Genomic DNA, 72,089 nt, shown 5'->3' with positions numbered 1-72,089 from the left:
GTGCTTTGCTGAGACATGCATTGACTAAATAGGGACGCGCAGGCTTGATTCTCCCAAGCCCACCCCAGCACACCCAAAGAACATCTGGTAAGCTAATTCCATAACAAGATGCAGTTACATTAATTTTTGAAACAAATTCATAGTTCCTTCAAAACTGACATTTTATGTGACTTTTTAAACAGGCTGCTGTTATTTAAAATAAAACTAGTATCTGTGACAAAAAATGTTACTCACCTGAACTGTGTCTATAAAGTGTACAAGCATCTTTAAAATGTGAGCACTCCAACTGAAATCAAAAGAACTGGTTATAAACTTAAAATTCTGCATGTGCTTAAATTCTCTGCTAGGTTGGGCTTGTGTGCTAGATGGCTTAGTTGGCCAGCAGCAGTCCTTTTCTCTAATTTGGGGGGCAGAGGAAGGTCTGAGACTATCTTGCAAGCATCTTGTCCTCCATAGCACAAATCTGTCACTGTGACAGTGTTTCAGTGGTCCATTGAACTCCTGTTTTCTTCCTCGTTGTATTAAATAAATGAAAGCTTTAGTTATTAGGCCATAGAAGGAAATAACTCACTGAATATCTAAGTGACTGTCTAGTAACAGCAAATCTTAGTCTTTCTGCTAAGAGTTACGATCTGTTTGAATTATAGATGATAAATATATCTTATGTGACGCATAAGGAGGTTTTCCCTGCAGGGAACGTGACTTGCCTTCACTGAGGCTCTGGAGCTACAGTGGTGAGTGTCGAAGGAGAGACATCAGTTTCTAATGCATCTTCTCTCTGAAAACCAGCAAAAGTCTCGTAATACCAAACGTCTCATGTTTAGCAGCACTCCTGCAATTGCGTTCTGTATATAAGCATGACTGACTATTAAAATATAAACCTTTGGTGGAGAAACACTTTTGTGTGTGACCTTGGCCTTCCTGAACCAGAGCTTGAGGTGAGTATGTTCGTGTGAGGAGGACCGTCAACACCAATAGCCTGCTAAGTTGACTGTGCAATTGGAAAACCCCTCGGTAGCAGGGTAAGGAGACAATGCTTCCTTAGGCATTTGTATCCATTCCAAGTATGAAGGATTTTAAGAAGTCATTCCTAAAAACAACCAACCCCCCAAGACAAAACAAATCTCCAGTGGGGCAGGAGTCAGTCTAGTACAGCACTGCGGTGTGCTCCCATTGCCTCTGTGCAGTGCATAGGCAATAAATGCAGAACCTGTCGAATCTACTGCATGCATACTGCACTACTGATCCGCACGTGCACAGTCAACTTGCTGTACGTCAAATACAGTAGACAGATCAAACGCGTGCAGAATGACAGTACATTGTGCGAGTATCAAATTACTCTCCACATCCAGAATGTCCGCTTTCCGGTATTCCAGGATGCTTTGTAGCCAGTGTTATTAGACGTCAGTCAGTAGACTACCACCCAAAAAAGAAAAGCCATATATTATTACCAAAAGCAAAAGACCACTGTCAAAGATGACAAATTCAGCAGGGCTCAACGAAGGTGGTGTCCTGTGCATAATGAAACAAGGAGACTTAAGATACCTCTTCTTTAAAAAAAATTTTGGGATTAGAGCACTGCTAGTCCATATGAGATGGCTTAAGTGCTCAACTTTAGAGGTTGTGTTGGGTAAGGGTTACTTGACTTACAGACTATTCATCCAGTTATTTAAATGGAATTCTTTGTATTTGCTTCTGTGGTTTGGGTAGATTATCTGTTATTTTTCCATACTAAATACATTTTTTTAGAAGATTACAATTTGTTATTTTGTTAAAGACGTAGTTAAACACAGACCTTTATTAAATTCAGAGAAGTAGAAATAAAAACTTAAGAACAATGCATTGGATTCTCAGATGATGGCATTATTTAAACTTTTTTCTTTGTTGAGCACAAGGCAATCTGGAGTACTGCAGCAAAATAGCTGAGTAAAACAGAACTTATTTATAAAACTAAAATACTGCCCTCCCTACTCTTTCCAACAGCAGGCAATCTTTTGGTAGTTGTTTTTACAGTATCCCCCAACACTCCAGTTACCGGCCCAAGGTCCAGGGCAACCATCTATTGAACAAAAGATGCAAGACTGGGGCTTTTTTAATGCAAGACAAGGGTGATCTTACGCTTTTTTGTGACAAGGTAACTTTTATCAGGTTTGGTTTATTGTTCTTTCACATTGGGGAGCTTAGTTTGCTGGAATTCAGAATAAAATATTAGCATTAGATCATAACTAGCTCTTTTATTGAAAAACTGTTGTTAATATTCTGCAGGCTTATCTAGGCATCAAATTTTCTATCAATGCCATAAAACTCTCTGTTGTTATTCTTTTCTGCCTTGGGTTCTCTGATTCTTTGCAAACTGAGAAACTTGTTCAGAACATAAACCTTTTGAAAAGAAGGGTGGCACTACAGGATGAGGATTTTCTTCAGCCTTGTAAGACATGTTTTTAAGAAACTGTTAGTAGCACTCCATGAAAGCATGTGCAAGGATTAATTGTTTACAGTTGCACCAGCTTGCAGTTGTACCAGCTGTACTGTTGCCTTTCAGCTGATTTAAACAGCTGATCAGAAATTCTTCTTTTTGACTGATTTTCAAGAGGGAAAAATCCCTCTTAAAAAGCATTAACAAGTTGCTGAAGTGAGCACTGTTCAGCTGATAGAGGAAAACCCTTATCTACCTTTCCTTCCGATCATCATCATCATCATCATCATAGGTGAAGGCATATGAAAACAAGTCACTGGACTTTGCAGTTGAGAAAGGGAGTTATCTGTGGGTGATAGAATCATAGAATAGTTTGGGTTGGAAGGGACCTCTAAAGGTCATCTAGTCCAACCCCCCTGCCGTGGGCAGGGACATCTTCAACAAGATCAGGTTGCTCAGAGCCCCATCCAACCTGACCTTGAATGTTTCCAGGGATGGGGCATCCACCACCTCTCTGGGAAACCTGTGCCAGTGTTTCACCACCCTCAGTGTAAAAAATCTCTTCCTTCTATCTAGTCTAAATCTACCCCCCTTTGGTTTAAAGCCATTCCCCCTTGTCCTGTTGCAACAGGCCCTGATAAAAAGTTTGCTGCCATCTTTTTTATAAGCCCCCTTGAAGTACTGATAGGCTGCAATAAGATCTCCCCGAAGCCTTCTCTTCTCCAGGCTGAACAACCCCAACTCTCTCAGCCTTTCCTCCTATTAGAGGTGTTCCATCCCTCTGATCATTTTTGTGGCCCTCTTCTGGACGTGCTCCAACAGGTCCGTGTCTTTCTTATGCTGAGGGCTCCAGAGCTGGGCACAGTACTCCAGGTGGGGTCTCACCAGGGCAGAGTAGAGGGGCAGAATCCCCTCCCTCGACCTGCTGGCCACGCTTCTTTTGATGCAGCCCAGGATACGATTGGCCTTCTGGGCTGCGAGCGCACCTTGCTGGCTCATGTCCAGCTTTTCATCCACCAGTATCCCCAAGTCCTTCTCAGCAGGGCATAGGATGATTTGGGTAAAAATTAAGAGCCTAATCACTGAAACCTTGCCTTTGGCAGCAGGTATTTGAGTTTACAGACCTTCATTCATTTGCTGCACCTAGAATGATAAGTCTATTTGGAATCTCATACAGTTCCCTAGGTTTTGTAGTAATACAACTGAGAGCAGAGCTGAACAAATTTTTTTAGGCAGGTAGGTTATGCAGTTTCTTGTCAGGAGATTAAAATGGACCTGGTGATAGCGATTGTTGAAAGAAATGGGAGAAGTACTAGAAAATGAAACATTTTTTTTTACATTCATTTTGTTAAGCAATACTGTATTTTTAAATTAAATTTATTTTTAAAAAATTCAAAATAAACCAAATGATGAAAATTATGTCAGTGATAGAAGTGGATTTAAAAATTGTTTTAACTCAAAACACCTTTTTTCTTACCCTGTTTTTGTTTTTAATTTTCTGTTTAGCAACTCACATCTGACATTAATTCAGAGAATTTGATACTACTTCTGGTGCCACTAATGTTTATTTGATATTTTTCATTACTCGGGATCTAGTATTAAGAAATTACTTGTATACATTTGCAAGCATACTTTGGTTACACAAGTATGTTGTGTTCTGTGTGTATGAAAATTTGTTACCAGAAAATGAAGACATATCCACATTTAAAGATAGCTTGGCTCTACCCTTACAGTTTAGTATATTCAAATCATAGAATAGATAAAATGACAAAAAATGATAAAAAGATAAAGGCTAGAGGCAGAAATGTCATCCAGTTCTAGCCTCCTGAGGAATTCAAGATATGTATTTTACTTTACTCTTGCTTTGTCCAAACTAATGCTAGACATTCCAGGTGAGAGAGGGAAAAGACATATGTTGCATGACTGTATGTTCCTCTCACATAATCTCTACCTTTCTTTTTACATAGCAGTAAGATGTAAGACATCTGGAAGACAAACAATGAGTGCAGTAGCATATGGTCCCTTCTTGATCTCACATCAGAAATACCTTATTTTATTACATTTTATTAGGTTTTAGTCTCTGGAGTTTAATTGGAAAGTGATTAATAAGATTAAACTGTTTTGAGAAAGGGATTAATCATGGCACGTATTCTCCCAGTCCCAATAGAAGATCATAGCCTACAGCATCTCTGAATTTATAGCTAAACAAATGCTACTGGTCCTGGAATACACAGATGAAAATTGTTGGCCTGTTGCCCAATTATGTGTGTAAGACCTATAATTGAAACGCTAGGTTCATTGCCTCTGTCAAAAAAGGTATAGTGATGCAAGGTTAGAAAAATATTTTCCATGTCTAATGTCTTAAAATACTTTGCTATAATTTCTGTAGAGAACCTTTGCAAAAAGCGCATAGTTAAAGCTGGGAAAATGCCCAGCCAGAAGCACACAGAAGACCGAGTAGTGAAACTAGCTTTACAAATACTAATGTTTAGGGACGCAAACTGAGAAATACTAACATAAATCTTGGGTTGCTGTGGGTGTTCAATCTGCTGTTCTTTCCACCCAGCATGCTACTTGCAGACTGTAACTCTACAAGAAAATGATGAAATAGATTGGTGACGCTGTGCAGTGCGGGCACCCAGAACAGATCAGATTTCCCCTCTTCAGTAAAGGTGTTCCTGTAACAAGTAGGTAGCTCACATTTAGCATTTGTGTGGCTGTTTTGATGAATAAAAAAGTTTGCAGTAATCATATTATTCATCTTTAACACAGTCTTGTGAGATAGGGAGTAGGGTGCTGTACTCTCTGCACGATTACGATAATGTGAACACTGGCCAGGGAGTGACACCCACAGGTCCTCAGAGGACATCAGTGTTAGAGACAGGACTCGATTTAATGGCTTCTCATTTCTTGTCATATCCCTTTCACTACAGTTGTGCTGTCCTGGAGGAATTTGCTTTCTGAATAGCTGGGAAATCTTTGCTGCGTCCATGTGGGATGTTTGAGAAGTTGGCAGATACTGCTTGGTTATATAAACCACTAGTATTGACTGGCTTGAGACTTCTTATAGGTATTTCCTGATCTGTGATTCTTCATTATCATACCTTTAATCCTCATTTCTCCATTTCAGCCCAGCGTATTTCTTAAAACTAACCATTAAGATCTATTAAGGAATGAAGTCAGTTACATTTTCTATCCGGGTTGTGCAGTACTGAACTGGTGCACCATTCATGTTCTCAGAGAATGCACCTCAATGTGCATCCTGAACACAAAGGTTTCATTGATCTTAACTCTGAGCAAACCAAAAGCATTTCTAAAGTCTAGAATGATTGCTTGACTACGTAGAAAGGAGAGTTTCTTGAAATCACTAGAATTGAGGGAAAGACAGCAACCCAGCACCAAGCAAAGTCTGTAGTTCCAGATCGCACATGTGGCTACCAGCAGACAGTGCTTGCATGCTCTGGGTTAGGGGTCCCAAGCTAGGATAACAGAAAGAGTTTCAGTGTTCACTGTCGCTGAGCTCTTTATGTGTTAATTATAAGCCATGACCATTATTGTAGTGGCAGAAGCAGCAAGTACCAGAGGGCACCTCTCAGTGTCACTCCTTGGTAATGATGCTGTTACTGCTTCCAAAAAAGCCTGAAGTGCGGCACAACATAACAGTAGTCACTGTCTTCATTGCAAGCATGAAGCATAATTTTCTTATTTACCTCTAGCTTATCACATCAAGGCCCTTACTAGTCTTCTTTGTGGACAAGCTAGGAAGATGTGGAGTGTTTGTGCCAGAAAATATTCTGTCCTTGTCTAGGAAGAACAGTTCCACAATGACATAAAGGGTTTACTAATAAAAAAACCTCAATTAAAATATCCAAAAAGTAAGTATTACATTGATACTTTTTACTGCTTTTATAGGTAGCACTGAAGCATCCTTAAGGTCAAGAGTCAAGAGGTTAGTTCTGAAAGCGTCTGAGTACTTTCGCTCCATACTTCAAACGTATTTCTGTACCTCAGCACTACTGTGGGTATGTGAGTAAGGTCACTGAAATGATTACAAGATTTGAATGGCAGAGTTTGGTTGGATCACATAAAATATGTCTAGCATCAATCATCAAAACCAATCATAAAGTCTTGGCATCCATTCAGGAGAAAAAAAGAGTAGTTTTTTTTTCAAAATGCATAATGTAAAGACACATTAGGCAACCAACACATTTGTAGAGAATGGAGAGTAACGCCACAGAGAAAGTTAAAGAAATTTGAATAAAGAGACTGAGGAACAGAAAGACACAGAAAGGTAGGAACGGAGGGAGAGAAACTAGCAAAATCTTTTGTGCTGGACAGACCACTGTACTGAGTCATGCTGAACTGTCAGACAGCATTTCAGTTAGTCGTACTGGCAACTTTAAAGAGCAGACATTGTAGAATCCATAGCCCAAGCTTTTAAGTGGTGATGCTAGAGAAAGCTGAATATTGTAGAGGAGCCCATGGAGATGCATCAGTATAAATTCATAGGACTGAGACTTAGAATGCAGAGGATGGAATCTGAGGATTTTGTTCGTAAGACTGTAACGCACTACCCACTGCAAAATGAGGTACCGCTCTATTACTGTATCCTCAGACAGATTTTTAAAGATTACATCTTAGGATCACTGCATATCATTCTTTTAGTCTGTGGGGTTTGTTAAAAAAAAATGCTTTTGATATGTTGTTAATTTCTTAAACTGTTCTTCTGAGAAGAACGTTAACATGTCCAGTGGATGAGGAATTGGTTAGATGGTCCCATCCAGAGAGTAGTGGTCAACGGCTCAATGTCCAGATGGAGATCGGTGACGAGTAGCGTCCCGCAGGGGTCCGTATTAGGACTGGTACTGTTTAATATCTTCATCAATGACATAGACAGTGGGATCGAGTGCACCCTCAGCAAGTTTGCAGATGACACCAAGCTGAGTGTGCGGTCGACACGCCAGAGGGACGGGATGCCATCCAGAGGGACCTGAACAAGCTCAAGAAGTGGGCCCGTGTGAACCTCATGAGGTTTAACAAGGCCAAGTGCAAGGTCCTGCACCTGGGTCGGGGCAACCCCCGGTATCAATACAGGCTGGGGGATGAAGGGATTGAGAGCAGCCCTGCCGAGAAGGACTTGGGGGTACTGGTGGATGAAAAGCTGGACATGAGCCGACAATGTGCACTCGCAGCCCAGAAGGCCAATCGTATCCTGGGCCGCATCAAAAGAAGCGTGGTCAGCAGGTCGAGGGAGGGGATTCTGCCCCTCTACTCTGCTCTGGTGAGACCCCACCTGGAGTACTGCACCCAGCTCTGGAGCCCTCAGCACAAGAAAGAGCAACCTGATCTAGTTGAAGATGTCCCTGCTCATTTTAGGGGGGGTTGGACTAGATGACCTTTAAAGGTCCCTTCCAACCCAAAGTATTCTATGATTCTATGACTTCCAGCCAATGTTATTTCTCAGTTACTGAAGGCTTTTTGTTATGTATTTTTCCCTCTCTTCTGGTAATACCTGCTCTTCAATATGTGTTGCTGAAATTTGTGTATTTGACAAGCATGGGGTTCCTTATACTGACTCCTTTTCAATTACATACTCCTTACACTTGCTATACGCATATAAATGTTTATACTTCCACACATCAAGTTATCTTTTTATGACCTACAGATGATGCTTTCAAAGTTGTTTTGTGGTCTCAGAGTGAAGTGAAGAGAAGTACAGGTGTTGATAGAAATGGGATGCTATGCTCTGACCTTTCAAAGTGCACAAATGGTATGGATTTATAAGGAGTGACTTTCTCAGGGCTTTGGGAGACAGGCATCTCAAGGGATTTCTGGAAGATGATTAAGAGCTGAAAACTCCGCTGCCTGCAGAGGGCATATTTCAAGGGCTGGAAACACATCCAATGATTTTCTTATAAAATTCTCTTTTAGGAGGATGTGTCTCACTCGAAAATATGTATGAAGTATTTCTGATTTGCTGCATTGTTAGCTATGTGACATATATCATTGAGATGTCTTTTGTAAGTCTTATGAACTCCTCCAGCCTCATCTTAGCATTTCTGTGGTCTGTTTAGGACTGTTCCCAGGTAGATGTTACTGCCAGAGTATCACGCAAGATGAAGGTCATACATAAAACTCTACTTTGATATAGAAGAGTTGCCAATCTGCTGGAATTTCCAAACAGACACGTCCAGACCTTATAAAAGCAAACGGTATAGGTCAGATTTTCATACCTGGATTATTTCAAGTCAGACTGTGCCAGTGTGTATAAAAGTAGACAGCCCAGCTCAGATTTGGATTTCAGTGTGAGTGCCATACAAGCAAATCCCTATGGGAATAAGAGAAGTGTCATCTTCCTGCAGAGTTTATCAGTTTAGTTTTTCAGATCTGGAAGACGTGTCTTAAACAGGCAGTGTATTTTTGTTGCATCAGATCTGTATGTAATATTTAATAAATTTACTTTTTTTTTTTTTTTTGCTATTCATACTCTTTTAAGTCTATGCTCATTTTAATAGATTGCCACAAGGAAAACTTGTTCACCTTTTAGTTCCTTCTGCTAAATCTGAAGTCTGGCTTATTGTTTCCATGTTTACTGTATCTCATGGACTAAATATTAAGTTCTGCAAATGGTAATGCAGATTCTGAACCACAACAGGAGAATGATGGTATTTTGCAAGCAAGGTCTTAGAGTCCGAACTGCAGACTGCTGAATTATATGCCTTCTGAAATGGAAAGATGCATTAAAAGTCTGCCTAATATTTGTCTAGATGTGCTACATTCTGCTTTTCATCAAAAAAAAGTAAATGTAGCTAAAGAACTCATCATGTATAAAACCAACAAAATTGACCCAATATGCTTCTCATTTTCCTTTGGCAGATCTTCCAACATAGATCTGGCCGTCAGTGGGGGTTTCCATTCATGCCTACAATGTTTTCCATAGCATGGCATCTCAGTGAAGTGGAAGGCATATGACAGTTCAGCTTTTTGGCTATGGCATGCCACCATGGCATCCCTCAATCAAAAGCACTGAGTGACATGCCTTTCTTGCACTGCCTGGCATGCAATGTGCAATATGTCAAAAAACTGCTGCCTCTTCCATATTGTGTATTATCAGATTCCTTTCTGTTGTATTGTTTTCTTCCACAAGCTATTAAATATAGTGGAAGATATTTTATATTTAGATTGGCCACAGGCATTGAGTAAATGTTTCTGCTCATTCAACAATGTGCTCATTGTGGGCATGTTCTGTGCTCCGGTAAAGCCCTCTGCATGAAATCACCCATGGGAAATAGCCCTGAGCACGGTGGAACCTGGACAACTTAGCTTCAAGCAGGGGAATTCTTGAATTACAACCTGCTGGCATATTTACTTCTATGTGTTCCCTTACAGTCAGCCATTCCTAGCCGTCACGCTGGCCCCTGAAGACTGCTGGAAATTGGCATGCTGAGGTGGAGCAGCACTTTGGTTGTTCTGGTCATGTCAAGCTATTAGGCAAGCCACTCATGGCTGGCAGAGCCCAAAGCTGCTGTAAGTCACTTTTCTGTGCATCATTCTTATGTACATGCTTTGTGTGCTCCGCGTAAAGCCATGGCTCTGAGCCATTTTCCAGACTCGCTTATTCCTGCTTTCCATTCTCAAAGAAAGTGTCTATGGTTTCAGGTAAGGTATTTTCGTAAGCAAGATGAGCATGATTATGCCTTTTGTTTGTTTAGCAGAAGCAAATACTGCATCTGAACTGCAAGTCCAATAGACAGTGTCCCATAGCTAAAGCGTGTTAATTAGTACTGGTCCCTCTGTTTCGATCTTTCATTTAGGTGACAAATGCACAAACCCCTCTTTTGGATGAAGAGTACCTTATTGCTTAGGTATCCAACAGGACCACTATGTTTTATTTAGTCTGATAACCTTTTGAAGTAAAGTGTTGTCACCAGGTGCCCAGCTGTGATCCCGTGATTGGGTACCAGTTTCAGACAAGAGCGTGTCTGCAATTACTGTGTAGGCTAAAACTTCTCACTTTCGGTCTCATTTCATCCCACTGCATTTGTTTTCAGTTACAGGCACGTGTGATGCATGCACTTGTCTACTTTACATGGGTGGTTTTATTACTGTAACAGAGAAGCTGTTTAGCATGAAGATTGCTGGTTTATATCCACTGGGATTGGATTATACTACTTTTTGATATTACATTTTTACAGATACATCAGTGATAGGAAGCTGTCTGGCAGGCATCTTTCAAAGCTGAAACATCAGCTGCGTTCTTTACTGACATTACCTTCCATGCTACGTCACTTGCTTTTTACTAAGTCCTTATATTATATGTGCTATATTGTTGGATCACTCTAAAAGGACAGCCTGAGAGAAGCCAGGTTTAGTATTTATTCAGCCTGCACTTCACCTAGCAATCTCCAGTTGACACTCAGATCACTTCTACCTTTAAGGACAAAATCAGAACACTATGAACAGATGCACAGCTTTCCTTCTGCAACTAAAATAACAGATAATGACTTTACTAATACTTTTTAGCCCCAGCCATTAATGATGCTGCTGAAATCTGCCATTTGCTTTGGTCAGTTTGTTTCAATTCCCTGGTTTTCCTCTTACCTTTCCTTCCCTGATTTCTCAAATCTTATCTTTCTGATGAAACAGATGCCAACTTGCTATGTCTTACAGTGTTACCGAGTATTACTGCATGCAGATACATTCCTGAGCAAGTGTGACCTGATTAAAGCATAGAGTAAGGAGGGCTGTATTGGATTCCCTGCTGTTTTGCAGTCTTCTTGCCTGTTCAGAGGTAAACAGTTTCAGCCAGGATTTTTTAAAGTGTATGAGAGATGTAGGACAACTTTTATGAAAGCCATCCTTAAAAATGTTGTACCTCAATTCAGTAATATAATTTCTTTTCAGAAGCTATTGCAAAGATGCTTTCATTAGTGGCATACCGTGGTACCGTGGGTGAAGGTACTGCAGCTGGGCTCACAGAAATCCTGACTTTTTCATGAATGGTATAAGCTGATCTTGTTATGCTCTCGCCTTTGCTGTTTCAGATGGCAGTTGGCTTTCTAAACACGTCAGAGGTTTAGAAAATAGAAACAAATCACTGCAATGCAGCTGTGAATGCACTAGGTAACACCGCCCTTCTTAAAAGTTTAAAACTGTGGCCTTTTCATAGTTATAATGGCTTTTCCATGACAGAATTATTTACTTCCTAGAGAAAACTATGTTATGCAAGTTAGATGATACTGAATTTCTGAGCCAGTATCAGAAGAAAAGGATTAATGCAAAGGTAGGTCCTAAGGGACTAAAAAATAATTTTATTGTGATTATCTCTTAATGCAGATAAAGCTACTACATTTTCTTTTTGCTCTACCTTTGATGATGAAAGCAACAGGAAAAGAATACCACCACCACAACGTCAGTGAGACACTGTGATATGACTCAGCGCCTGGGGCTGACTGCAAGTACCTACATTGTTGATCCTAGCATTTGTCGCTCATGCGTAAGTCAGTGCCTAGAAGCCGCAACGTGCAGAAGCTGACAGAGCTGCTCCTCTGCGTGCAACAGGACCAGCTCACTGGAAAGTTAAAATATGAAGACTTTTGCTGTAGGCATGGGGCTCCTTAATAGAGAAGATTGTGTAAATTCTCACGTAGAGCAATGACTTGAAATACTAGGGAAAGAACTGACTTGCACCTTTTTCTGTGTAATACGAATCATGTCCCTTACCTCCATAAATGGCTCCAATAAGCATTCCTTGTATATATGAAGTTGATTAAAAGTCTCTCTGAGCCTTCAATAAACAAGCCCACTAAAGCCGCCTGCTTATACAGACAGAAAATTAGCTGCTCCAATTAGAATTTCATGAGCTCACAAATGTTTCTCTCTAGGAAGATGAGGTAGAAACCATTTCAAAAGGATTAATGCCTAAGCTTTCTGAATTAATATTGCAACAGGTGTCAATTTTACATGCCTGTCCTTGCAACAAATGTGACATTATCCATTTGATTGATGACAGAGTAAAAGATTGTATTTTCTTTTGTTCTCTTTTGAAAGTGAAAAGATGTAATTTTCCATACCGTTGTACCTAAATCACCTCCCAGTATTTTCTTAATTGAATTCCGCCTAAGGAAGATATGAGGAACTACATTTTTTGAAGGACACTTTGATGAGCACATCTTTGTATCTTTAAAGATGGTAAGAGGAATGCCTCTTATGATATCGTATAAGTTGCTAAGGTTTAGTGAGTTTCAATCTGACATATCTTCTCTATGTAAAGATACTATATACATCTCTATATAAATCTTCTCAGAGGCAGATTCCTAAGTGAGAGATCTTGTCCTACCTTTCTTTCAAAGGGGGGATGTCTACTTCTGATTAACCTCAGAGCAAGAAGAATTTACTAAACAAGTTTAAAGAAATCATTGTAGTTACCCTAAACAAAGTCTGTATTTATTTATTTATTAGCCTAGCTATATAGGTAAGCTAGAAGGGGAACCTTTATCTTCCAGCTGGTTTTGGGACATAAATACGACCAAATTACTCTTAGGCTCTGTATATTGCAGCTTCTCAACCTTCTCCCTGTACCTCACCAATACAAAGGGTTTACAACCTCCCAAAGCTGCAGATTTATTTCCATGCTACTTTCCAGTGCTGATGGGTACAAGGAGCATTTGAGCAAGTTCGCTGCAACGATGTTGGAAATCTCCATGGTTCGCGATGCTTCTTGGCTGACTCCCAAATATTTAGCTTGGGATATTATTTAGCTCTAGGTATGTAGTTTGAGGTAGTATTTAGCTCAAGGTAGACACAGTTGCAGCAGTGATAACATGGACTGACAAAGCCAAGGGAGACTGCAGCAAAGCTGGCATTTGAAAGAAAACCTTTGAGTATTCAACATAGATGTAGAGACAAAGCCAACTAACACAACCATACCAATCACTAACTCTCCATCATCTGAAAAACAGCTGTTTTCCTGACTGAAATATCAACTGCTAAGTTGCCTAACATGAGAAACGTATTTGGTGTAAAGCTCACTGCATGAAGGAGAATCTACTAGACAATGTCAAACCCAAATTTGACTGAATAGCCAGGAACAGCCTCATTTGGGGCTGGCAGAGGCTAGCTTTGTGTAACAGCGTGGTTTTGCAGACTATGAGAGATCCTTTCAGGCAGACACAGTGTCTTTCGGCGCTGTTAAATGGGAGTAGTTGTGAGAGCAGTGAAGCTGGAGCTCTGAAGACTGCCCGGCCTGGGAGCTCACCCAAAATCATCCGGGCAGACTTCACGCCTGTGACACTGCTTGCAGACGGGAAAACCGTTCAGGCTGAGCCGGGCTGGGGTATTGCGTTCCCTTCTGGCTGGCTCCCCGTGTTTGTACCGCAGGTTAGCTCTCCACGCAGCCGCTCCTCCACCCGAGCCTGGCTCCCCGTCCCTCCGTGCGGGCTACAGGACGCTCCCGCCATTTCTGCCGCAGGTTCAGCACCAGCACCCGCCCGCTCTCGTCGGGCCCTCGGGGCGGCGCAGCCCCCCCTTTCCCACCCCAGGGACAGGGCGGGCTGAGGCGTGCCCTGCGGGAGGGAGATGAAGGGAGCCGCCGGGTCCCGCCGGCATCCCTCTGCCTCGTCCGGGGGGGCAGAAAATGGCTCTACCCGCCCCCGCGGCTCCCCACCACCCGGCGGCGGTCCTTCACCCCTGCCCGCCTCACAGCCTCCCGCCGCCGCCCTCCCCCTGCCCACCCCTCAGGGGAGGATGCGAAGCCGCGGCGGTCTATAAAAAGCCCCCCGGGGCGGGAGGGAAGGCGGGAGGGAGGGAGGAGGCCACCGCGCCGCCAGAGTCGCCGCGGAGGGTGAGGGACGGGGCGCGGGCAGCGGCACCATGGCCCAGTCCGTGTGGGGCTACGACCGCGACAACGGTGAGTGGGGGCGCGGGGCCGCCAGGGCCGGCCGGGGATGAGCCGGAGCGACGTTTCCTTGCCTTTACCCCCCCAGGACCCGACCGCTGGCATGAAAACTACCCCATGGCCAAGGGAGACAAGCAGTCACCCATTGAGATCAACAGCAAAGACGTGCGGCACGACACTTCTCTTGCCCCTTGGCACGCCAGTTACGATCCTGGGGCAGCGAAAACCATCCTGAACAACGGGCGCACCTGCCGAGTCGTCTTCGATGACACTTTTGATCGATCAGGTCGGTTTTTGGTTCGGCTTTTGGGGGTTGTTAGGAATTGAGGTCTGCAAACTGCTGGGACTCAAAACACATCCTGTGGTACCTGGCCTACGGAGGCTGGCAGAGAAAAGTAATTCGCGTATGTAAAAAAGGTGCTCCCAGAGTTTATTCTGGTGGAGCCAGCCATGTTTAGGTCCACCACAGGTGGGACAGGGAGGCTGCAGCTGCAGGGGCACCCCTGAAATACAGACTCAGCTGGAAGGTGGACTTCTCTTCCCCAGGTCACCTCCTTCAACGTGGACACTGCATCCTCAGGCTTTGTGTAAGGAGAGAGAGTGTCACCCAGGGGGTTTTAGTGCGTGCTCTGAGGCACTTCATAAACACAAAACTTGTGTGTTTCCACCGACTGTGATCTTGATTTCTTATTATTTTTCTGAAAAAGCTATGAAAACAGCATTTATGGAAATAGCATTTCATAGGTTCTGGAAAGCTATGAAATGCCTTTGTTATTTAACTGAGAAAGAGCAGTCTCTAATCTCTAAGTTAAATTGTTAAAAACTTGATTCCAGAGCTGTATCAATGCGTAGCTCTGAATGCAGCCAGGCAACAACAGTCAAAATGAATAATAAATTCACAGTACCATATAATGCTAACATATCTCAAGAGCATGCAATATTGATCAGTCCTTTATCAAGAAGGAAAGCAATCTAATTAATGGAAAACAGAGTTACTTTCCATTGTATTTTTCTGCATCTGCTTTGATGGCACTTGTATTGGGATTTTGTTCTTAGTAAGCTATATAATTAATGAAATATATCTGCAGTACATTGAAAGATCACTATCTCTTGTTTATCTTGATGAGCTCATTGTTTCCTTGGACTCAAACTTTATTTACCATTACAGCTACCTGTTATTGTTCCACATCTCGCAGATGGAATCTATGCTATTTAGGACAGGGACCATCTCTTTGTTATGTATTTGTATGGTGCTTTAGTATTTATTACTGCAATTTCTACACAGTGGCCTCAGACAAACCGTAAATTGCACTTTTGTTATAACATGGAATGCTCTTCCACAAGCACTGCATAAAATCAATGCCATGACTCAAAGCATGGGAAGTAAATTGATTATGAACCTTTTCACATGGTGGTTCTGCTCTGTCTTTGCAGCTTCCTAAAGGCTGAAATGTTTAGACAGAGGCTTCTCAAGGACGTGCATGCCCAGGGAACTGTATTGGAGAAAGACCCTGATTTGGCCAAGCAGAGTGCAGCCCTTCCTCTGAATCCGTTCCCTCCCCACCTCTCCCCTCCCCATCATCTCTCTTGTTCTTCTGGACACCCAAAGTGTACATTCACTCCCTGCTTCTGTTACTAACTTTCTGCAGGCTGCTGGACAGTAGTTTAGGGCTCAAGCCTTTCATAGGGAATCAAATACAGTGTTTGACAGCTCTGAAAAACCACTGTTCTCTTCAATGAGAAAGCATTTCATAAACATTACCTTCATTTGTTGGCTTCTGTGGTGGCAGCAGCTGAGGATAAGTAGTAGCCGCAGATCCGATTTTAACTGGAAAAAGAAATCTAGCTTGAAGATAGCCTTTTTTGATCTAATCACATAGAAAAATTTGAATGTTAAAAAGATTTATTTTTATGCTAGAGAGATCTGCATACCATTATGAAGTGCTGTTTCCAAGTGCTTCACAGTATTTGAGCTCTGGAAAGGGCCACTTGTAGGAAATGATTGCTAAATGAGTTTCCAGCTCTGATACTGATTTAGCTTGTAAATGTAGGTAGATCACATAAATTCAGCTCCTGAAGGTTCCTGCCTCCCATTGATTCCTGTGTGAAATGGCAAGCAAATACTGGTGAGGATTTGGACCTTAGAGTCTATGCCTTATTTTTCCTACATTCAAAAGTGAAACAATAATAATAATAATAATAATAATAATAATAATAATAATAATAATAATAATAATGATAATAATGATAATAATAATAAATTATTATTACTGCTACTATTATTATTATGTTACATATCATATTTTCCATTAAAGGCTTCTACAGAAGGCTTACTCAATAGTGTATTGAGTTAGTTATGATAATTTATTTATATATGAACAAACTCAAAAACTAAGAGGAACTGCATGCCTAAAACTCAACACAGTGCTTTGTTTCTGCCCCCCCAATGGCTGTGACATCTACCAACTAAAAAGAGAAACTGCAAAATTAAACCTCTTGCTCTGTGTAGGTATTCCAACACATATGATATCAAGAATTCATTTGAGACCATTGGGCACAAGAGGATTTAAATATTATTTCAATGTTAACTTTGAACTTCAAAGCTATTGGTAGAAGTTCAAACTTGAATGCTATTTAAACAAGGTCTTCTGGCACTGCAGTTGTGAACTGCATTATCAGCTTTCTGTGTAAGGAAACACGTCTCATTCCTGCCTTAGGTAATGAATGAAAAATATGTTTGAGAGCTTATCCTCTAAGCAGTCCCTGCTCAAAAGAATCCCCAAACTGAAAGAGCAGGTGTGATGTTTTGAAAGTCAGAGTTGATGTAAACTGTCAGACTGATGCGTGGTCAGCATTATTTGGCTAAGAACAGCAGAAATAATAGCTTCTTAATTTCTTTCATTGGTGGCAATGTTAAATGTGGACTATAGCTTTTGCTTGCTCAAGGACGCTTTTCTAACTCATTTGACCTAAACTTTCTCCTCTTCCCTCACTTTCAAAAAATAGATCCTTTTTTTTTTTCTAGAAGCAGCAAACTCTGCTGTAACCATTGTTTAGTTGTCTGAACTGTAAAAGGTATGGCAGTTCCAGACTAGAGGTATGCTTCAAAGCACCTTTGGGTTAATTTCACAGTTCTATCCCCAGCCATTTCACAACAGACCATTTCTTGGCAAGAATCAGCTGTGAATACCTTCCTTCTCTCTCCACATCAGGAACTATAGTGTGTCCACTTGCCAAGAGAAAAGGGGCTTGTTGGGGTTCTGGGGCTTGATTCTGTGCTTGACTCACAGCAGCTTCCACAGTTTTCACATCAAACAGGACTCTTCCTGAGGGATAACAGAATCCAGCCGCAATCTTGTAAACTGGTGAGTGTTGTGACCCCCACAGCAATCAGCTGGATTTACAAGAGGTGCTCCACACTTTCGAAGTATGGGTTCTTGTTCAGTAAACGTGTATGTCAGCATTTTGTAGGCTGGTGTTGATGTAGATTATCAATTCCAGTGCTGAGAGGTGGGCCGCTCACGGGAGCCTACAGGCTGCGTCAGCTTCACTTGCATTGGGGTTCCTCTGATGACCATGGCTCTGAGCATGTTATAGATGGGGTGAAATATGCAGCAGAGGTAGGACTTATTTTTAATAGTAGTATTCAGTACTAACTGGAATTTGAATGATTGTGCATCTGAACAGATCAACCATTTTCCCTTTTGCAAGTATTTAGCTATGGATTTTTCTCTAAAATCTGCCTATGAAATTTGTGAATATTCATCAGCGTGCAGTGGGATAAGTTGCATCTTCCAACAAATGTATCTTTGCAAGTATATACTAACATGGAATTTGCTTCTTCAAGCAAGAGTTTTTGCTGGTATTTTAGAAAGTTTTAAAAATATTTGCGACAAAGCGATCTGTTATTTCCAAATAGGAAGATCTGTTTTCTGCTGATGTTTTTTGGCTTTTGGCCATTTCTGGTATAGCTTGAATTACTAAGTTAGTTTCAGAAAGCATTACTAATTACTAGAAAAACTCGCTAAAAGCACATTTGATAAACTGACATTCAAAATTAGATCCACCTTAAAACTGATTCAGAGCAGTAAAGAGTATCTTCTAGTTTCTGAACATCTGTGCTTCAAAATCTCTGTGTTTATTTTCGGGAACTGTGGAAAACAGATGTTTGGGTTGTTTTTTTTTAATGTAAACTACTGCACTATTGTTGTCCAAATTTTCTAAAATTAATCGCTGCTCTAGGCCCTGAAGACGTCTTCAGGTAATAAATGTAAGTGAAATCACTATTGATGCTAGTGAATTACTAGCAAATGTTACTTCCTTCCTCCATCTTATTTGAGAATAGGCTCAAAATATATGCCTATGCCCACAGAAAGTCTGCAGTAGTGTTTTCCTGCCTTCCACTTATACCCTCAAGGTGCAGAGCTTACAGGGGCTTTGCCCACCTATCATAGGAGAAAATTCGGGCAGATATTTTGCAGGGCCAGCATGCACAAACATTGCCGAGATGACTGTGGGTGATGGTTTGAGGTTGTTTTTCCCCATTCCTTAGCCACAGCCAAACTGTGTTAGTGTTCTACTTTCTGTGGCCAACTAAACAGACAAATTCTGCTTCCTCAAGCTATTTCTTGGTTAGTTCAAGCACAGACTTTTTACTTTGCTTTTGTTTGCAGTACTCAAGTATTTATTGACAGGAGAAGAAAATCTGGAATGTATGAAATTTTGCTAGAATGCAACCAAAGATATATGGCTGCTCCACCTTTATCCTTAGAAATTATATCCTTATCCTCAAGAGAAAAGAAACAGAGAGCAATACATTAAGTTATATTCAGGGCAAATTATTTTGTTGTTATTTTAAATAATTGTTACTGTGTTTAAAAAAAAAAAAAAGGTCAAAAATTTGCATTCAAAATATGCACCAGACTCCTATTTTTTTTGTATGGCACTATGTTCCAGACACTACTTATTTTGAGATTCCACACTGCTGGTTGCAGCATTTGTAGCTATATGCAGGAGCCAGAGATTTTCTGGAAGGAGATGTAAAAACTTGAAATATATCCTGAAAATACTGCATTGTTGAAAGTAGAAATGAGAAAGAAATGTCAAGTTACTATCTCCACTCCTTTCCAGTACAATGTGCCAAGAGTAGTAAGAGATACAAGTGATAAAATATGTACTGCATACAACCCAGTGTAAATCCTTGAGCTGTTACCTGCATAACATGAAGATCCAAAACTCTACTTGAGATGAAGTGCATGTCAGTAGGTGTTTTATGCACTGCATGTGTGCATGTCACATGCTTGGGTTCAACTGTTTATAGTTGAATTGTCTGATTAATTTTTGAAGGTATTGTGTGGTAAACTCCATTTTCTTTCTTTTATGCTTCAATTAAATGCAAAGTGATGCTTACAGAAAGTGTGAGCGCATGGAAGCATGGGAACAGGAATAGGAAATACTTACATATAGTTTTCTTCTTCATGCCCATTCCTTTACTTACTGTGTACTGGAAACTTTTCTTAATTTAATGTAAAAGGTTGTAAGATTGCACTGATGGCAATTTCTTGCATTTATAACTGAGGTTTCATTGATTTTTAGTTACATATGGTGCACTGGAATCCAAAACATGGTAATTTTGCTGGAGCTTTGAAACAACCTGATGGTGTGGCTGTTGTGGGCATTCTTCTGAAAGTAAGTGGCAAATATTCAGTCTTTATAATTTTCTGTATTTTTCATCTTTCTGTAGTGCCAGGGGAAAAGTTCCCATTGTTTTTCCCTGCACTGTATCATTTCACAGGAAAACATTCAAAGCGATGCACAGACTGAAGTCACGTATGTCCTTGGGCCCTCCAGATTCCATGCACTAACCTGTTCAGAGCCGACTTCTGACACCATTCATGACACCAGTGGCACATATCATGGGTAGTATTGAACAAGAGACACACAACTTCAAGCCTGGGACACTTGCTAACTTTGTCCCTGATAGCTGACCAGCTCTGTGCTGTGATGTGTACTGAGTGAGGAGGACAGTCGGCATAGGAAGAGTGTTTCCTCCTGCCCTTTGTCTGCTAGCAGGTATCGTATCTACCTGTCAGCAAGGTTATGCTGACTGATGCCCATCCTTGGTCTCTTGCTGATCCCCACATGAGCTGGGGATCAAAAGGAGATCAACGAACCTGCGCCAAAAAGACCAAGTACTTGAAAGAATTGACGGTAAAAGAAGTTCACTGAACATTTTAACCTTGAAATACAGCAGCTTCATAACAAAATAATACTGTACTGGTATTTTCCAATTGATTTTTTAAGAAACTTAAAGAAAGCAATCCTACTATCAAATCTGCAAGTGGTCTAGGACACTGAGAAACACTAACAGGCAGACAATCTAATAGTGATAAATTATGCAAACTTCAGCTATGTGGCTGTCATTTTACCTGCAGGTGGGCATTTCAGCTTGAACACAGTGTCAGAGAATAGTTCTCCTTCTATTGTTTTATCACTAGTAAGCTGCATTCGTACAAGCAATAGCAAGTGGATGTAATTAATTTTGCCACAGTGTCCCTGGACAGGCTAGATCCGATGTCATTTTAATTCTGTTACACTGTGAGGCAGCCTGACCTTTTTTCTTGTGGTTAGTTTAAACTGAAAGTGACAGAAGGTCAGCATCTGTCCACATTCTCCCCCATGACTATGTCCTTCAATTACTCTTCCTTTGTAATTTCTTTTGGTCTATTTTAGGCTAAAGCTTTATCTTGTAAAACACAACTTACATAGTATAACATTATGTTCCTATTAACAATGCTAAGGTCAGCTAAAAGGTCTAGAAAAGTAAGTAGTATCACTGTATCTTCTCTGGCCTTCTTTCCCCGTTTCCTTGCTCATCGGCATAGGAGCTGTTGTTTTGCTCTGGGGTTTTCGATGACTGGGTTTTTGGGTTTTGTTAAAACAGAGATTGAATTATCTCCTGAAGAACTGAATTTAATCTATTTTGGAACAAGACATGTCAATAACAGCATGTCTTATGCATACTGTCTTTACTCTTCTGGGATACAGAGCCATGTCAAAGCTTTTGGAGGTGCTGAATGTCATGAACACAAGCAATAAAGTGACCCCATAGCTTGAGGAGGTCATGACACAAATCTCATCATATGTCTTACATCAAGTCTGATCTGACTGTACGTGCTGCGGAATGTTTGAAGTGTCTGCAGGAACTCCAGCTGTTCAGACTATCAACACTTTGCTGAGTCCTCATACGTCTCACAGTGGTTGTGGGTCGCTTTCAAACCAGGAGCCAAGGGCTAGGCTGGTAGATGTCACTGTCTGAGCGAGCAGTTTGTTCCTCTGACAGTGGGAGATACCTTGTAGAGTCTTTCAACACATTTTTTAATTGCAAAGCCAGTTACTTGAGTCTTCTATTCTGGATGTTCTTTTAACACTCACAATTTTGTGTCAGTCTGTACTGGATGCTCTGAGAGTACTGCTGCCTAACTTGACAGATGGGATGTACTGAATTTCTTTCAAATACTGTGGAACATGATGAAAAAATACCGTACTTGTGCTTTGCATTACAGGTTGGAAAAACTCCCAAACCAGAGATGAAGAGAATTCTTGAAGAAATTGATAACATTAAGACCAAGGTATCAAAACAATTTTTGTGGTATAATGTAGTTCAAAAGCAGCAGAAGCAGAAATCAGAAGTTCAGATTCACTCTTTTTGGCATCATTCTGTTACCTAAGAGTAGCACCAGAGGTGATACATTGGACTGTGGAGCAGGACACTTTCTTTTACTTAAGTAAACACGTAACTCCTCACTTCTGTAAGTATTCTTGCTGTCGAGGATTTTGTGTCAATCCTTGCATACACAATTGATAGTCTTATTGATACTGCTCTGTAAAAATATGCTAGTGTGCCAATATCAAGAAGAAATGAAAAGCTTTTTGAATTTGAGGACAGCAGTGGCCAAAAAAATGCATGTAATTGAGTCAGAAATTTAGTTAGCCTGAAATGAGAAGAACCTAGTAGGAATGATGGAGCAAGCTCCATCATTAAAAACTATTAGTTTTAAGATGGAACTGAATTCATTTATAAAAGGGATTACACGGTACAGTTTCTGCACCAGTCCTAGGTTCTGTCTTCCTATGATGCTAGCACAAATAGCATTGCAAACCTATTCTGAACTTTCAGTTTAATTAATGATCTAAGGACCAAAGTCCATACCTATTGCATAGATACAACTGCAAAAGGGAGTTCTTTGCAGAGAATTGTGATACTGCATCTATTGTTATTTAACTTTATTAATTAACATAAACCTAACCTCTAGATATACTTTAGCAATTCTACTTCATGATAAGCTTTATGATCCTAATCATGCTAAAGGAAAAGTCCCTTTTTTATTTGACATTGAACATACCACCAGATCACCAGGACTGAATTTTACAAATTTTGTAAGCACTTTCTTCCAAATTTAGCAGAATTTCTTGCATTTAATTTATGTATGTATGTACTGCCATTGATGTGTGGGTCTGAGCCTGAAATCTGTTCTCTCCTCACTCAGAGTCATATTAATTTTATTTTTTCAACCTTTTCTTAGTCTTCAGATACATTTCAGTTCTTTCTGCTGAGGGAACTGAATGTAATTTTTGTTTGCCCTACCTGTTGCTCTCCCTGCTGTGTCAACGATCTCTGTCTTGATACAGATTCAGCTTTCTCTCATAATCCCTGTATCATTTTTTGGCCATTAACACGCAGAAAAGCTTTGCCACAATTAATAAAAAGTTGATCGATCACCCTATGAAACACTGTGTCATATAATGATGACAAGATGGCAGTGATATCCACTCCGTTACATTCTATCCGAGACTGCCTAACTGGAGATTTTATGACTTCTAACAGGAAAAAAATAGAAGTCTGATTTCCTACGTACAGATATTCTCTGTAGTGGTTCTGGAAAAAGCAGTAGTTGAAGAAAAGCAGAGAAAGATAGGTGCATATGCAAACAACCACATCTTGTATTTTATCTCTTATTTTTTTTTCCTGTCATCACATACATTTTACCAAGATTACTTATTTTTCAGGAAAGATTAATAGATGGTATCACCGGTGTATTTATCGCACATGCAGTTTCAATTGCTGTGGTACATTACAGACAGAGGAGTTTCTTGGAGACTGTACTGTTGTGCTGGTTTTGGCTGGGATAGAGTTAATTTTCTTCATAGTAGCTAGTATGGGGCTACATTTTGGTTTTGTGCTGAAAACAGTGTTGATAATACAGGGATGTTTTCGCTATTGCTGAGCAGTGCTTACACAGAGTCAAGGCCTTTTCTGTATTTACTGAAAAAGCACAATTTTGTTTGTGAAGTTCTTTGCAAACTCATATTGAATTTAGAGAATAATTTTGTCAGGAAGATATATTTGGAGTCTTGATGTTATTCTTTCCACCCATATTTTGTGCAGGGATGTGTGGAAAAGATTTCAGCTCTTCCCATTGCACTTTGTAGGGTAATACTCTGTTCTCATCTAGAGAAGATGCTCCATGATTGGAGAAAGAATTAGGAATAATAGATTTTGCTTTCCAAAACTGCATCCTAAATACCAGTAGAGAACCGAACTTGTTTAGTTCTTGTCAGCCTGAGGGGACAAGGAAGTCTCATCACACTCCTGTGGAGATATTCTCTCGCGTATCCCATTCGGTGGAAAAGAAGAACTTGTCAGGAAATGTTGTCTGGTGTCTGCTGTTCTCCCTTGTCTGGTGATAATCACCTTTAGTTGTAAGACATTCAGGATCCAGTACTCTTCCAGGAAATATTTTAATTTTTTACGTTAAGTGTAATAGTGCCAACAAAAAGATTGAGAGTGTCACCATGACAATGTAATTAGAGCACAATTTTGGGAGGAGAGAGGCATGCAGATTTAAATTCCTTCAGATAGAGGAGAAGACTGTAACGAATCTGGGATAAATGCCTGGCCGCTGTTCTATGGGATAAAAAGGGTACCAGTACCTGCAGTGCCACAGCCTTTAACTTCTATCCCAAGTGACCCAAAATAAAACAAAATTTCGATAATTCCAGAATAGAAAAATGTAACAATGAATTTGCTTTGGTCCCACACAATTCAGTTTGTAATTTATTTTAATTTATTAATGGAATAAAAATGTCAGTTATTATTAATTGCAGGGCAAATGCTTGACAGGAAGAAAAGGAGACTGATCTCTTGCATGAATCTATATTTAATTACTCCCTTTATAATAACATAGATACTGATGTCTTTTAAGATGCATATCCCTAGAGTTACTGCAGATAATTATTTTTTATTTCTCTAAGGGGAAAGAGGCTCCTTTTCAGCACTTTGATCCTTCAATCCTTTTCCCCAAATCTCGGGACTACTGGACCTACCATGGTTCGTTCACTACACCCCCCTGTGAGGAGTGCATCACTTGGATTCTCTTGAGGGAGCCGATTGAAGTCAGCTCAGACCAGGTAAACTCCAGCTAGTTCTGCTACTCCTTTACCAGTTCTCAGCAGTGTCCCAGTGTGTCAGTGTGATGATTTACAAGCCCTACGTTACCTTGCCTTTTTTGACAAGGAAAGCTTTAGCTGAGGACTGTGAGAAATTGCCTGCAGAATGGACTGTTGAAATGGACTGTAAAACTGACCTTGAGAATCAGGCTCTCTTCCTAGACACCTCCTGGAATAGCTTTAGCGGACTGTTCTTGGGATCCTGAAAACCTGCATAGGCAGAAGTGCCCCCGAGCCACAAAATTCAGCCATCACAGCAGCCTCAGTTCATTCTCTGTGCTTCAGCATTAAGTGGCAAGTGAGACTAACATTTAGCTGGTTTCCCAGTCTAAGAAATTGCTGGTCCAGATCTTGACTTCCTAAAAGCTGTCAGTGAGAAGGATCAAACTAGCTAGAACCTGCAAACCTGAATGTTAATACAAATTAATGTACTAATTGTGTTCATATAGCTCAAATGTGCATTTACACAGGAAAAAGAATAGAGAGCCAGTCTGGATAAGGTGACCTTCTTTTTAGTTCTTGCGTTAAAACTTTTGGTTATTTATACTATTTTCTGCTTCAGCAGTACAAGTCAGGGTATAGACTTTTTACTGATTTGGCTGTTTTCAGAACAGGTTTATTTTGCATTCTGATGAAAGGGTAACAACTAACAAAGCAACACTGAATTTAAATTAATTTGGAGAACAACAGCTAAGTGCTGAATTCATGATCGAACTTAATAATCCAGCTGACATACATTTCTCTGCCTTACAGAACAAAATACGAACTTCTGCAGACCAGCTTTTTCTATCAGACTACCTTGCATAGACTTAGATGTGCATCCTCCTTCACAGATAGCCATATTTTCACAAGTGATTTGACTGCAGTCCAGCTCCAGCAGGGTCACAGAAGGCCTCTGCTCTTTTTCCGCCTTGTGAGTGTAGGTCAGGGAAAAATCCAAAAGAAGCCCAGGCGAGGGTCAGATGATGCACTGTTCTGTGGATGAAGAGTGTAAAGATCCACAGAAACAGTGCCCAGCTGTTGGGCTGCAGTGATCTCTACCAATAATCTCTACTAGAATGCTTGTCATTATATAAGAAAATTCCTTTTCTGTCTCAGAGTTTGTTCTAGGCATCAAGGTCCACACTGCTTCCAGGTGAATTCACATGGACACTAATTTTTCTTCCTTGCAGATGGCGAAGCTCCGTAGCCTTTCCAAGAATGGTGAGAACGAACCTGTGAACCCACTGGTTGATAACTGGCGCCCACTTCAGCCTGTGAAGGGCAGGATAGTGAGAGCCTCGTTCAAGTGAAGTCTCAAGTCTCAGTCTGCTGAACCTGAGTGAGAAAATCCCTGCATCCCAAAGTGTAGTTAGTTTTTGCTGTCTACTGCTTTTCCTCTGGATCCAGATCTGTGTTTCTCAGCTTGAAATTCTGAGTGGTAAAACTGAATCTGATTTTGAAAGCAGAAAAAATACTGTATGCAATACTAACCTTAATAAGGAAATGTGAGATATATGTGATTCTTGACCACAAATGCCTCGGCATTTGTGATGGTGTCACTTCTCTGCCATGTGGTCATGGAAGAAAAATGGGCTCAGTTTCAATATTTAAAATTAATTTCAAAGGAAATGTAGTAAAGGCAGAAAAATGAACCAGTAGTTCAGGAAAGCAGAAATAACAGCGGGTCAACAGTACATGAACAGGAGGCAAAATGCCTGCTGCTACAGCATCTCTAGTAGTGGTCTTCCTCAGATACCCCACCTCCAGCGCAAGCATCCAAAGAGTAAGTTCCTGTTTAACATACCAGATTTTTCCTTCCCTCTCTTGTTCATAGTTTGTTGTCCAAGATTAGATTAGTATTCTGGGGATACGATCAGGCATAGTCAGCTTCTGTGTGTAAAGAAGAAAAGATACCTTGCTGTCATTTCAGCATTTGCTGTCTTTGCCATGTCCTGCTGCCGCCCATTGATCTTTTCTTCTTTCACTGCTGCTGTTACTTCACCCATCCAGCTGTAGAGTGCTGCTGGTATCATGTTGCCTTGTATTTAGTAGTATTGCTACTAAAGCAGCAACTTTAATATTGCTGAGGGGGAAGTGCCTTTCTTCTGCTGCTCTGACTATGTTACCTCCCAAGATGATGGATTTTTAGTTTTGATGCTCTGCCTGGTTTTTTATTTTTGACATCTTAGTCTCCATATTAATGATTTCACCTATTAGGGATTTTGTTGCATATGGAGAAGGTCTTTGTGGATGACTCTCATGTGTCATTTGTCCTCCCCACTACTGAAAAATCCAGGTTAAGTCACCTAAGTGTTTGTTTATTGTGGCTCTGTGTAGTTAGAGACTCTGAGTGGAGTCTGTTTAGCTCTGTTACTTTCTGGGGAGACACATCAGCTCACGCATATGATCTAAGCAAGGAATCACTAGCAGACAGAAACTTCTAAATCATCTTCCCCTGTCCTTCATCATGTAAACTTTATCATTTCAGCATGCTTCCTAAAGAGCGTAACACAAGTATCATCTAGGTTGAACCCACATGCAGACTATGCGAGTAAAGATCTGCTACGTTATAGTCACCATTGGGGCGATTATTCAGTATTGTACATACAGGAGATTGGGTGGTCAAAGGTGGTGCGTAAAGCCTCCTGCAAATGAAGCTTCTGGATTCTCTGTATTCCTCTGACTCATCAGTAGGTGGCAGAGGGCGTTCTCCTGGAGATGTTGCCACAAACATGTTCACAGCAACATTTATAAGGGATATGTCAAAGTCTGAAAAAAGCAGACTAGTTACAAATGGCTAGAACAGGCATTTCCCAGTTCTCCATCACTATTTCACCTTTGCTAGAAAAATGGTGCTCCAACAGGGGAGTAACGAATGGGCAACATTGGACAAATTCTGCAGTTATTACCAGCACAATTCAGTGAGAGTCCAGGAATGAAACTGAGGGCAGAATTTGATCCTTTGTATTATTAGAAATGATTGAAGAATTGCTGTATTCCCATGGAGAATTAATATTTCAGTTTCTTAGAAGTGTATTTTGCTTAGTATAAAGCAGTTTCATTTTAAAAACCAAGTTCATGTCAGCAGAAACTAAAGTATTGATTGAATCCTGTTTACAAATGTTTTGGCATTGGCTTAATCTTACCAAAGGTCAGCTTTTGATATTACGAGTGCAGCACTTGCAATGGTATTGATTTTAAGAGTCTCTTAGATCTTCTTTAAACTCCTGAATCTGTACACCTTCTCAACACATAAAAATGTTTCCACAGAAAGCTCATAAGCAACATTTTTTTCTACTGTACTATGTCTTACATGTAAAATTTCTTCTCATATCTGTATGCAGTTGATCTTGGTGTTGAGAAAATTTCAACACAAATAACTGAGACGAGTTTGAGTCTTTCAACCTGATAGCCATTGACTGTGATGTTTTAATCTCTTGTTATTGGGGCAATAAAACAAGCTTAGTTGCCTGCACTTGAAATAACAGCTTTTGTGTCTTCAGAGAACCAATAAATGGACTTACATAAAAAATTGATTTCTGGTTTTATTTCTAATGCTGAGTGATGATTGAAAGTAACAAGAACTTAGTAGAAAACTTTGCTACTCTTTTCTTTGATACTGTCATGGTTTAACCCCAGCCAGCAACTAAGCACCGCACAGCCGCTCGCTTACTCCCCCCCCGGTGGGATGGGAGAGAGGATCGGAAGGGTAAAAGTGAGAAAACTCGTGGGTTGAGATAACGACAGTTTAATAAATACAGCAAAAGCCGCACACGCAAGCAAAGCAAAACAAGGAATTCATTCACTGCTTCCCATCGGCAGGCAGGTGTTCAGCCATCTCCAGGAAAGCCGGGCTCCATCACGTGTAACGGTGACTTGGGAAGACAAACGCCATCACTCCGAACGTCCCCCCCTTCCTTCTTCTTCCCCCAGCTTTATATGCTGAGCATGACATCATATGGTATGGAATATCCCTTTGGCCAGTTGGGGTCAGCTGTCCCGGCTGTGTCCCCTCCCAGCTTCTTGTGCACCCCCAGCCTACTTGCTGGTGGGGTGGTGTGAGAAGCAGAAAAGTCCTTGACTCTGTGTCAGCACTGCTCAGCAGTAACGAAAACATCCCTGTATTATCAACACTATTTTCAGCACAAGTCCAAAACGTAGCCCCATACCAGCTACTATGAAGAAAATTAACTCTACCCCAGCCAAAACCAGCACAGATACATACGCTTGTAATACAAGGGTGGACAGACACTCTAGTAATCGCCTTTTTAGCTGTTGGAGTTTAGTCTAATACCTCATCCTGGTTTTGTGTATCCAACGAAACAGATCCTCAAAAATATGAGATATCAGAACAGTATCACTTGTTCTCTATTTTCAGGTACAAAAAAAGTGTTTATTTCTTGCCTGGACAAAAACATTCTCATACATCTTCCCAAAATTCATACATTCATGTCTGATCTTGAGTATCACTAACTTGGATATGAATTTTGGTTTCTTGCAAGAAGCACATGGATCAGTTAGCTCAAGTGTTCCATCATTCTGAAATTTCCTGATTAATGTACACTTTTTAAGCACACAAATTAAACTTGTTAAAGTGAAATAATATCTTAATTGCCCACAAAATCAGATACTGAGTGCACTTTGCTTTATTTGCATGTTTCCTCTTCTGCTTTTGAAAGGCAGAATGGGCAGAAGTTTATCAACTACTGACAAAGTAGTTTTGGTTCCAACAGCAAACACATGCTTTTTATGTTGGCACAAAGGAAAATACAGTCCGAAATGTATATTATTCCCTCATGCATTTGCTCTGATTCCATCCTGTCTTCAAACTATTACCACACAAAAGCATCAACCTGATTGCAAATATGTTTTACACTTTTGTTTTTCTCTTGAAGAATAAAGCGTACGTAGTTTTGTTCCATTGCCTTTGTCTCTTTGACAAATAGCGTAGCTTAGTATTTATTACCTTGGTAACAAACTAAGAATATGTTATGTTGACGCTAATCCTGCCGCCTCATCTACCTTAAATAGAGAAAAAAGCCTCTGGGCACTGATGAATTAAAAAAACAGTAAAAATTACCCTGATCAGTGTGGTGCACTAAATCCTTGACTACTTTAATGCATATAAAGTATACATTAATTTCAGCGGGGCAGGCAAATGATTGAAATGAATTACCACCTATTAGGTTTTGACAGACACTGAAACCCTCCCAGCTTCCCACACCTCACAAGAGCAATTACTAGAGAATTAAAAGCTTATTCCTACAGTTTCAAAGCCTTTTTATTAGCTGAAACAAGTTTCCCACCAGCTGTGGCCATCTTTCAGTCAGGTGTAAATTCATAACTGAACTGTGAATTCCTGGTACGACCCTCGGTATACAACCAGCTATGGTTATGCATTTCTACTACAAAATGAAAAGAATATGTATTATTTTTATTATATCTCAAAGAAAGACTCTCCTGGATCTGCTTGCTGGTGTTTATCTGCTGAGTAATCGAGTTAAAGAATGTTCATCTTGTCAGTGAGTTTAGCAAAATAAAACAATACCTATTTCTTCCTGAGGCGTTTTGTCCCATGCCTCAGCAAAGGAAGCAGCTATACAGTGTGTGTTCCACCTCATCTATCTGCCTTTCCTCTCAATGAATTCTGGTATTTAGCTTTGTCAATATTGCAATGTTGTATTCAGGAATTATTTTATTTCCAAACCCAAGAATTTAATAGAACATATTATAACATTTTCCCCCAAAAAGGGTACAGCTAATGTACAGCTAATGATGAATTACAGATCAAATCGGACTCACCTTTTCTTTAAGAATATATTTTTAAAAGTATCTTCAGTTTACAGCTGCTGTACATGTTGATTTGCAAAAATGTGCAATAAAATGAAATGGACCAGTTCAGGGTTATTTGTGAGGGAGAGACAGAAAGGCTGTCAAGTTTTATGTTCATTACAACACATAAACAGATTTGAATACAGATGGAGACCTTGTAGCATTACTAGGAAAATAAACACCAACCGACTATTGTTATTACAGAAAATTTTAACTTTCTATATTTGCACTGGACAGCAAAATACTTGCAAGAATGTGTAGAATCCACTTAATCCTGTATGTAACAAATGCCAGATTTCTTTATTAGTTAATCATGAATCCAACAGGAGATTATGTGCTATGCAATTATAGTTTGGATTTCAGTGAACAAGTGTGCCTGTCCTTGAAATGAATCTTGCATTAATTATTGCAAGTTGCTTCCTTCAAATTAGAAGAACAGATAAAATTACATCTTAAAGCTTTCCATTTCAAAAAGGCAAGTATTCAGTATTTATGTAAGTACAAGTTAACTGAACTGAAAAAGTCCGTGCACTTAAATGAGGAAAACACTTGCTGTTCTTTAAAGCAAACACTTCTAAAATCTCTGGAACTTACATTGCAAACCACAGAAAAGGAATGCTGCACTTACTGATGAATAATGACCAAAAAGGCTGTTGGGAGTAAGTGACAGTAAGAAATGAAAAAAGCAAATCATTAGCCAAGGAAAGTGTATCTTTGATGTCAGAGATCATATAAGCAAAGTGACTTTGTCAGAAGTCATGTCAATTTTTACTTTTGAAAAAAATACATAGTAGATGGAAAATCAGGAAGATGAAGAAGAAAGAAATGCAGCTTCTATGAGAGCAGGATGAGGCAAAGATAATCTAAGTCCACAGTCTAAGTGAATACCTCACTTTCAGTAAGGATGACTGTGAAGAACATGGGTGCAAATGAAGAAGGATTGATAGGAATAAATATATGAGAATGAAAATTATCATTAAGCGAGATGGTAAATTAAGTAGGACAGTAGAGCAAACTCCTTCCAGTGGAAAGAGTTGTCTCTGCTTCAGAAAACTGAAAAGATTGGCATAATAAATTGCAACACTCCTGTTGAGAATTCTATTTAACAAGATCTCCCTGGAGATGGCATCCTGCCTTTCTAGACGAAAATCCAACAGGAAGGTTGGACGTGATGATGCCATCAGGTATGCAGAAGTGGTTGCACTACTGAAACATACGTGGCCTTAGCACAAGCAGGAGCGCTTACACAGAACGTTACCTGTACGGGAATTCTTCAAGTAAGTCTCACTGATTGTGCCACTAATTCTCCAAGCCAGAGGTTTGCCTTAACTCATGCTTTTGCAATTCTGTCATGCCATTGGTAAGCAGAACATGTAGTAGGTGTTAGGGAAAAATACGCCTTTGGTGAATGTGAGTAGCACACTGTCACTCTTTTACTGTTACTAATATCTTGCAGAAGATCTGTCAGAAAACTGTTGAAGAACTCGAAACCCCTTCCTGGAGTTTGACCAGCTTCCTCGCTGGCCTACACCAGCAAGACCATGGGCCAGTTCTCAGACCTGTATGGTGGTGATAATAAAGCTTTACAGGATTAAGACTTTTAATTCTTCCAATTCCTCCCAGTATTTTTTTTTCTTTTTTATTGACATTCCCACTACTTATCCTACCTTTATCCCATAGACAATGCAAACATCCTTACCGAAAACTGAAGTGAAGGATGCTTCTTCTTGCTGGACTTGTAATGTTCATTTTCCGTAGCCCACACGGTGGAGCCAGTTCCTCAACATTCACATTTCTGACACCACTTGCACAGGAGGCCTGAGCTGCCACACAGTGCAGATTCCTCCAGTCCAGCAGGAGTAACTAAATAAGCATTGAAACAAATGCAGTTTATCCAAGTCATTCCTGAGCTATAAGTTCCTGTGTTTAAATAAATATTGATAGTAACGGTCTGGCATCCATTTCTATCTAAAAAGCTTTTGTATTTTGCCTGCATGTTTATTCATGCAAAGTCTATGTATATAAATGCTTTTGCTTCTATAGGCTGAGAAAAGTCCAGCTAATGCCATTCTTAAAGTCCCAAAGAATCCTATCACAAGCTAAGAGGAGCTAGAGATTAAAACCTCGCACTGATGTGCACCAAATTGGTTGCTGATTTGAGTAATTACGAGACCAGGACTGCAGGACACGTTGCCCTGCATACTAGTAATAGCCTGTCTGACTAGCTCTTTCAGCCTACGTAGCCCTTTTCTCTCTGCACATGATGTCTCAATCATCCTTCATGGTTATGATAATTTCTCCACTGAATTAAAAACCAAAGACATTTCTATTAAAGTTCGCTTCTTTCAGAGAACAGTGATTTTTTTTTCTTAACACTGCAGGCTGCCAGCCATTAAGCCCTAATTTAAAAGCTCCCAGAGTGTTGTGCATTGTCTGTGTAATAAATCTCTGCTGGAGAAAGAGTACAATCAAGGAATAATTTTTCTTGTCAGACATCATTGAGCAATGGATGGCATCAGTGTCTGCAGCATACCTAAATTTATAGCTAAACAAATGCTACTGACCCTTGAATAAACAGATGAACGATGATTTGTTGCCCAACAGTGTGTAAGACCTATAATTGAAACACTGATTTCATTGTCTCTGTCAGGAAAGGTAGGGGATGCAAGTTTAGAAACAATACTTTCCATGCCTAATGTCTTAGAGCACTTTGCTATAACTTCCACCACTGAAAAATTCTGAAAAAGGCATGGAGTCAGTGTAATCTAAATAAAGTTGAGGATATGGAACATATCTTCTGCCCTTAAAGTAGTAGTTGTGCTAGGACTTAGATTAAAGACAATATGGTACAGTACTAATTAACAGTGAAAATAATTATGTTCTTATACTGGTGTCCATCACCAGACTATTTCAATGGCATTGTAAGAAGTCCCATAAAATATTTTTAACATTCTCAACCAGAGTTCCTATATGGGCTTCCCATAGCCTTAAAAACCAAAAATCATAATATTTACTGTGTATACAGGTGTCTCCTCCTCCTCTTAGAGGTGATGGGGAGCGAAGGTCTAATGCAGAGAATCTTGCCTGGCAGTTCTTTATAAAAGCAACTTCTTGCTGGACCCTGATTGTGACCTTTTACCCAGGGATATGATCTGAGTTATACTGAGTTTTGCTTTCTGTTGTTTTATATTCCAATCAATTTGAACTTTTAATGGTTAATATTTAATAATATAAAATAATTTAAATTTTATTAGTTAAATTTAATAAAAGTGAGCATTACCAGTCAATAGTCATTTTCGGAAACCTAACAAAATCTGCTGCTCATGCTACTTTGCTGAGCTCAGCTGTCCTAGTTACTCTCTGTCATCCATGCTGGAAGCACGGTGTTCACTTGTCACAGGATCTGACTGAAGGGTTAGCCATTCTTAAATACGTTTCTGGTATTCGCTTGCTCTGTAATTCTCCAAATGCTGAACAAAAAAACCCACTACATTAGAGCTCTTTTTTTTTTTTTTCCTTTTTCTTGTTGTATTGAAATGTCTTTAATCAGGAAATGAAGTCCCATGATTCAGAAAAGATTTGCCTGGAACAGCTTCACAGTAGCATCTAGGCAACACTACACATAGAACCATAAAACTTCAAGTTAAACAGTGGATCCATTTCTTAATACTTGCATTTGTATCATCATATTATAGGATTGTAAGGTCCAGTTCATCATGCACCTGTTAAGTGAGTAGCCTCTTCACTTGGCAATATTTACTGTGACTGAGCTGTTGAATAAAAGACATCCTAAAAGACATCCTCTAAAACTTGTTGCCTGGATAGACATCATGAATGTAAGCGCACATATTTCCATGTCAGCAAGGGAACTCAAGGATACCTTATGTGGCAGGAAGAGGAGTAGATGAATTCCATTTATGCATGCACAGAGAAAAATTCACGACCGGTAAATAAGCATCATAGCAATGCATGGTTATAACCAGTCAGAAGAAGACAAGCTGTTGAACGTCTCCTTGCCTCAGCTTCTGACTCACTGTCTGGTCTGTCTGACGCACAAAAAAATGTCAGGCTTCCCTAGTTGGAACTGGTGGAGGGAATATGTGAGAACAGTCACATAATCTTAAACTAGGATGTGGAGTTTTGCCAAACAGCCCAGATGGATGGGGCACAAGGCAGTATTACCTGCAGAAAGCCTTCCCATCTACTCTTTGTCACTGGGAATCTCTGTATAATCCACCTATCCTGTTAGTGTTTGCTGGAATTTATGATCATTATTTTTTCCATTACTATATGGACACTTAGTTAAAACATACAAATAACTTTGTTATTTACACTTACTCCCTTTGGAATATGCCCTGGGCTGCACCTGGGGAAGGAAATGGCACAGCCTTCACCATAACAGAAGCTAAATCCAACTCCATATACATAATTACACCGGCCACAGCCCAGAAACCCCTCTCACTTGTCTCCAAAATAATCTATAGCTCAGTGTTATGTATCCAGCATCAGGTCTTGCTGTGGACATGGTTTGTCCTCACGCTTCTCTATCTATATGTACTTGATAAGATCTACAGAGTATTTTGCCAGTCTGTCTCAATGGGTATCTATCTTATGCTTAACTTGTGTCAGGGTTGTCTCCAGCAGCAGGCTCTGTTCCAGAGTTTGCACTCATGATTTTTTTTTTTTATTTAAATTTTGTCAGGATTTTGGGGGGTCCTTCCATCATCAGTCTTTCTCCTGGTGATGCTTTCTTGCTTACCTTACTTGTCTGGTCTAGAAAAGCATGCTTCTCTTTGCACCGGAGGTAGTCACTGCAGGCTGCAAACTGTACTGGCGTAGCAAATGTGGACTTGTTGGATCTTTTGTACAAGCAGGCTGACAAAGAGTTGCCAAACTTGTTGGAGTACTTTATGAGCTCCCTGCACTAGGCAGCAGCCTGCTTGACCCATCTCACAAGCACCAGGTAGACTTTTGCAGATGAGATCTTTCTACAGAAATGCATGTTTCTAGTTTATCTTGCATTACCATCGCCACTACTGTAGCGATACAAGCTGTTATCCTGAACCTAATGTGGTCCTCTGCCCATCTAGTATTATACTTCCTGAGCATGTTTTGGTTGTTCAACCTAGCCTGCTGTATATTCAACGAAGCAAACCTGTTGGCTCTGACAATTAAACATGGGTGGTGTGTGTGTGTGTGCACGCATACAGAAGCAAATATTTTCCAGGGCTTTGAAAGGAATTGAAAGGTAGCAGGCAAAACAATGCAGTCGACAGAAACGGCTGGATGGCATTCAGAAAGTATCCAAATGAGCTCACAATTATGTGTTGTAGCTGCACTGCATTGCAAAGTGGGTAGATAGGAACATATGCTGAAATACGGCAAGTGTTTTACCCAGTGCTCCAGCCAAGAGTGCCAACATATTTTTAACATTCACCTAGATGGGTTTACTTGGTTTTTTTTTCTAGTTCATTCACGTATAAAAACCTTTACCTAAGAATGTGACAAAATTACTGATACCAACAAAATTTGCACTTTTTCTTGTTTCAGTATAGATTTCTGTTCATGTGGACTTTTAAATAACGTAAGTGGTGGAGCAGAGTATGCCATAGAAGCTCTGGGATTTTGTAGATGAGTAGCAATAAAAATAGAATAAAACCTGGCAGAAAGATATTTTACAGTGCTATCTACTCTTAGTCTGTAAGTATCAGATTCTGCTCCTTGACAATAGAAACTGTGGAAAAAAATGGGGATTGTGACATAATAGCAACATAATTAACTCAGTATGTTGTTCTTTTTATTTTGGCAGACAAAGATCTGGCTGTTGATAGGTTTCCATTCGTGCCTACCATGTTTTCCATAGCCTGGCATGAATTTCAGTGAAGTGGAAGGCATATGACAAACTGGCTTCTTGGCTGTGACATGTCACACCAACTATGGCATGCTCAATGAAAAGCACCGTGTGAATGTCTTTTGCACACTGCCAGGCATGCTATGCACAGTCAGCTGCAAAACAACATGGTGCTTTCTGCAGCTTCTTTTTTGTTGTATTATTTTCCACAAATTGCTAATTAAAATAGAAGGTATGTTATATTAATATGTGTACTAGGCACAAAACAATCATTCCAAAACTGTTCTGTAATATGGTGCAATCGTTCTGCAGTCAGGCACTGAGGTGAAACAGAACTAAAGCAAGCATATCTTAGACTGCTCTACTGACAACAAATCCAGCACGCTCAGCTTCTCCTTGCCTGTCTTGTGCTCCAGCCCACTGTCTTGCCTGCCCTCCACTGCACTCACAACACTTATTCAATGTCTTTCTTGTACCAGCAAGCTCAAAATTGGACTCCAGAAGCAGTTGCACGAGTGTTGAAGACAGGGAAATTATCACTCCCGTCAACCTGATGGCTATGCTCTTGTTAATGCAGCTCAGGGTGTATCACAGCAAGGGCACACCACTGACTCATGTTCCATTTGTGGTCCACCAGGATCTCCATGTCCTTTTGTGCAAAGCTGCCTGCTGGCCATTCAGCCCCCAGCACGTCCTGGTGCAGGGAGGTTGTTCCTCCCAAGGTGCAGGACTTTGCACTGCCTTTGTTGAACTGCATGAGGCTCCGGTCAGCCCATTTCTCCAGCGGGTCTGGGTTCCTCTGGATAGCAGCCCGTAATTTCATCCTTGAACTTGCTGAGGGTGTATTTTGTGCCACTGTTCAGGTCATTAAAGTTTTGCCAGTAAATAAAACAAATGAAATTTCACTCCAGGACAATAATGGATACTCCACGGGACCAAATCTTGTTCATGGTATCTGAATAAGTAGCTACCTTAATTTCATTTAAATTAGCATAATCTCTTTGGCTTGCCTCTTTTTTTGATCATAGATGTACAAAATTTCAAGGATGGGGACTCTGTGTATACTGGACTAAGATGACACTTTCTGACTATATCCTTTTGAAAAGCAGTGCTTCATTCACTCCCTTAAAAGATTATGTCATTGCCAGCAGCAATATTTTCAATTATTTTTGAAGATAAAATGTAAAATCCTTATGGTTTTATTTCTATCTACATTTTATCATCAATACACCACTATGTTGAGTTGCAATAATGAAATGACAAATGGGAAAATATTGTCTACTTAGTATTTCTTAAGCCAATTATTTTTCTGGGTGTGACCAGCTGATTTTCAAGTTTTGAGGGGGTTATATTCAATAAAGGTCAAACAACTGAAGTATTTGTGCATTTTCCTTTCTTCAAGTAAAATTATAGATAACTGCCAGCTTTCTTTAGAAGCAGCTGATAGCCATTCTTGTGATGTATGACTTCATTGCTCTCTCCTTTGGTGATCCACAAAATATCCAGAGGACCTTCAGCTCTCAAATTCTCCCTGCTTAAGCTGTTATATATACTTACCACCAAACTTCACATTTAAAGGCTCTGGATGCAATCTCTGAAGATGGTGTGAAACACCTGCTGTAGTCTCACTGCTTACAATGTGGGAACCACAGATAGGTTGGATAACTTTCCCACAGATCTCTTATCTGTTCCTTCTGCTCTGTCTTCCATTTTGTAAATACTATATTAAAAGTGAAACAGATGTAAATGGGTGAGTTAGCATTCTCAGTCGCTTGCAGAAGCAATTCAGTATTACAAATATGGATATAACTCTAGAGAAGTAAGCATGGCCTTAGTAAGCATAGCCTTTTGGCAAAGGCTCAGCTCGAGAGCAATACTTTTCCACTGCCTTGTTCTCCCTCGTACAAACAATGTAGGGTTGAGGAGGAGGAGGCAAAGAGAAACGGAAAGAATTCCTGTCTGGGAAAAAATGCTTGAATTAAAGACACAGTATGTATCAGTGTTTATACAAATAAGCCAAAACTGGGGTTGGGGTATGCTATATAAGTGGCAGCATGTTATGAAAGATAAGTCTGATCTTACTTGTAATTGCTATTGATCTGCCTCATAATGGAAGAAGGAATTTTTCTGTTTTAATAGTGGACGTTCTCAATCACTCTTTATATTTCTTTCTTCACTTAGTTCTGAAAAGAAAACATGCAAGGAATAAAATTCTTTGGATGAGAATCCTGTAATAACCTAATGCAGCAGGAGCTGATTCTTCCTAGACCTCATAACAGGAATTACAAAAGTACCACAGAAATTTCCCAAGCTTTACTCTTTTGTTATGAAAGAAGGAGGCTGGCAATTACATTAATTTCTACGGTTATACATGAAAAGTCTTTTCACTGGCTCTATAATTTGACCCTCTGTGTGGCTGGCTAGTGCCAAAGCTTCATAGCTTCTTTCTCATGTTCTCAGCAAAATGTCAATATGGGAAATTTCTGTAGGTAGAGGTGAAAGCATCTTAGTTGCTGAGATTTCTGTGAAATATGTGAATAACTTGGAAGAATAAATGTACTTTTATATTTATAATGAAAGCAAAATTTATACATTCTGATTTGATGAGTTTTGGAAAGGTGCATGTCTAAATCCAGGAATGAAGACATGATTATGCTACAGAGAAATACAGTCATTCTTAGATTGATACTTTGAATGTACATAGCCTTTTATTAAAACATTTTTGTGCATGCCTTGTACCTAAATTCAGAATAAGCTTCAAATCATTTCTTCATCCCTCTGACAAAGCCCTAGTTTTAATGATGATTAGTATTATGTGGAAAAATATCTAGCTGAAGTGTAAAGTCTAAGCATATGTATGAGAAGTAAATATAACTGCCCAACCTAAATCTCTTGGCCAACTATGTGCCTTTGCCTCTTTGAACGGGAATTATTCTTGTACTTGTTCAGAATGAGACTACACGCTCTTGGGTTAACAATCTTTTGTCTTATGCATCTGTAAGGAGAAGTAAATAATCATGAGGGTTGGAAACAATATATAAAGGTGATAGTTTGCTAATCAGTCAAGGATCTTGCACTAATTCCTGGTCCCTTGAGCAAAGCCTAAATAAAGTGATTTGGGAGGAATCGCTATGTCAGGATTGCTAGAAATAACAACCTCCTCCACTCTCTGGAAGTGAGTTTTGAAACATGAGCAAACACAGTCTCTTATCTATTTCTGGAAGTCATTTTTGTATCTTTGTCCCCACCACCATCAGTAGCATCAAGGCTTTGGCTGATGGATCCTCACAATTGCAGATCTGCCCTCCCACCGTGTTCCTCAGAGTTTTTAGTTTACTGACACAGAAAATGCTTTTGTTGAGCACTTCTCCATGACATGTAAGGAATGTGGATTCATGCTGTGCTTTCTGTCCTAGGACTTTGCCTCTCACTAGCTATATTGCAGAACTATTTAAGTTCTGATGTATTCCAGTCCTTCTAAAAAGGTAGGTAAGGCGCAGGATCTGGACCATAATTCTAAAAGTGCTCAGGTTAGTCTTACATCTAAACCATTTAATGGAATATTTAAAGGCATTTGAACCATAAATGTCTTCTGATAAAGACATGCTACAGTGAACATGGTCAGAGAAAGAGTGAGAGCTGGGGCATTTTAGACTGGGAAGTGGGACTGCTGTTTAAGTTTATAAACAGTGTGGGCTTCTCTTCCAGATTTTCCTTACGTGTGTTTGGATCCTAAGACTGAGAATTTTATCACATCAGTTAATACCAAGGCTTGAGAATAAATGGTTTGTATAAGCTTTAGAAAATTATCCTGGTAAACTTAATTACCTGTTTAAAATTTGACTAGTCCTTTTCACTTTAGACTTGCAGTTTAAGGTCAATATGAACTAAATATAAATATAAACTATACGTCAGTGGAGAGGAGCCACCAAATTGTGGGATTTTCACAGCAGACATGTTCAGATTTTGCTTTTATGAAGAGGTCAAATTCTTACTGTTCAAAGCCTCAGTGCCGGAGCACACATGAGCAGATTGCTCCACTCTTGAACGGACTTACATTTCAGCGTATATGCCATCTGGGTAATACTTACAGTAACACCGTAATGGCTATCTAACTGGAAAGTTTATAGGATTCTGTGTGTTGAATTTGCCTGTTTATTTTTGTAATGGATAGATGTTGTCCGGTGAATTTTAGCCTCACTTCTTGACTGCTTTTCATCTCTGAACTCGACTATAATTCTTAAAATCGATTTTAAATTAGAGACCAAGTCTGTCTTACATTTTTTTGTAAATCTGACTTTACCGTTATCTAAAGCAGCAGTAGATTTATTAGTTACAACACACAGATGGGACCCACCAAACTGTGACCTGTGGTCTGCCCTGAAATAAATCTCATCAAGAAATTAGGACAACAAAACTTTCTGGAAGTCAAGGTTCTAGTGATTTTGTGCATGGGATGAATCATCAAGAATCCTGGAACCCTATTTCTAACTGTCTCATTATTCTGCCTCGTAATTATGAGCTACTCTCAGTGCTCCTGGCTGCCTACCTGCTTCCCATCTGTCTCTCAGGCCTCTGAAGAAGGCCGTATTAAATGTCTGTACAATATCTAGCATGATAGGTCCTCTGACTGCTACTGTTATATAAAGAGCAAATACCAACAATAATAACTCTATGATGTAATACAGCCTATAAATATACGTGTGGATAATACACATTTTCAGAAAAAAGGAGGAGCCTCGCTGGGATCCAATGGAATTATCTTTTATTGTCAAATTAAAAAGCATCCTCTTTAAGACTTACAAAGTAATGTTAGTCTTAGCAATGCATATAGAGAAAACCTGTGCTATAGGAATAAAAAACCTGAATCACTAATCAGAATTTCACAGGGAAGACACATATCTGAGCATTTTGCTCATAGAAACATCAGTATTTGGGGGGAAAACATTTGTTCAAGTGCCTCAGAGATCACATAGAAAACATGTTAATATATACAATATATTTGCTTATTTTTCTTCTGTAACTTATCTGTACTTTAAAAGCATTTATTGACATATTGCCTGAAAATGTATTTCATTGAATCCAGTAGTCTCCGAATTGGAAACATAGCTGAGTATATCGTGATGTGGTTTGTCGCAGATTGGGATATGTTGTTGTCCAATGGTGAATGTGACTTTGCTCTGTGAAAGCTTTTTTATTTCAACCTCCACTTTAGACCAAATCTAATTTTGACTGTTGTCTTCTATGTCATCTGTATATTTATTTAAAACACTTCTCTTGTCTGTAACATGCAGGGAACTTAGGCCATGTTTGGTAATGAAAAGCCCAGCAAAGACTTTTAAAGGCTTTCTTTTACTGGAAGAGGAGATCTCCCGCTGGTAAGGCCAGTGTTTTTAAGGGATTCTACATGGGGCTTTTCAGAGAAGGAAGTGAGTGAGTGTTTCACCTGGAGAGAGGTGTTGAGGGACACAGTGTACTCAGGCTGGGGGAAAGGAGGGAAATCCTGAGGGAAATCCAGAGGAAAAGGGTAAGAACACTGTCTGGAAAAAGGAAGACGATCAGAGAGGAAGAAGACAGGAGGAAGTCTCCTGTCTCATTTGGTAATCTTGATGACCCTCAAGTCCCACAGAAAAGGAGCTCAGTGAAAGCAGATACACACAGGACATCTTTTTTTTTCCTCAGAAGTAACTTACTTACTTGATTTAAAGGTCTAAGTTGAAGTGTCTAAGGTTAAAACTTTTTCTTAGATTGCTTCTTACTTCCTTCCACAGACCCTTTTAGGTAGTCTGAATGCCAAGGAGTTCAGCACAAACAGTGACTCTGGAAAAATGCTATATGTGTCTTAGAGCTCAGAACAGAAACTTCAGTGTCTACTGAGTCTTCCTACCCAGGCAGTAAAGTACAATCTCAAACTTATCCATTTAAGTAGGTGTAAAAGACACAGTGCTTTATATTACATGTGACTATTCATTAAGAAAACTGGGTGAGGCTATAGCTTGTTCTTAGAAATTACTAGTGGCTCTAAAACAATGAAAGTAAACATCTATTGTGGGTGGGTCCATATTAATTGTTTCTCTGAGTGCAATTACAGATAGTGTTAAATGAATTAGCACTGATACTGAAAACAATCTTGGTAGCTAAGGTAGCACGTTAAAATTGTCCATGCCGAGTTCCAGCTTAGTTCGTATCATTCACTACTTTTCTTTCAAAATACTCTAATCTCTGTTTTTGCTTACCCATGATGTTTGCTAGTTTCCATACTCCCCCCATTGCAGATCTTGTTGGTACTGATGCCTCTCCTCCATGTGGGAGTCTTCCAGGATTTGGCACACATAAGTGATGCCTTTATGCACAAAACTTGTTTATGTCCTACCAGGCTTATAAACTACCTGCCTTATGGTTGATAAGTCACCGGCATGATTCCTGTCCTGACGTGGATGTGAAATTGTGATAAGCCTTCAAATTTGATTTGGGGGAGTTTTAATGATTCTGTGATATATTCATAAATTTTTTAAAAAAAATCATTCTGGAAGGAGCTCATCTACAACAGCCCCTGTTTAAAGCAGAGTGCATTTAAAAGATTAGATTAGATTAGATTAGATTAGATTAGACTAGACTAGACTAGACTAGATTAGATTGCCCAGGACTTTGTCTTCTTGCCATTCTTCTCCTTTGCCTTGGCTGGTCAAGGAAGTTATTTTGGTGGGTGCAGGGCACATATTGGAAAAATGGGGAGAGTGGGGAAGCATTATATGTGGCAGGTGAGACCAACTGATCAACTTCAATGTATGAGTAGAGGAGACACCAGAACTCCATTTCTTATTTCTTTTCCTCTCCTCTTCCCAGAGACATTTTTGCATTATGGTTTCCCTGATTTAACACTAATTTGGTGTTCAGGAGCAAATTAAAGCTGTTTTTATAAAAATAAACCGAGAAACTGGAAAAAAGTGAAGAGAGCTGGGTTCCATGTGAGAAAATGTTGGACTGGAAATAGAGGTGCATAGTCCTGGGCTACTACAGATAGGCTATGGTTATGTTTGCAGTATAGCTCCATCTGGAAGTCTGGCAACTGTACTGAGTCATTGGGAGATGCTCTGGATCTGGAGATTTGTCTGTGGGTCATGGCAGTGAGAAGATGATGGGAAATGGAAGTGAAAATTGAGGAAGAGGTGGGAAATAGTATGTGCTCTGTAGGGCATAAATACATAGCTCCTGTGTACCTTGTTCATGTCTCCACTTTTAATATTGCAAAGTTACTGGAATACCTTCGGCAGTTCCAAACCTTCATCTGTTATCTTGCCTCAAATTGTTCACGGCACACATATATGTAATTGTTCCTTGGCTAACATTGCTCTTTAGCTTCAATAACTCTTCTCATTTCTTGGTGTTTACCTCTCTTATGATGTGTATATACAGACAGCTGTCACTTCCCCGCTTACCATTTGTTCACTATGCAAAGCACACTAAGCTTTTATAGTCCTCTCTTGTAAAAGAGGCTCTTTAGTTCCCTTGTGTCCCCTGCACCTGTTCCAATTCATCCTAATTCAACTTTATGAGCATGACAGACCTGTTTCAGAGGAGGTCATATCAGGGTCTCTCCAGCTCCAGTGACATGCCATCAGTTTGTGCCTGGTTTTTTTGTGAGCAGTTCCTGCCTGGTAATGCTTATTGACATTTTATCACCAATGAATCCCACGCTTCCTCCTTCTCTTTCACTTCCACTTCAGATCAGATAAAACGTACAGCCAAGACCATGATTCAAGACCACCATGTTGCACCTTCTGCTACTAAATTTCACCCACTGTAGTTTACACAATGTTCAGGGGTACTGAACTTTTCTGTATGACAACCCCACGTTTCCAACCTGTGCCATTTGCATTTTTCTTTAACCAACTTGTACTTTTGTCCCCACTTCATTACTATCAAATAAAATAATCTCACTTCTTATTCAGAAAGTCTACTAAAATTTAAATCACAATAATTTACCTTTCACTCCAATGTCTTGTCTTCTGCCTAGTCAGTCCCTCATCCATTTTACGCCACTGGTGCTAACCTCTGTCTTCTCCAACTTGCCTGATAATTCCCTATGTGTCAGAATAACAAGTATTTTTTAGGAGTCATTTGATTTCTGTGTGTCATATGCGAGTCACATAAGGAACGCATGCACGCTAACAAGTATGCTCACAATTTTAAGTGCAATTTGATGCATAACACCCTGCTAAATGAAAGGAGAATTAGAGCTGAAGCAAAACGAACAGATCCGATGCTTAATTTGATAATAAAGATTTTATCTGGAGCTGGCAAGAACTGGATCTTCAGCTAGTTTAGTGATTTCCAGTTTCCAAGAATCCTTTCAGTAGGAAGCCGTACCTTTTTAAAGGCCAGGGGCAATTAATGCTACCAAATTTTTGCAGGGAAGCTGTTTATGAAGGTAGCGGGAGACAGCGCAGCAGGGAGCAGCGCTGGAACCCAAGTGTGTATGTGGGAATTTCATAGGGAAGGGTGTGAACCTGTGATAGCCGTTTGCACACAGAAGCTGTTGGACTCATCCCCTCATCCCCAGCTGACCTCCAGATCAGGGTTGTGCTGCACATTGAGTGGGAAACACATCACCAATGCGGTCCCCTCGGGAGGGACCCAGCCTCTCCTAACCTGATGCAGTCTTACGGCAAACAGGCTTTCTACAAACAACTGTAAGAAGCCCAGCCAGCCTGCCTGTAACCTGTAAATTTAACTTCTGAAACCAGCCAGGCTAAGCTTCCTGTTTAATGTGCATGTCTGTCTGTGTGTGTATGTATACATATCTTACTTGAATTTGAAAAATATTCCTACATTGCCTGTACCTAGTTCTGGACATTCGTGCTTTTCTATATTCCTGTTCACTCGGCGTCGGGGCAGGCGGCAGCCCTTTCCCCTCAGCAATCCTTTCCCAGCACTGTCCCGGGTGGGCTCCTTTCCCCGCAGCCTCCGGACGCCAGGACAGCTGGGGAGCCGTGCCGGGTCCCCCGCGCTGCCCCACGCCGGGATCACCCTCGGCACCCCCCACACAGCGGGACCCCCTCAACCCCCGTCCCCTGCGGCAGCTCTGAGGAGAATCGCCCGGAGGCCGGAGGCCGGAGCGGGCTGGGAGCGGCAGGCCAGTGGCGGGGGCGCCTCACAGCGGGAGCGCCTCACAGCGGGAGCGGCGGCGGGCGGGCGGTGCGAGGCAGCGCGGCTCTCCCCGCCCCCGGCGGTCGGGGCCCTGCTGTCCCTCCCGGCCCGCCGGCGGCGGGGAAGGGCATGGAGTTGGCGGGAGTCTATAAAAAGCCGCCGTGAGACGAGGCCACCGTCCTGCCAGAGCCGCCGGGACAGGCTGAGGCGCGGCGCCGGGGCGCGGTAGCGACATCATGATCAACCCCAACTACTACCCGTGGGGCTACGACAGTGACAACGGTGAGTGGGGGCGCGGGGCCGCGGCCCCGGCCCGGCTCCTCTGCGGCCGCCGTCCCTGCAGGCAGCGGGTCTGGGAGCAAAACCCAGGCAAAACGGGAGGCCCCACTTCCTGAGCCTGCATGAAGAGGGGGAATATGGGCTCCAGGCGGGCCTGGGTCTGTGCAGTGGCAGCACAGCCAGGTGGCGTGGCCGGTTGGTCGTCACTCGCAGGTGTGGAAGAGGCAAAGCTGGTGGAAGGAGAGGCGGTGGCAGAGGTCTCTAAGTTAAGTTTTCCAACTGTTAATATAATTTAAAATTTGGCATAGCTTTAAAATCCAGCTTTAGGCTAGCCTTGATGCAGGAAGAGCAGTGCTGATCTGCAGTGCAGACACGATCCCTCCTGCCTGCAGAGGTTGGAAACCTGGGTGGCCTGTTGTTCTTCCACTCTCCTCTGCTGTAGGAAGAACAGCTCGGCCTCGGTCAGGCTTTTTCGACATGAAGTTCTTGATAAAACCATGACGATAATTAAATCCACGTTTCAAATTCCTGTCTTCTTCAGGTATCAGTGGCCTTTTCTCTCTCCAGATGGGTACATGGTGCCACATTTGAATCATTTGGGTATATCCCATCATATTTCTAGCCACTGCTGGACTTGGAGTATACACCTCTAGTTTCCTTACTTGGCGCATTGTCAGTCTCCTAATAGTCCTCCTCCTAAAGTCCGGAGGTTGCTGTGAGAGTTTAGGTCCAGTTGAATGACTTGCAATATCCAGTATTCCAGCTAGAATAATCTAATTGCTTTTTATACAGTGAAACTCTTGATAGGGCATGACTAACAACAGGCAATTAGTAACCTACTTATTAATACATTTAATTGATGTTCTGTAGCTAAGCAAAGCCAAGCTTGCATTTATTGTAACACAGGTATAATTCATACCTAGCTGGAAAAGGTTTTAACGATATTTCTCTGTATTTTTTTCTAGGACCAGATCAGTGGCACAAAAATTACCCGATTGCCAAAGGACGCCATCAGTCTCCTATTGAAATCAATAACAAAGAAGTGCATTACGATCGCTCCCTACTGCCATGGTTTGCTAGTTATGATCCTGGTGCAGCTAAGACCATCCTCAATAATGGGAAAACTTGCAGAGTTGTATTTGACGATTCTTTCGATAGATCAGGTTAGTTTTGTTTTCATCTCAAGCTGCCATAATGTATCAGTGACTATTTCTCAAGTTGCTTGGAAGACAGTGTGCTCTGAATGCTCATGCCTGTCAGAAGGTCTCTGCGTACTGCCTGTGTGTGATGTACAGGTTTCTGTGTCTCCAGCGCCCTGCATAACTGGTGGGAAAGGCCTAGGGCTACTTTAAAAGTCCATAGGTAAAATCCTAGGGAATAGAGAGAGCTGCAAAGAAGCTTGGTGCAGGATGAATTAAGGTGTAAGGTAAATTTCTGAGCTTGCAAAAGCCATTGCAGTTGTGTTGCTTTCCAAGAGCAAGGAGTCCAGGCTTTATATGAGGACTGAATTCCATTCGAGCTATTTGAGATGCCCAGCAGAACATCTTTAACTGTGTATATGGCTGAAATTAAAATATTTGAAAACTGTATCCATGTAATTTCTGATACTGAAGTAATGAACCAGATGTTGCCACAAAGTGATAGTATTTAATCAGTTAAAACTCCCTTTGGCATTCGTGAGATTTTGTCTTAATAAGGATTACAGGGCTAAGAAATTCCGGTGTTTTAGCTTTAATGTTCAAAATCTTTTACCAACTTGTAGTTATGACAACATACAATGTGCTGCATATATAATGCATAGCTTTTAAGAGTTAGTGGGTTATATATTTTGAAGAGATATGTCTGTTCTGTTTAACAGGTGCTAGAAATATTTAGTTTATGTTGGCAGAACCACTGACGTTTCATGTTAATACTGTTGGCTGTATTTCAAAGGGAAAAACGTTACTGAAAGAAGTCTGAAATTGCATTAGTACTGCGATAAAAAGGAAAAATGAAATGCATACCTCACTCTTTATTCTTGTATCAAGGTCAACAGAATTGTGTTATTATTTGTAGGACATGGAATAGTAAGAAAAGGAAAAAGAAATGTCAATTTCAGTAAAATATTGAAAAGTGTGTCTTCCACAGTGTACAGACTTCTTTCTTAACTGCATCAGAAGTTCCAATTTCTGTTACAATATAACTAGGATTGACAGCTATGATTACTAGGAGGAATTTTACTAATTTTACTAGTAGGTTGATTGATCTTAAATATCTGTGGGCGTGGATTTAATTTAATGGATTTTTAATGAATGACTTGGGTTTCATGAAAACTGAGGATCAAAATGTATATAAGCTGGACTAGCTAATACACTATAAAAACTCACAAATGACTATGCAGTCAAGTGTTTGATTACTTTTCTAGCAAAGTGGGAATCTTTAATGTTATTTGAATAAATATATTATTGATGTCAGATAACACGATATATCAGTGAAGAGATGTAGCTGTAGCATATGAGAAGACCTCCATGACCATTACTTACCATTTTTTACCATCTTTTGTATTTGTTGGAACAGCATCAAATACATCAATGGTTACATCTTCTGCATAAATGTCAAAGTAATTATTGTTATAATTACTCAGATTTTGCATGGGAGGGAGTATCCAGGCACAGCAATCCACAGCATGGATGCAACACTGTGGCCACAAAAAGCAGAAAGTTTTGGAATGTTCTGAATTTTTTTTTCAGATGAACTGCTCAGTAACTATTGTGTTCTGATCTCAGAAATAAAAAGTGACTCACTGGAAAAAAAGTAGGTGTATTTCTCAACTCTTTGAAGGCAAGAAACATTCAGTGTTTATTGTTATGTCTCCTTTGTTATATCATTGCCTGCAGAGTCTGTGGGTGGTGTTCCTTCTCTAATGTAATGCTAATTGCAGGGCGAATTCCACTGTGCATACTCCTACTGACTTGAGCATGTTTTAAGTTTTTTAGGATATGTACAGTGACTCATTTTTTGTGTAAAGGAACACCAGCTGCATAATACATACAGATGTAAGAGCATTCATATAGGAATGAAGCATTATTCCTTTGGAACAAAGACATTCTATCTATCTATCTATCTATCTATCTATCTATCTATCTATCTATCTATCAATCACTCCATCTATCACTCTATCTGAATTAGTTCTGAGTTAACCAGAAAACTAAGGGCTTACTTTATTTTCCTAACTTTTTCAGTTAGAGCGGTCATACCCATATCTGTAGTTCTACCTAGATTTTCATTAGTGGCGGATGAAATAGATTGCTGAATAAATTGCAAAGGTGAGTGATAAAATGAATTACTTCGGATATCTCCAAGTTTTACTTCCATCGTGTCTTCTCTGCTAGGAATACTTTGAATATTCACCATTGGAACAGTTTCTTAAACTCAAATGATTAGAGAGAAGCTTCCAGGGAAAGTGCCATCCAATGTAATTCACGTATTATGTTGAAAAAGGCCTTATTACTGTTATCTTTGGAGTTAGTCTAGTGGAAGGAATTGGAGAATTTATCTCCAGCTATTTATAAAGTCTGGTTGACTTTAAGAATCTGCTATACAATTGAAGGCTTTGATGACTGATACTTGCTTTAGGAGCTGTGTCATGCCTCTGTTGCCTGTCCGTACAAGATAATGGATTGTTGTGGACTCAGTTGCCTGTCTTACTGTACCTATGTGGAAGAAGGACCTTAAGCACTGTAAAATCATTGCAGGTGGAGGCTGGAGTCTCAAAATCCAGGAAAGAACTGGGAGCTGAAATCAAAACCTCCTAGCTGGCTGTGCCCAATAAAACCCATACCAGAACTCGGGTACTTTGGCAGCCTACCACTGCTATGTTTTTTGGCCTGAATGGTAACTCGGGTACTCTTTTAGATCCATCAGTGACTCTGGTTTTGTTCTGAATTAGGGCTGCAATCTTATTTCTACTAGCAGAGTCCATTTGCTTTTAAAATTCCAAAAATATTCATGCCAGAGAAGTGTCCTGAGAGCACCTAACTGGTGGGACCATTGTCATGATGCTGTGTGAGATATATAGCTTGTAACTTCCTTACAATTAATGACTCTTTGGCTTTCTTTATAATACCTTGGTTAGATGGTTAGATCAAGGTGTTCAATCATTTAATAAACAGTAAAGATACCTAAGTCTTGTACTGCAGCCCAGACACAGCAGCTGGGGAGAGGTACACTAAGGCTATGTCAAATGGATGCCTTCTTTCAACTTCTCACTTTGTTGTTTTTGTTATCTCCTTGGCACTTTCTATGGGAGTTCATCGGCGAAACAGATTCCTACTTCTTTTACTGACTTTCTGATGGATGACAATTAAGGGCTTGGAGTACCGGTTACCTTGATGCTGTTTGCAGAATCTTTCAATTTCTTATCAAAGGAATGTGTGCCTTTGGAAGTGGATAATGCAAAAAAAAATTAAAGAGACAGTTACTGTAAGTAGTGAGAGCCTGTTGCTTTTCATCTCACTAGCATGACTAGTGCTTGTGGACAGCATTTCCTAGAGTACCACTTCGTGGGAAATCTCACTTATCTTTGCAAATGAGATTTTGATTATCAGCTTCTGGTGAATAAACATTTATTTGTTGACTGATGAGGACAAAACCCAGGAACTTTAATTAAAACTGTGGGAAGTCTGTCCATAGACACTCAAGTTTTGGTTGATTCCTGCAAAAAGTTACTTGACATTTTGTGTACTGAATTTACACTGGAACAAGCCAGTAGCCGTAACAAGAATAGCACGGCTAAATGCCAGTGCTTGTGTAGCTGTGGTACCTACCAATCGATAGCTATACCACATACCCCAAAAGGCAGCAAAGTTAAATTCTTCCTTCAGTGTTTAACACATCTATCATTTGTAGTGTCTGCGTGAAGGTATTGAGTGTTAATATGAGCACTGCAGAGCTTGGGTACAGGGAATTTAGGAGTTGAGTTTCTGTTAACTTTGAACTTCCGTTGTTAGAGATAAAAATGCTTGAACAGTCAAGGGCCTGCTGAGGCTACAGTTACGCAGTGGACTGTCATTTTTCTGCCCCTGGAGATGGGGATTTCAGCCCTACCGTAGATCACAAACAAAGGTCATTTGGGAGCTCACTGATGAACAGGCTGTGATCAAGAGGCACGAAACTGGAAAAGGTGTGTTGCAGTGCAGGTGAGGGTGGGTGGCATGCTGACAGACTTCGGTCAGACACTTCTCTTTCCCAGTCTGTACCTGTAAGAGTACAAAGTTCAAACACAAAAGTAATTCTGCATATCTATTCAGTGCTTGCTTAAAGAAAATTTCAGTGAGAACTGAAATTTCGGTTCCCAAAGCTTTTAGGAAACGCATTTTATCCCTGCAGTTAGCTAGACTGTTTCAGTACAGAGATCCTCTTTTGAGCAGAGGCTTTTTTATAACATTTAAAATGTGGCACTGTCATTAAAAAGCTGTGGGTTTTATACTGCACTGTTAGATTCTGTTATAAAGCAGCATAACAGAAGTAATGTGTCTTTTTCACTGTCATGCAGTAATACCTTACTAATTTAATTTCACTGAGGTTTACCAGTTCATTTTATGGATTTGGCAGGATATGAGGATCATAAACCTTGTAAGAACGGTTATTTCTTCTCATGTTTATAAACACAACTCACCTCATGAGTCTGTTTGGTGCTCCTTGTGTTTTTCCACCTGACTTTCACAGTATGCCTTCACAGCAAAAAGGGAAGGCATTTGTGTAGGCATAACTTTGCCAGTTTTACCTTAGTGAGGATAGATGACAATTGTCATTAGCGCAGATTAACAACCAGACCCCTACCTAAGCTGCTCAGCAAGTGGATGCACTTATTTCAAAACCTTCTTGTCACATTTCTGTTGTTAAGGACACCCTGCTAACTAAAGTAAAGTGAGTGGAGCGGCCATCTCCACTCAAACTGCATCACACCTTCATTTTGCTGTGTAAACACACAGAGTGAGATAGAGAGTTTTTTCTCGCCTTAGTTATATCCTTCTGTGCAAGGACACTTGCCCTCTCTGGGGCAAACATCTGCCTTGGTGATTACCTTGAGAGTAGAAAAAAACCATTCTTCTATTAGCCAGTTCTGTCTCATGCTGCTCAGTTTATGATGGATCAAATAAAAGGTGAGCTTTTTTACCTGGAACTGATGTCCACATGTGTGTCCATGTAGGATTGCTCTGTGATAGACCGTTCTTCAATGTGGAGGGGGGGGGACACGGAATTTGAGCAAGAGCTTCAGTCTGACATGACATTTTTATGTCAGGCACTGGTGGAGGGTGATGTACAAACCCATATAAAAAGAGCCAGTCACTGAGCAACAGGATGAGAGTTTGCAACGATAAGGCACCAAAAAGGAGTAAATACTTTTCTCCCTTGTCTTCCTGGGCTGGTTTGTATATTCCTGCAGCTGGGCCATGTTACTTTAATGACAGCAAGTTTGAGGGAGTTACATTTTGGTTAAGTTTGCTATGGCCATCCTGTTACTTCCTGCAGAGCAGAAACAGGAACAGAAGTGCCACGTTTCCAATATTCAGAAGTAAGTCCAGCCATTCAGCTAGCCATGTGAAAAGGATTACGCAGTATTTCAGAGGACTAAGAAAAGCTGGCTGCCCATATATCAGGGAGTGAGCCTGCAGGCTCCTTTTTTAAAGCTCTTTTTGTTTCATGCAGTGTCGTAGGTAGAAGCTCAGAGCGGGTCACGGGGCCTTCTAGAAAAGCATCCTTTTTTAAGTGTTTTGTGGTAGGAAAACAGCTATCGCAGCATTAAAACTGGGAGTCTCAGATATTTAAGGTGCACATTTCCTGTGTAATAATTGTTAGAATAATTTCCTGTTACATATAAATATGTAAATATATAAAAATAAAGCTATATTTTAACACCAGTGAAAAACAATTTAAAGATACCATAGTTTCTTTTATAAACTTTTACCTTTTATTCTTTTTCTAACTGTTATATGGGTGTGTATTTATTTGTGTTAGTATTTTCTGAAAACAAAAACCCAAAAGGATAAAGATCCCTTTAGAATTTAGGTTCCAAGCCACATGTTTAAAAAAAATAAAGATTTCTTTTACTAACTTTGAGCTATGCAGACATAGTTTGGGATTTTTTATGTTTTAGATATTGGGGAACTTCATTCTTGTAACTGTTTTGTTTATCTTTTTTAAAGCATAGGGAAACTTCATTTAGTGACATAGGGAAATTGCATTTACTTACATTGTCATTTCATGTATTTCTATGTTTTATACTACACACTTGCAATTAAAAGAAAGAAAACACCTTTTTGTCCTTCAGGAGATGTTGGTTTATAGGCATCTTAGTCTTTGCATCATTCTGTCTGCTTAAAGTGTGCTAAGTAAAAGCTACTGTCTATTTATAGATGAGTGAAGCAGGAATGTGTTGGCACGAGGTGATGATGAGCTTCACCTAACGCCCAATCAAAAATGTCTGCTGATGGCTCATTAGTGGAAATAATGACACGTTTTTACCTTAAACTGGATTCTTTGGTCTTACAGATCTATTTTAATGGAGAATTAATGGCCTTGTCAGCTACTACTGTTACCGTGTCTGCATCGGCCACACTACTGAATGTCTGTGGGAACAAGTAAAAGGAATTTGTTGAGAATAACAGCTTGCTCTTAATGTTCAGTAAAGAATACTCTTAGTACTTTGTTTCTTGAGAAGATAATGGATTTCATTCCTTTTCAGATTTAAAGATATTTTTCTCTTGCATATAAAGGCCTGTTCTTGAGAACCGCTGAATAGTTTATAGGAATGCTATAGCTTCTAACTCCAAATAAAGTGAATGAGAATTTAATATTAACTAGTATTTGGTGAATGTGAAGAAGTTCTTCCCTTTTTATTGTGAGATCTTTTCAAATACATCACCTTCATTTGGTGTATAATGTAAAAATGTTACGATTATTTAGAATACACAGTATTGTTCATCACAGGCTGAACTTTTCTTTAGGAAAATAGCTTGCGTTCTCAGTGATTTCTTTTCTGGCTCATTTGCTGTTTTCTTTCTCCTCTTCCACAGCCGGAGGGAGCAGCCATTATAGCAGAAGCAGCATCAGTAATTTCATAGCTTTTTAAACAAATAAGTCATAGCCTGCAGTAAGAGACACAGTTTGTAGTGTTTTGTGGGAATTTGTTTATCATCTAGCCCTTCAGTAGTTGATCTTAATCATGGCTATTTTTGTGTGCTTTGATATAGATAGATATTAGATGGAATTCGGGGGGGGATTAAGACGTCTAAATTTAGGTTTCTTATGTGGGCTTTTAAAAGTAGGTGGGTTATGTCTCTAAACTCCCATTCTAGTCAACAGAGATGGAGTCACACTTAATCAATGGAGTCCAGAGAGCAATTCAGGTCACCGTCTGTTGAGTGTCTACCTTAAGGCAAGCAGAATTGCTCTAGAGGCTTGACTGTTCTGATTAGGGGCTTACTTCAGTTACCCAAACATAGGCATCTCATGCCATTTTTGATAATCTAATGTATTTCACCTTGCGTGCTGATACTGCTTTAGAAAAGTACAGTTACTCTGCAGATCTTGTATCACATCTTCCAGTCCTGTCCAGGTGTCTTTGGAATATCCCAGAAGGTACTAGATGCACATTTATGCAGCTGAATTAAAACAATGATCTCTATTGACTATAATGGAAGCCTAGATACAAATAATTTTCATCTGCCTGTAAGTGCATATAGCTGAAGATGGTTGCCTGAAGTGCTGCTAAAAGCAGTGCAGATTTCCAAGAGGTACTCACTACTCTCAGAATGTAGAGCATCTGTACAGTAAATATATAAATATGTATGTAAATAGTTTAAAAAAATATATATATTTATTTTAAAAGAATTGGAAGATACTTGAGTCTAATGCTGTTGCAGATTATCAATTGCAGTGCTGAGAGGTGGGCCACTTCCAGGAGTCTATAGGCTGCGTCAGCTTCACTTTCATTGGGGTTCGTCTGACGACCATGGCTCTGAGCATGTTGTGAATGGAGTGAGATATGCAGGAGAGGTAAGACTGACCACTTTTTACTTTAAAATAGGGTGTAAAATAACATTTGTCATTATCATTCAGGTGGGACAAAATTTATCATTTGTCTGCTTTTCAAGGAGTTCTTTCTATTTATTTGTCTGTGACATTTTATTCTTACTCCCATTGATTCTTATAAATGTGAATCAGGTTGAAGTAATTCTCACAGCATAAGAAAAGAAAAATACTGTGTGGAACAAAAGTTTCCATGTTCTTAAACCAACGTGGCTTGAAACATAGGACGGCAAGACTGAATTACTGAGAAGCAATGCAAACTTACTAAAACAGTATCCTGAAAGTACAGTATTATAGCAGAAACATGAAATTGTAGTGACAGAAAGGAGGAAGAATGTGTCACCTTGATTTTCTACCACTTTAGGATTGTAAGGGAAGATGAGAACTGTAGACTAATAATATACAGAGCTTGCATTCATATGGATTCTTTGCTAGAATTGCTGCAGTTTGAAAGCCGAATGGATATGAATCGCATATCGGTAGATGACTTCTGAACTGCATGTTCTACCTGCTTACTTAGGCATCTTTTCTGTGTTCTTCAGCTTTAAGATGAGATTTCTGTTCTTTTTTGCAATTTCTGTATTAAGTTGTTTATAGTTTATTTTAAAGCAAATAGTAGTCTAAATGGTAATATATGGCTGATATAACTCATATATGAATTTCTGTCCCTTTTTTTCTTTTTATTTTGGAAGGCCTAATCCTCATTCTTTGTTGTCCCAAGCTCTCTCATGTATATGAAGAACTCTAAATTCAGCCTCTGATGGCTTGCTATTCAATAATGGATTTTTTTTTTACATGTTTTTCTGTTTCCAGCTACATTTGTTACACTGGAATCCCAAATACAGTAATTATCTTGATGCTGTGAGAAGAACTGATGGAATAGCTGTTTTGGCCATATTTTTGCAAGTAAGTAGAAGCATGCAACCCTTCTTTGTCCTGCTACTATAGAGTTTTCTATTCTTACAGGGTTAAAATAGCAAACCCCACTGAATATATTTTCTAGGGATCGTACCACGTTGAAGGGCTTGACTTTCAGTAATGCATGCTTTTCGAGTTATAGAGCATGAGTCATGTTATTTCAAATGGTACCCAATACTACACACACTTGTCCCAGCAGCTATTCTGTCACTATGTGGCTGGTGGAAGCTGTAAAACCAGATGTGTTTGCCCCTGCTTTGGGGACACAATGTCAGTAGCGGCCCTCTGACCAATAGCAGTCAGCTGTCTTCTGTGCTAATCATGGACTGATTTCAAGGACAGATACCGCTCCTAGGCTTTTCATGAACTTTCTCCCAGGCAAAACTAGCTCACAGACAATGTAACTCATCCTTTTTTAAAATCCTTTTGGAGGCATGCAGTCTTAGCCTGAAATATTGGCCTTTGCTCTCTCTTGTTTAATTAATATTCACTAGAGATAGAAAGATGGACGTCTGTGTTGAGATCAATGATTGCAACCTGTAGATCCGACCATGAGATCTGGTTTTTAAACTAGAAGGAAACTTTTTCCAAATTCTGTACTTGAGCCTGAAGAGTTGTTTATCTTTGTTAGGCTAAAATTCAGTGTCAGCAGGAATAGCTCTATTGTGAAATTACCCGTGACGCTGAGTTTCTGTACTGATACAATTTCCTCATTTGGATCATAGTATCTGTTGGAGTACAGACAGAGGGTACAGACAGAAGACATAGCTTACTAAGCTGGCAGGGGTGATAGGTTGGGTTAATGCATTGTAATTTTATAGTTGATACATGTTTAGATGCACATATAAAAAAATAGGAGAAAGAAGAAAAACGATAGAGCAGAACTCTTTGGTTAGCTCATGCTTTCTTCTTTACAGGTAGGGAAAACGCCCAAACCAGAGATGAAGAGAATTCTGGAAGAAATAAATGCTATCAAAACAAAGGTAACGATGGTGGGCTTCTCATTATAGGAAGATTGCTGCAAATTCTCAGGACAAAAAAAAATCAAGAGGCATGACTTTCTAGTTTGCAAATTCTGCTCTGCAACATTGCCAGATTACTCGTGAATAAAACCATGGGTAGCTTTTCCTTAACAAGAAAAGTCCTTTCTTCCATTTACATATGAGCCTTCTTTGGCTTTAGTGGGCCTTACAATTTTGTGAAAATGAGTGTTGTGTCACCAAACTTTACTCACCTAAAAACTAGGCATGGAGTCTTATTCCCTCAGTGGTCAGTGACAAAAGAAAGGCACCTTTGGAAATTGGTCCATTCGGTCTTGAAATAGGCTGCCTACTGGAGCTCTGGAAATGCCACTGACTAGGCATCTGTGTCTCGGATAACATTATGTGGTAAGAATCTCACATTTCATAGGCTGTCTTGTTTGTTATTAGCACAATTATTATAAATCTAGAGTACCTGTCTCATTTCATTATATGGTGACCTAATCCAATATTCAATAGATAGGCAGAATTTCCATAAGAAAGGAGGCCAGAAGGAAGAGTATTTCTGCACAGAAATGAGTGAAGCACATTGGTACTGGATGCTGCTTCACATGAGTTAGCTCAGGTACAAGAAGTATCATCATGGAGTTGTATGTCATGTCATGCTTCTCTGTGAGGGTCATTCAGTCCACTTACCTTTACACTGCATCATTATGTCTTGTGTAGATGTGTGCTTAGTTTCCTTAGATCATACCTTTGAAGTATGAGAGTCACTCTCTGTTTCTTAAAATACCAGAGCTGCATCTTTACCTAATCTTGACTAGAGCTGTTGAAGAGTTTTCTGTTTGGCTTTGTTGTGTTTTTTTCAAAGGGGAAAGAAGCTCCTTTTCCAAACTTTGATCCTTCAGTTCTTTTCCCTAAATCTCATGACTACTGGACATACCATGGGTCTTTCACCACTCCACCTTGCGAAGAGTGCATCACCTGGATTGTTCTTAGAGAGCCTATCATAGTCAGCTCAGACCAGGTAAACTTCAAATAGATAATATTTTACCCGCTTCTTTTTAGTTACATGCCATAACCTGATCTTACTCTTTTGACAAGGAAAATGCTCATTGGATTCTGTTAGAAATTACATGATTAAAAGGACAGTGAAGAACTGAATGCCTTAGAAACTACCTTGGGACTCCATAGGGAACCTGTAAAAATCTTCAAAGGACTGCAGTCTACAACCTAATATGTGCAATCAACCTATTAGACACATCTCTTTATCTGTCTCTGTATGACTCCTACATTAACTAATTGAGCAGAGATGATGACCTTCTCTACTTGGAACAGCTCATTGTTTCCTAGCCCATGTCTGACATCATGGTGGTTTGAATCCACAGACATCAGAGAGCTTTATAAATCAGTGAAATCATAACATAGTGTAGATGATAAGAGTTTATAGCAGTTTGGAGTGTGACTGACAGCAAGCAGTAGTTACTATATATGAGAGTTCTTGCTCCTGTGGGCAAGAGACCTCTTGCGACATCAACTGAAGAAAAGAGTAGTTCTCTTTTTGTTTCCCAGTCCCTGCATTCCCACCATGTTAACTCTTGCTAGTAGGAGAGGATGGAGCTGGATGTGGCTCATACCTTTTATTTTACACAGAGCTCAAAACACTGCATTACACCAAGAGCCAATGTAGGGAAGCTCAAGCCATTAACTTGTATTCTCCTGCAACCATTTAAATCAGAACATTGACACGTTTAGCTAAAGCTTATGTTAGGTTTGCACCAACAACTTTGATTATGCAGGACTTTTTCAACCTTTTTCAAGATTCCTCACGTAAAGTGTTCATTGCTTGTCATGATGAATGTTTGAGGGTAATCACTGGACAAATTATGAAATAAAGCTGCTGTGAAAAAGTGACCATCTGCAATGAAATGCAGTGGGACAATCACGTACCCTAACTACGTTGCACACTGCATGAAGCAGGAGGCCAGTGTTCTCACCTAATGCAGCTAGGCATTTCCAATTCTTTGAACATTCTACTTTGCAAATGTGTCTCTTATAGCTTGCTTCTTTCAAAAACGTCTTTTATTGGAGTACAAATTTAATGGGATTGGTGATTCTGTCTGCCCCATATTCTAGATGGCATCACGTAACCAAGAAAATTACGGCAGTATTGTATCATGTGCTTGATACCCATGTTTCTGGAAGGTGTACCAGCTCAATTTTCACAAAGAGGAGCAGCATCAGATAACTATAATTTCTTGTTAATTCGAAAGCCTTCTCTGGTCACTTACCATAAAGAAGTATTTCTTGTTAACCCTCATTCCCCCTCAATCCCATTTATGGAAATTTGAATGCCCTCTTCCATCACATTTCAGCCTATTATTCTACTTGTACCACACAAGTCAGTTTTCTCATCTGAGATTATTCCTCTACTCAGCAGACTATAATGATACGATATCACAAATTTCAAGACTCCAGGATAGTGAGAACATGAACATTAATCAAGTGACTGACATATTATATGGATATTATATGTAGGCACATAACTTTTCATTTTAGGTTCTCAAGGTGATAAGGTGTTTCATTGTATTAATTGATGTGCATGTATCACAAAAAAAAAATCTATTTTCTAGTACTTTGTATTTATGTGGCTCTTTATCTTTTAAAGAATAGAACTCAGGTATGATGGGAACCTTAGCTGGCACGAGATGAAATACGGTAATGTATTCATATAACTTACAGCTTAATTTTCACAGCTTATTGAATTGATCTGCCTCCTGTTTCCTTGCTGATCCGAAAATTAAAATATGTGGGCTATTTTGAAGCTGGTACTTGTGTGAAAAATACAAATATGGTCTGACTGGTTTCCACAAAATAAATCTGCTTAGAGGTTTATATTACAGAAGATCAGCTATGGATTTTGTTGGGAAAAGTGTAGTCATTACTGAGCATTTCTGATTGAAAATGTGTTTTCAAAGGAATAACTAATCACATCATTGATCTAGCTTCATGAAAAGACTTTTTGATCACTGCTGTATTTGGGTCATAGCCTTTTTTTCAGCTTATCTAAAGTTAGTGAGTTTTGGGAAACATACAGACTGTTCTCTAACTGGCCCTACTGTAGAAAAAATGGAGCATTTAAGGTAAAAAGGAAATAACTGCATATAGATGGGACATTGGTTCTTATCCTGAGATAACGGCTTTTCAGGCAGAATTAGCAATGTATGTGAGGTACTGTATACAAATACAATAGAAAGACTTTCCTCACTCCAGAGTGCTTGCAGTCTAAATAATGTATTCATAAAAAAGAATTGTGTTACCAATTATTTCTAATCCTAGAAAGTGTACTACCATGGCAGCCTCATTAACAGTAATTATTTTAAGTGCGTGTGCATTTACAGTGGATCACTTGGATGCTTTTGCAGCCAGATGGTAATAGTATATTAGCCACAACGATAAGTGCAGTCACTGCAAATCAGTACTCTGCAGGAAAAATCAATTCACCAGAAATCCCTGTGAGATGTAGAGTGGGTGGCCTAGCTGCTCAGATTACTTTTAATGAAAGGATAGGAATCTAACTGTGGAATAACTCTATCCAATTGCAGACTAATTTTTTCACCCTTATGTAGCTATAGCCTGAATATGTGCTTTTTTTTTTTTTACTGAGTAGGGCAGATCTTCCACAAACAATAATAAAAACCAGCAATCTCTTCTCCAATAGTACTTCATCAGTATTAACAAAACTGATGAACTGTTTTCATCTCCTACTATTCCCATACAAATTATTCTTCATCTGAAATCTGAAATTTAATTTGAGATGAATAATCCAGCTGATGCATATTATACTGGTTATAAATATGACCTCATTATTGTTTAGGCAAACTGACATAGCCGGCTTTTCTGAGCCGTGTAGTGAAGAGCAATGTTGAGATGTCTGAGCTAGCTCAGTCCATAAACTGGAATTAGTATAGTCACAGTGAACCCAGCTTTTACAGCCCAGACAGAAGTTCTGCTTCTATTGGACTTGAACTCTGTACCATAAAAGGTAGATAACATCAGCATATTGAAGCTAGTTGCAAACAAAGTTGATGCGTGCCATGCGTGGGGCTACATTTTTGAGTGTACACATGGGAAAATGTATGCATCCTTTTCATGGTAAGCCATTCAAACATGGAAGTGTCAAGTGTCCGAATCACAGCTGATACTCTTTCTGTCTAATGTTGTGCATGGCAGTGACAACAAATGAGCATGATGTATCTGTAAGTGGGTATGTGTGTTGCATCCTTTGAAAACCAGAAAGCAGTAGAGGAAGAGCATTATACAGTTTTGAAGAGTGTGGGCAGAACTCTTCTTACGGCATGCCTCAAAAAAACCATACCTTGGTTAAAAAATAAATGGCCAAGGAGAGTCAAGCTGCAGACCCTGTTTACAAACCATTTGAAACCTTGACCAAGTTGTTATCCAGATTTACATTCCTGTTATTAATAACGGACTTTTTTGTGTCACTGCAGCAGAATATATCCTCTGCTACAGACCCACCACGGAAATGAACAATTAGTTTATAATTTAGCCTTAACACCTTGCAATTCCAGAGACTTCTTAACAATCAGACACTAAGGCAGGGTTAGAATAGGAGAGGTTTATTAGGGCATAGTCTGTCCTATTCGCATTTTCTGAGGACTTCCCACAGTTTCTGTAGCTGTACACAGTTCTGTAGACAGTATATAAATGACAGTACTTTTCACAATCCTGTTCAGATAGGACCTGTTTTTTCTGTCTTGACTATTTCTAAGAATATTACTGCTAGGAAAAGAACATGAGTACAGTTCTTGTGGTGATGGGGTGAAGGACATCTTCACAACTTTGAAGGAGACTTTCTCCCCAGCTTCTGGGGCTGGGCCAGCCTCCTTGGTTTAATTGTTGGGCTGTGGATTTGATCCCAAGGGATTTCCATCAGGACACTTTGATTTTTGCTCTCCTGCAGATGGCGAAGCTCCGCAGCCTATCCAAGAATGCTGAGAACGAACCTGATCTCCCCCTGGTTGATAACTGGCGCCCGACTCAGCCTCGGTATTTCAGGATGGTGAGCGCATCATTCCTCTAGGACCTGGCTCAGGTTGGGTGTCCCTGAGTGAGGTGACCCCTAGAACTAAGAGATGGTTTTGGTTTGTGTCCTCTGTTGCATTTAGACAGACCTCCAGCTGTAGGTCCGGAGGCTGAAACTTTGAGTTGTGAAATGTGAATTTCACTTTCAGAGGATAACATTTACTTAGGCAAATCCTATCATTAAAGTGGAAGTAGAGAAACCGTTTGGCTCTTCATAACTGCTTTAACATTAGCTTTTGTTAATAGTACAAAGGAAGAAAGAAGATGCTACTAACAACTACAAAACCATTTCCTATTGCCCAGATGTCCCTTGATGCTTGCCTTATTCCATGCTAAAGAGGTTACAGTTAAGAGAAGTAATTGTTTTCAGCATAAACCCATATTTTTCAGTAGTTGTTTTCAGCATTATCCATATCCTGCTCTGAGCTGCACCAGCTAATGCACAAGGCATTCTTGGAAATAAATAAGAGCACTCTTTCGGTATTTGATACTCAGATAAAATGTGAAAGGATAGAAAATTGCTTCATAACCATTGATAAAGAACTAAGCTTTTAACTTCTTAAAACAATGGACAGGTGAAACAGAGGTCTGTTCTGAAAATTGTATTCACCGAATTATACATAGTTAAAACTATGGAATGGGGGAAGAGCTGTGTCTGTTTGTGTCACAACTGGTTGTCCATATTAAAAGACTAATTTGCATTTTAATGTTGTAGCAATCAAAGTGACATGGATTTTGAGAACTTGGTCTTCGTATCCTGAATATATATTTTTTCCATGTATGCAAGTGGCTTTTCTGTGTAAAAAGGGTGTTAGATAGAAAGAGTTCTTAATTTTTTTAGTGTTTTTTTGGGACAGATTCTCACTTCATGTGCAAATATAATTGATCCTGCTGTCAATGAGATTTGTGCATAAATATCTGAAACCACAGTTTGACTCTCCTGATCAAAATGCAGTTGACCAGAGTGTTCTTGTCTGTTTTGGCATAAAGAATGATGAAACAGGATTGTAAGCCTATACTTGAAATAACAGTATTTCTGCATTAAAAAATCCAATAATAATAAATACATTTACTTAAGAATTTTTGTTCTGTATGTTTTTTTCCAATTTTAGAAACAAGTAAAAATACAGACTTTTAAAGAAAGACTTGCCAATGTCCTCTGTAATACACCTTCATGGAAATTGATGATGGATGGTATCTTTTTCAGATGTTTGTTTGAACTACAAGAGTACTGATAATATTTCATGTGACTGCAAGCAAGGAAATAGCATCTTAAATATGCTACATCATTGAGATTTCCACCTCTGTTCTTTTAGTGAGATCACCCTATTCTGACAATGGCTTTCTTATAATGTAGTATGAATCAATTCCTTCGCAAGTTGATTGCATAGTGGAAAAGTTCAGTCTGTATCTAACACCATTAATCTGAATGGTAATTTACATTGAGCTCTGGAAGTACAAACCAGCTGCTGCGCTGGCAGTGGCTGGACTCTTAGCTGCCATGTTCTAGGGCCGGAGGATGTTTCTGAGCTTGGTGATGAGACAGGGGTTGTGCTCCGTGTCCCCAGGTTCCCCACTGTGAAGGTTTCTGGACCATGTCCTCACTTTGCTTTCTTCCTTCAAATAGGTGGTGTTTTGGCTGGGAAATTTCATTTAGTCGTTGTTAGTATTTTCCAACTAATTTCCCAAATGGATTGCATTGTGCTGTTCGTGTTTGCACTTCTCATTTGTAGCCACATTGTGAAACGATTCAGATGGGTTAACATCTGTTTACGTTGCATGCACATGTTGCTGGCTTTGACACAGATTGTCTTACATGTACATAATTCCACTTACTTGGATGACTTGCACCAATAAAGCCTATGCAGGTCCCTACATTTGAAAACATGTATTTTTTTTTAAATACTTGATTAAATGTAATTTCTTCCCAGCTGGGTTGTTCCAGGGCAGTTCAAAGCATACCTTTGTGTTTGACCGCCAGTACCCAACACAGTGTTAGCTGTAGGGATAAGAACATGCTGCTGGATTGTGCCTTATACTTCAGAGGAAGGTTTAATCCGTAAAGTTTTCTTTTTCTCATAAACTTCTATGTAAATATCCAAAACAACATGAGGAAGTATTCTGTATCTGGTAACTGATGTTACTCTGAACAGGAATGCAAGTCCCAGAACATCATTGACCATGCAGGACAGGGTTCCGATAGAATACCCAGTGCTTCCTGCCTTCAGGTGAAAATGGCAATTTCCTGATGTGTGAAAATACAAGAAAACAATGCTGTAAACACCTTTCTACTTTCTACTTGTTTTTTTCCAGTCAATTCTGCAGTATATATCTGTTTGCTTATATATTGCTTCATTAGAAAAAGGAATTTTGAAGCAATTCTAAAATGCATAATTTGCTGTGAATTACAGTGTAAGTTATTTTATAATGTGCTTTATTAAACTAAGTTGCATATCTTAGAGCTTAGAGCAGGCTTTATGTTTCTTGCAATTTATGATATTGCAAATCTGGAACATGTAATCTCAGGGTTTTTTTAATGATCCGGTGGTTTCCCAGTCACACTTTGCAAAGGAGCCGTCTGGGTTCTCTAAATGAAGCTGAGGTAAGCCTCATCCTTTAGAGCCATGTTTATGAACTTTTACATGTAAAGTCGAAGTAATCTCTCTAAAGAAAGTGTCATTTGACTTTTTCATGCAGTTAGTTTCATAATATCTGTCTTTATAGTTAGTAAAAGGTAGACTAAATTAGGCTCAGGACTGTGTTGACTCAGTTGCAGATAGGAGGAAGTGTGTGAATATGGGTTTTGGCGGTTGTTTTACAGACCCCCTTCCAATGTTTAAGGGACGGTCTGACGTAATGATGACAGATCGAGAAAACAATGGTTTAGCGGGCATTGGACAAAAATGGAAAGTGTAGGAGTAGAAGGAAAACAAAAAGCCAAGGGATGGGGGGGCACTTCACGGGCACTCTAAACTGAGCTGTAAACTGAAGGGATGAGGAGATTAGGGAGGGTTTTGAAGGCAGCAAGGGAGGAAACGTGGGGTGCTGTGAGTCAGCATTTAGAATGTATTCGTCTGATGCAATTTTCTTTTCCCTCTGGCTGTGTTCGTTGTTATTTTACAGAGGTTCCCCCTTGCTTTTAGCTTGCAGCTTTCTGTGAGTACAAGAAAAATTAATCACTGGTATGACTGAATTCAGGTCACCGCAGGTCACTGTAGTAATAACATCCCACAGATCTCACTTCTACCTGCACATTTGCACCATGCGGTGTAGTTCTATGCACAGTGAGAGCAGGGAGCCTGGGTCCAGAAGTATCTGGTAAAAAGGGAAGACATTTTCATCCAGGTGGGGTAGAAAACAATGAGTTACTACTATATTTGACTTTACATACCATGCATGCCTGACTGTACTTGGTGATATCAGTGCTAATTAGGAGCAGTCCCTCTGAAGCAGAAATGCAGACATGAGACGTGCAGCCACATTGCACAGCTCATTGACAGCCTCTTCTCCAAGTTACTTTTCGTTTGCTGCAAATGTCAAAAATAATTCGCCTCGGCCTAGCTCTGTGGTGCCCTGAGTCTTCCTGAAACTCGAAACATTTTAAAGGAATGGCTGTAGCTGTGTCCACGTCACTGGCAGTCTTGAACATGAGTAAGAAGGTGCGTGTGGAATGAAATCGCAGCTGACATAGCACCAGAGACATGATTATGCTCATCAACAATGAAGATGAATTGCCAGTAATTTTAGGTACAATCTGCCTGTCTAAACTTGGTCAGACTAAAAGATATCCATGGTAAACATGTGGGAAGTCCATTTTCTCATGTTGCTCGTTGGGAATCTCTTCTCTAGCCCCAGCACCGTGGTGATCAGAGAAGTTATCCTTAGGTTACCTGTATGCAGCTGAGCAGGAAACGGATCAACTAGCCGTCTCACTTTACAAAGGTCCCTGAGGCAGGCAAGAGGAGGTAGATGTAGATAGAAATCTAAAATTTTATATAGAAATAGACATGGATTTTAGTGGGGATGAAGAGTCAAAATTAGTCAGGTGGTGGATATTTTTGAAGAATTTAGACTCATCAAATCTGCTTTAGATCAGGACTACATTTGATTAAATGTGATTTATTCTATATCCAAATTTATGCCTTGGAAATTTCATTAGAGTCGTCTATACAAAAATGGACAGATCTTTAGACCACTTCTTTTATATTAAATAAGACAGTATTTTGCAAACTGTGCATGGCTGCTAAGACCATGAGAAGAATTCTGAATTATTTTGCCCAAGTTTCAGATTTAATTGAAAAAAGAAAAAAAGTTCAAATTTCTCCTCACGGTGAAGGTATCTTGAAAATTTAAACAAATACAACTATACAGTAAGTACAGTCTGAAGCAATGCTGCAAAATATGACTTGCTAATGTCACTCCCAAAATTCTGGGTTTTGTGTTGTTTTGCTGAAAGAAAAAGGAGAGGGTTTCTATGACATCGTTTCATCAAAAACATAGTCTTTACGGCTAGAATGAGGCTGCCATGCATTTTTCTGCTCCTTATAATAAAGCATCCTGTGGGGAGTACTTGGGATCACAAGAAATGATCGGCACAGACGTTCCGTCCTGTCCACCGGCCGTGTGGCAGCACTGACGGCTCACCAGGGCTGAACTCTCCGGTCTGTCAGCTGGGGAAAGCCATCCCTCCAGGAGGACACGCAGCTAATCCCTAGCCATGGTCACTGGAGGACACATCACGCCTCTAATGGAACATGCTGAAGTCTGGCTTGTTTTGGATAATGTTTCACTCCCTTGCCTCAAAACCTTTTCCCCACTTAATAGACCTATGCCTCTGTTTTTATAGCTTACTGTCTGTCTATATATATGTATATATGTATGTATATCAATATATACACAAAACACATACGTGCTATGTAAATACATATTCTGTTACTGTTTTTTGTTAATGTGGGATAGCATTTTGACTGAAACTACAACTAATTTCAGACTCATAAGAGAAAAAGCATCCTTCTAGTGAAGTTAGTCTTGCTTTTACCAAACCTGCCTGTGGTTGGCTGCCTGCCACACCTGACTGTCTTCCAGAATAAAGTAGCTGAGAAAACAGCTCCCTTTCCCTCCTTTTCCAAGAACAAAAGGAACGCATCAGCTTGGAGCCGCTTTGCTTCTTTCTGAGATCACTGGGGCTGTTAATTACCTTTTCCACTCTCCAGCCTACAAACTGTTACCTTTGAAGGAGCTAAAGATGATGTCTGATCAGGCTGAAGAGGGAGAAGTAGATCCTGCTGCTCATGCAAGAGCAAGAAGGAGGGCAATGAAGAACTGCACGGGGGGAAGGTATCAGGGAAGAGCTGGCAAAGACTGGGCAGATAGCAAACAGGTACAGGTTATCACAGTGAGATGTGCAGAACTGATCTAAAGGCAGAATTCACTGCTGGTTGGTGAAAGTGGTGAGGACTCCTGAACCATGAAAGGGTCAAATTCCATCTCTTGAAAACCAGGAGTGTACCTCATTGGTAAACAGTGTCACAGCCATACCAAAGGCATGGGACCAACTAAAGATGACTTGAGGGAACCTGGGCAAATCAACTCCTTTGAGAAGAGAGAAGGCCATGGCTTTTATTCTTTATGTCCTACAGCGAGACAGAGACGGTGATCCCACATGAAGGCACAGGGCAGCTTGGATTAACTCTCATACTTAGGCAAATAGACGGGATGGTCCCCTAGTTGCATAGTGTATGTGGCTGTCTGAAACAAACATGTTTTATAATGAGGCAGTGTCTTGTGCATTAGATGGTTAATTAGACCTGCATTCCTGCCTTGTTGTGGTGGGTTGACCATGGCTGGATGCCAGGTGCCCACCAAAGCTGCTCTATCACTCCCCTCCTCAGCTGGACAGGGGAGAGAAAATATAACAAAAGGCTCGTGGGTCGAGATAAGGACAGGGAGAGATCATTCACCAATTACTGTCATGGGCAAAACAGACTCGACTTCGGGAAATTAGTTCAATTCATTGCCAATCAAATCAGAGTAGGGTAATGAGAAACAAAAACTAAATCTTAAAACACCTTCCCTCCACCCCTCCCTTCTTCCCATCTTAAAACACCTTCCCCCCACCCCTCCCTTCTTCCCAGGCTTAACTTCACTTCCGAATTCTCTACCTCCTCCCCTCCAGCGGCGTGGGGGGATGGGGAATGGGGCTTGTGGTCAGTTCATCACACGTTGTCTCTGCTGCTCCTTCCCCCTTACGGGGAGGACTCCTCACACTCTTCCCCTGCTCCAGCATGGGGTCCCTCCCACAGGAGACAGTCCTCCACGAACTTCTCCAACATGAGTCCTTCCCACAGGCTACAGTTCTTCACAAACTGCTCCAGCGTGGGTCCCCCACAGGGTCACAAGTCCTGCCAGCAAACGTGCTCCACTGTGGGCTCCTCTCTCTCCACGGGTCCACAGGTCCTGCCAGGAGCCTGCTCCACCACGGGCTTCCCACGGGGTCCCAGCCTCCTTTGGGTGCATCCACCTGCTCCGGCGTGGGATCCTCCATGGCTACAGGTGGATATCTGCTCCACCATTAACCTCTATGGGCTGCAGGGGGACAGCCTGCTTCACCATGGTCTTCACCACAGGCTGCAGGGGAATCTCTGCTCTGGCGCCTGGAGCACCTCCTCCCTCTCCTTCTTCACTGACCTTGGTGTCTGCAGAGTTGTTTCTCTCACATTCTCACTCCTCTATCTGGCTGCAATTGCACAATCTTTTTTTTTTTTTCCCTTCTGTCCTGGTTTCGGCAGGGATAGAGTTAATTTCCTTCCTACTAGCTGGTACAGTGCTGTGTTTTGGATTTAGGGTGAGAACAATGTTGATAACACACCGATGTTTTAGTTGTTGCTAGGTAGTGTTTACACTAGTCAAGGACTTTTCAGCTTCCCATGCTCTACTGACTGAACAGGCTGGAGGTGCACAAGAAGCTGGGAGGGGGCACAGCCAGGACAGCTGACCGAACTTGGCCAAAGGGATATTCCATACCATGTGACGTCATGCTCAGTATATAAAGCTGGGGGAAGAAGAAGGAAGGGGGGGACGTTTGGAGTGATGGCGTTTGTCTTCCCAAGTAACCGTTACGCGTGATGGAGCCCTGCTTTCCTGGAGATGGCTGAACACCTGCCTGCCCATGGGAAGTAGTGAATGAATTCCTTGTTTTGCTTTGCTTGCGTGTGTGGCTTCTGCTTTACCTATTAAACCACGACAGTCCTTTTTGGCGCCCAACGTGGGGCTCGAAGGGTTCGAGATAATGACAGGTTTGATTGGAATGTGCTAGATCGAATTTATACCTGTTATAGCTGTTTAGCTATTAATTGGCAGGCTCCTGTGCTTGCCGTGGGGCTTGCTTGCCCTACTGTATATTAGAGTCCAATGCTCGTTAGTGGCTGTTTTTTGCTTTCACTGCTTGCTGTACTGCTGTACTGCTTATCATTGTATTCTGCTGTGCCTGGGAACATTTTGATAACAGCCATGGCCATGCGCCTGGGCTGGCAGATGGCCAGGGCATCCCTGCTGTTTCTGTGCTGCTGTACTGGACAGGCTGGAACTCCAGTGTGAACTCGAGTCGAAGGGACTGTGACCTGTGGATGAGTCCATGCGGGAGCAGGACACCCCAAAGCGTCTGTGGCCGTGGATAAGCCCATGCCAGAGCAGGTACATCTCGAAGCGTCTGTGGCCGCGGTTACGTTTGTGCTACAGCAGGTTTACTTCTGAAGGGACTGTGGCTGTGAGTAAGGCCACGCTGGAGCAGGTATATCTCTGAAGACATTGTGGCCCATGGAGAAGGCCGTGCTGGAACAGGTGCATCTCAAAGTGACTGTGGATAAGTCTATGCCGCAGCAGGCGTACCCCTGGAGAGACTGTGGCTCATAGATAAGGCTCCACTTGGAGCAGGTACTACCCTAAGGGACTGCAGTCTGTGGATAAGTCCAAGCCAGAGCAGGGGCAAGGGGAGGAGTTCATTGCAATGTTAAACCCTATGGTTTGATCTGAAGGGACCAGGGGTGGAGATTGTAATGGAAACACCTTTAAACTGTTGTAACCCATGATTTGAGTTGCATGTTATAGGAATTACTATAGCAGAAACCCCTTGTTGCTAGCCAGGCTAGGAGCAAGGGGAGGAGTTCATTGCAATGTTAAACCCTATAACCTGGCCCAAAGGGACCAGGGGTGGAGATTGTAATGGAAATACCTTTAAATTGTTGTAACCCATGATTTGAGTTGCGTGTTATAGGAATTACTATAGCAGGAACCACCCGAACAAGTGGAGGACAAGCCTTACAAGAAGCAGTGCAAGTGCAGCAGTGACCTGACCTGAGCTGGCTTTGGTACCCAGTAACTCCACGCAACACACCACCTCTCCTGTCCTGAGTGACCACCATCACAGATGGAGCCCAAAGTCACGGACTAAATGAACTCAATGGATATTTCATGGACATTTCTGGACATTTTACAGACATTCCACAAGGGTGGTCCATAGACTAAGGGACCTATCATTAGTCCATAGACTAATGATATCTGTGTGTTATATCAAAGGATGGAAAGCGGGGTGGTTGGTTAATGAGGTTGCACTGGAAAATATGGGACTTGAGCATGACGTAGATGGTATAGAATAAGGGGTGGATACTGTCCTGGTTTCAGCAGGGATAGAGTTAATTTCCTTCCTAGTAGCTGGTACAGTGCTGTGTTTTGGATTTAGGGTGAGAACAATGTTGATAACACACCGATGTTTTAGTTGTTGCTAGGTAGTGTTTACACTAGTCAAGGACTTTTCAGCTTCCCATGCTCTACTGACTGAACAGGCTGGAGGTGCACAAGAAGCTGGGAGGGGGCACAGCCAGGACAGCTGACCGAACTTGGCCAAAGGGATATTCCATACCATGTGACGTCATGCTCAGTATATAAAGCTGGGGGAAGAAGAAGGAAGGGGGGGACGTTTGGAGTGATGGCGTTTGTCTTCCCAAGTAACCGTTACGCGTGATGGAGCCCTGCTTTCCTGGAGATGGCTGAACACCTGCCTGCCCATGGGAAGTAGTGAATGAATTCCTTGTTTTGCTTTGCTTGCGTGTGTGGCTTCTGCTTTACCTATTAAACCACGACACCTTCTTAAATATTTTATCCCAGAGGCGCTACCACTGTCGCTGATTGGCTTGGCCTTGGCCAGCGGTGGGTCCATCTTGGAGCCGGCTGGCATTGGCTCTATCGAGCCAATGGGGGAAGTTTCTGGCAGCTTCTCACAGAAGCCACCCCTGCAGCCCCCCTCCCGCTACCAAAACCTTGCCACGCAAACCCAATACATTTGTATACCTGTAGGAAAAGGTGTATGTAGACAGTGGGTGTGTGTGTGTGTCTGGGTTTACTTCTCTTAATGCCAATGTACTTGTTCTACTCTTCAGTAGTGGGGCTGAGAATTGCCTAGAATTTGTGATTCTCTATGTAAAGAAGATGCAGAGGATGGCAGCAGAGATCTGTGGCACCATGTTGGTGAGTCTCCACTGGAAACACTCGGAAAGCTCTAGCCCCAGGATTTTCTGCATTGGACAATATTCTAAGGATTATGGCATATGACAGGGAGGTCTTGCAGTTATTGCAGTTCACAGTGAACAATTAGATCAGTTTTGTGGCTTTCCAGAAATAAGAATGCATTTACTTTCAAAATGGGTGATCATTGGGAGTATCAGAATGCTAAAGGACGATATGCTATTAACATGGATACATCCAGTAAACTAGGACATGGACTAGGAAGCAGGCAAAAAGTTTTTTTGGAAAGTTTTGTTGATTTTCTGGTTACCATCAACCTATGAAATTGTTTTACTTGAGAGAAGACGCAGACAACTTTCTTGACCCTAGGAACCATGGTATACACATAACATTGGAGAATAAAAGGAGAATGGATATATCGGTCCCAGCAGAGCCTTCTGCTTTACTTCTTTTCACAGACTAGGCTTTAGATTGTCTAGCAGCACCTATATTAAGTGTTGAACCTTGGCATGGAGGCCACATTTGAATTCCTGACAAACCCAATGCTGCTCAACAGCCTGTGAACTATTACTGATATAA

General features: G+C 40.5%; 2 protein-coding genes across 3 annotated transcripts; both read left to right on the top strand.

Moving 5' to 3' along the window:
* Nucleotides 1–14,241: 14,241 nt before the first annotated feature.
* On the top strand, nt 14,242–28,278 carry LOC143156265 (carbonic anhydrase 3-like). The gene is made up of 7 exons (XM_076329467.1): nt 14,242–14,324; nt 14,401–14,598; nt 17,814–17,932; nt 19,908–20,000; nt 21,878–21,943; nt 24,627–24,782; nt 25,994–28,278. The coding sequence occupies exons 1-7, from the start codon at nt 14,288–14,290 to the stop codon at nt 26,111–26,113; spliced, it is 789 nt and encodes a 262-aa protein (XP_076185582.1). The 5' UTR covers nt 14,242–14,287; the 3' UTR covers nt 26,114–28,278.
* Nucleotides 28,279–45,763: 17,485 nt separating this feature from the next.
* Nucleotides 45,764–63,067, top strand: LOC143156263 (carbonic anhydrase 3-like). 2 transcript variants are annotated; one of them, XM_076329466.1, is made up of 8 exons: nt 45,764–45,918; nt 46,881–47,078; nt 54,836–54,954; nt 55,801–55,893; nt 56,823–56,888; nt 57,757–57,912; nt 59,554–59,603; nt 61,870–61,933. In XM_076329466.1, exons 1-7 carry the CDS (start codon nt 45,873–45,875, stop codon nt 59,569–59,571), a joined length of 696 nt encoding a protein of 231 aa, XP_076185581.1. In that variant the 5' UTR covers nt 45,764–45,872; the 3' UTR covers nt 59,572–59,603; nt 61,870–61,933. The 2 variants fall into 2 exon arrangements, with proteins under 2 accessions (XP_076185581.1, XP_076185580.1); XM_076329465.1 differs by lacking the exon at nt 59,554–59,603 and having other exon boundaries at nt 61,870–63,067.
* The last annotated feature ends 9,022 nt before the right edge of the window (nt 63,068–72,089 follow it).

This window comes from Aptenodytes patagonicus, chromosome 2 (genome assembly GCF_965638725.1).
Source record: "Aptenodytes patagonicus chromosome 2, bAptPat1.pri.cur, whole genome shotgun sequence".
In the NCBI taxonomy this organism is placed as follows: Eukaryota; Metazoa; Chordata; class Aves; order Sphenisciformes; family Spheniscidae; genus Aptenodytes; species Aptenodytes patagonicus.
The sequence above is the reverse complement of the archived record's forward strand: the minus strand, read 5'-3'. Positions and strand labels throughout refer to the sequence as shown.

Excerpts from the sequence above, each read along its gene's own strand:
- LOC143156263 (XM_076329465.1), top strand. The coding sequence starts at position 45,873 with ATGATCAACCCCAACTACTACCCGTGGGGCTACGACAGTGACAACG. Across the intron at positions 45,919-46,880 it reads GGGCTACGACAGTGACAACG|GACCAGATCAGTGGCACAAA; the intron begins GTGAGTGGGGGC and ends ATTTTTTTCTAG. Across the intron at positions 55,894-56,822 it reads TTTTGGCCATATTTTTGCAA|GTAGGGAAAACGCCCAAACC; the intron begins GTAAGTAGAAGC and ends TCTTCTTTACAG.
- LOC143156265 (XM_076329467.1), top strand. The coding sequence starts at position 14,288 with ATGGCCCAGTCCGTGTGGGGCTACGACCGCGACAACG. Across the intron at positions 17,933-19,907 it reads GGGTGAAATATGCAGCAGAG|TTACATATGGTGCACTGGAA; the intron begins GTAGGACTTATT and ends ATTGATTTTTAG. Across the intron at positions 24,783-25,993 it reads TTGAAGTCAGCTCAGACCAG|ATGGCGAAGCTCCGTAGCCT; the intron begins GTAAACTCCAGC and ends TCTTCCTTGCAG.